Raw genomic sequence first — 72,089 nt, 5'->3', positions numbered from 1 at the left:
CTAGACATCACCTACACTACTAATCGAAAGATTTTGGAGAGTGAGGACAATTGTCGAGTCAGATTGAGGGACGTAGGTACTTTGTGGCTAAGATGCGAGTGAGGTGATTGGGAAAATTGGAATCCCTAGCCACTTATAGGAGCACTAAGTACATCCCTCGTCCCAAGTGCATCCACACTACTTACAGCAGGGGAGTACATAGCACTTGTTGCTCCTAAGTCCTCTACAACATTGGATGGAAACTACTAGAAGCTACAGAAGAGTTGTGGCTCTTGCAAATAAGTTCATGTCCAAGTTACCCAATTGATAAAATTGAAAATTGAATGTGCAGATGCAAGCTTAAGATAAAGAACTCATGTTATATCAAAGAGGTATTATGTCAATTAGATAGTAGATATAAGATTATATTTGCAACACAAACCTTGGCACCTTCTAGTGTCACAATCCATAGACCATTTTAATTAATCATGGACTTCAACAATGCTTTCTAGTGCAATTTAAACATTACAACACACCTTTTGCATTTCGTTTCAAGGCTCTACATCATCCCACCTCATTAGCACAAGGGAAAATAATCAAGCACATCCTTAAACAAAGTTGTAAATTCATAAACTTTCACATGTATTGATGTAGGAATCCATGCTTACAACCCACGAAGTGTTGCAATCACCATGACCATCAATCACAACTCAAATTTTCAAAGTAAGCGTTTTAGCGATCACATTTGGCATCACCACAAATATGTTGTTATATGTATGAAGTGCACTACAATGTGACAAGTAAGATAAAGACATAAATACATGATTTGAACAATGAAGGCACCATAGATTATTGCCATTGATTCTACTAGCCATTTCATCCATAGTCAAGTCTACCACCCAATATGAAAACCGGAAATTTCGCATAGAATCCAACTTGTCATATGTAAAAGGAAGCCCCGATGTTTCCACTAGTGCCACATGAATAGCAGCTTGAAGGGTAGTCCATTCACTGACATTAAACTCATTATTTTTTGAAATTAAGCTCACCCAAAAACTAGGAAGGGGTTTGCAATGTCATAATTTCTAGGCTATCAAAGAATACTATACCTCTAGACACATAACCCACACATACAATACGTAGTTTGTTTACATATATACATATATGAATGCATTTATATATGTCAAGATCTATAAATATACATGAGAAGTCTAAGAGCAAGCACCGCACAGAGAGGTGTGCTTTGAAAGCATGACACTCTAGAACCAATGTTTTGTGAAAGAAAGACCCTATGCAATAGGAGAAAGGCCAAAAAAGACTTCAAAAGCATGTCTTATTAAAACCATATGTTGAAAAATATAATGATAAAAGTATATAATAGATAGGATGACCCGCACCGTCAAGTACGCCAACCTCCCACTTTTTGGATTCAAATTCCACAGAGTACAGTGTTGCTTACAACAAGCACATATCAAAAGTGAGCATTAATGTATATAGAAAATCAAACAAATATCATCCACTTCTCACAGGTTTACATGGCGCAATGAGGTTGAGTAGAATGTGTCCATTGTTTTCTAAACGTTCCATTCCACGTGTATGTGTGTGCTCGTAGTAGAGGGTGTGTATAGGGATACTAGTAAGCTAATCTTGTCATATATGTGTGTGTATGTGTGTGCATGTTGAGAAGAGGGAGACAAACCCATGCCATGGCTTCACTTCTACCTTCCTCCACACTCATAAATTCCTCTTCCTCATCTCCATGGATTAAACTCTCTCACTCACATGAGATGTTCCATCCCCTAAATGGATCTATGCTACTGTAGGATCAACAATTTGGGGTTGTTGTTGATCTTGGGTGGTTCCACTATTCTATGATTGCAATTTTTTTTAGGCATCATTGTTGGGAGACACTAGGCCTAAGCTAGGAGATCTCTCTGTGGAGCTTGAAAAGAATCTAATTATCTAATTTTGATCTTAATTTCAGGAGTTGAACTAGAGTAGGATATATGGGAGGAAGAGGAAAATAGATGGAAAGGATGATTGTTTGTGACACGACATAGGAGAGAGAAATAGATTGACAAAGACAAAAATTTACAGAGTACCCATAATAGATGGAGCAGAATAGAGAATTTGAATAAATATTGATGATTATAGAAGGATCTTAGCTAGTATCATAACCTCTCGACCAACCCCGAGCTATCTCACTCTCAATTGTGCCTCACTCTCATTCTCACCCTCAATCCCAAGCTTACACACACTCACAATCACATTGTTGATTGCACTCAGAATCACACTCGAGCAGACTTCTCTAATGATAAAGGTCGTCTCCATGTAGGGTGCATGACATGCACAAATTTTCCTAGAAAAGCTAGCTGAAATGTAGCTCTTTTCGCAGACAACTCTAGTCTTTTAGTAGAAGGCAAAAATTCCAGCCGAAAAGAGGCATCCTACACATGACCACAAAATAACACAAACTTATATCCAATGCATACAAATTTGAAAAAAATAATAGTAAACTTTTTTTAAAGGATGTTTTTAACGGATTTTAGCTCCCAATTGGCTCCGAATCTGCCCGGACTTGTCTCTCATCAATTTGTTCGTCTTGTCATACTCTTGATACTAAAAAGTCATATCCTACTTGGATTCTCCAAAAATCAGCTTGCAAGTTGGCAATTTCTACAAAAACGATGTAAAACAGATATTTCTTACTTTTTCCTTAATCTATGGGTTCAACGAGAATTACAAACATGGACCAATCTTTTTCCTTGTGTTAAGGGCTACATTTCCTACTTATAAAACTTTCCTTCAAAAGTGGAGAATCGTGTCAAAATTTGAGAAGGAAAACCATCAGAATGAACTCTTAGATTGTGTACCAACTTTAAATCAGTCAAAATTTCCTTTAAACAAAAGTTATTGCTAAAACTTTGAAAATAAGTCCTATTACATTTTTCTCCCTCCTTCATATGTTGAGCTTGCTCTCCTTTCCATAAACTTTAGCTTTGCTTTCACTAATTATAGATTAACATTCACTAATTGCACTAATTTTTAACATTAACATATTAACTCTTCACTAACTTCTTGCTAAATCTTCACTAACTTTACTAATTTATGTGTGCTTTCATAGCTCTCATATACTTAGATGCAATTTGGACATTGTGTGCTTGCAATCTTGCCCTTTTGGGCAACTTCATCCCACGGGCATTCACTGCCACATAAAAGGATTTGTGTGGACACTATACAGTTGACCTCGGTCTTGTATTTGTCTATCTTGGACAAAGAATACTTCGAGGAATATGGAACACATAGAAAAAAATTTCTAGTTTTCAATTCTACACTATTATGCTACCCAATTTTTGTGTGAGATTTTTGTGGGTGCAATTAATGAGCATATAATGAAATAGCTAATGTGTGCACACTTGGCAAGACAATACAACAACACCCAATGGTAGCACTCAAGTTGGTGTTTAGCAACACGCCACTGCATTACATGCATCAAGATGAATATGGAGAATTCAATTTCTAGGTGGTAAGGAAGGCGGCTAAGCAGCTAGACCCTCCCAACATGCATATAATTAGGTTGAAAAGAAACTCAATCATTGGATTACTTGTGTTTATGGATGGCTTTTGTAATGCCTACAAAGTAGTACCTCAATCTACCCCTTAAGTCCCCTATGAAACCAAAATAAGAGAGATTGATTCTCCCTATTCAATTGCACAGAGCCCCAACATGCCAAATGACTCTAAAGTAGAAAACTTTCCTCGTATCCACATGCCACTATGCAAAGTGTGCTAAAAATTACAGAATCAATCCCTTTGAGCTTGCAAGGCAACAATCCATATGTATGGTATATGTGGTAGTGATGTGTGTGAACACTTAGGACCGTTGGGGCATATATACCATGTATATGATATATGTGGTAGTGATGTGTGTGAACACACTTAGGATCGTCAGGGCACTTTTTCCCTCACAAGGAGGTTTTTTCCCCTGTGCATTGTATATATGTTCATCACTCTAGGGCTAACTTATCTTCTATTTGCGCACTAAGCAATACACTCTTTGGTGTGTGCATTCCTACAATCGTAATTCCAACAATCAGATCAGGTTGTGTCCTCCCAAGCATAGATGCAAACGTCGCCCCCTTGCTCACTTTCTCAAAATTGGGTGAGCTTTGATGAGCGCCAACAAGTTGAGTAATGCATTGAATCTCTGTCAGTGCAATTTTTTGTGGAGATGTCTCTTGTAGTCCTCTTCAGGTTGTGCTATATAGCACATGTTAATCCAACTTTGTTATTCCTCTTTCGGAGAAATTTCCACATAAGGTACAGTCACTTGCCATAACTGACAACAACATAGAAGTTTTCAAGATGTTTGCTAATGCTGAGGACAAATGGGATGGGGGTAGCTACCCTATGTGGTCTTACATTATAACGCATGTTCTTGTCTCAAAGGGACATTGGAACATTGTGCAGGGCATTGATGTACGTCCTCCTTCTGTGGATATAGTCTCTGTTGAGTATGTTGCAAGTTCCAACAACAAGTCTATTTTTGCTAGAGTTATTTTGCCTACAATTGAGCGATCCCGTTGGGATGTTAGAGATGTGCATGCTCATTTATTGATTGCATTATCTGTGAAGTGCACTATTATAACATTCATCCAACAAAATCAACAAAAAAATAGGCTTGGGATACTCTGGCTAGTCTTTATGCAAGTCGCAATGAGGAAAAAATTGCATTGTTGTGTAAAGAGCTGGAGTCAAAGATTATGCAAGAGGAAGATGACATGGGACACTTTGTTTTTTGGTATCAACAATATCAATGAGAAACTTGTTTTTGTAGGTGAAATTATTTCTGACAATTCACTTGTGCACATTATTATTGATGTGTTGTCAAACTCTTGCCAGAATTTTGCTAGTACTTGGAGACTTATGATCCAAGGAAACCCTCAAGCTGACAACTTTGATGCATTATGCACATTGTTGCTACAAGAGTCACTTTTAAGAAAGAGCAAGGCTAAACAATGTGTAGTTGAATAGGCTTTTGTTGTTGCTCAAAGAAATGATGGTAATAGCAATGCAACGACTTCTCATGGTACTTCAGTGAGTAGCAAATCACATGTTTCTAGTGTTTTTGTTGGTAGCAACTCCTCTAGGAATTTCGGTGAGAAAGGCAAGGAGAAGATGCGTTTCCATTATTGCAAGGCTAATGATCACTTGATAAAGCAATTTCCTAAGTTGAAGGCAAAAGAGGCCAAGAAGAGAAGGCTAGATCTAGCACCTGTGCAGCTATTGTAGAATTTTATGTTAGTACACATTATGATGCTAATGTAGATGTAGAGTAGGCATTTAGTGCAAAGTATGCTTATTATCCTTCTGCCCATGATGAATTACATCAATTGATACAGAGTCACATGTTTGGTACTTTGATAGTGGTGTTGCAAAGCACATTTACTTTGCATAGTGACTTGTTTACCTCTCTTGAGACTACTCCTCATGAGAATATGGTCAATTGTGCCAACAATGCATCTTGTCCAGTCAAGGAGTTGGAAAGATTATGCTAACTACTATGAATGGCAGATCCTTCACACTTGTTGATACCACGGATAAAAAAGAACCTTTTGTCTATATCTGCACTTGCAAGACTTGGTCTTATTGTCAAATTTGTGGATGATAGATATACAGTCCATGATCTCCGTTTTGGTGATGAAATTGTTGCATCTGGCATTTTGTGGGATGTATAAGCCACTTTGTATGACAAGTGTGGGGAAAATTTTGCAAATGCAGTTCTAAATTCAAAGGCTATTTCAGATAATAAACTTTGGCATGCACATTTTGGGCATCTGAATTCTATCAGTTTGCTATATTTGCAAAAATCTGATATCTTTGCCACCCCTTGAAGCACCTTCTAAGCATGTTTGTGAAGGCTTTATTTTTGGTAAGATGTAGTGTCCAAATTTTCCAAAGGATGATTCAGTAAGGGCTACATGCAAGTTGCAACAACTTGTGCATAGTGATGTTTGTGGGCCTATTCAAACTCCATCCTTGAGTAATTACCTGTACTTATTGACTTTCATTGATGATTACTCCAAGCATGCATGGGTGTATCCGCTTAAAACTAAGTCCGAAGTGTTCATGTGTTTCAAGTAATTTCTGATTATGGCGAAAATGTCTCTAAATATACTATGAACGAGATCAAGGGGGGAAGTATATGTCTCATGAATTTGATGTTTTTTTGGCTAATCGTGGGATAAAACACCAATGTACACTGTCCTATACACCTAAGCAAAATGGTGTTGTTGAAAGAAAATACAGGTCTCTTATGGAGATGGCACGATGTATGGTCAAGTATTAAGCTTTACCACATTTGTTTTGGCTTGAGATTGTCATGTGTGCTACTTATGTACTTAGCAAAAGTGTCCTACCAAAGCCTTGGAGTCTATTACTCCTTATCAAGCAAGGTAGGATAAGAATCTGTATATTGATCACATGTGTGTTTTTGATTGTTTAGCTTATGCTTTGGTGCCACAAACATAGTGCAAAAAATTGGATAATAAGGTTGTCAAATGCTATTTTGTTGGTTACAGTCCTAAAAGCAAAGGTTATAGGTTATACCATCCACAAACAAAATGTATCTTGGTTTCACCAATACAACTTCACCAGACGTTGTATTTGTGGAAGATTCTGTTCAGCCTTTGTTATCATGTACAAGAGATAGTAATGTAAGCTCACGGGACATTTATGACACTTTGTTGCCTCTTTTTTAAGGTGGAAACTTGAATGTAAGTTCCGATAAGGCACATGCATAGCCTATGGGTGTTTCTAAAAATGTTATGGATCAGCCTATTTTTTATGTAGATGTACTTGATGTGGAAAGGGTTGAGAATGAAGAGGTTAGAGGTATGCCAAAATGATTGGTGCGTATTTTGCATGACAGTAAATTGGATGCACCTACGTCTAGTCATACTCATCCAAGTTCTTGGCATGCATCATAGCATCAAATTGTTATGTTTTAGATGTTTCTAGTTTATGTGATAAAGAGGAACCTCTTTCTTTTGATAAAGCACAAATTCAGAAATTTGGATGGATGCAATGCAATCGGGATATGATGGATGGATCAATGCAATCAGAATACAAGGCACTTATAACATGGACCTTATGTGATTTGCCTCTTAGCAAAAAGACCATTTGTACAAAGTGGGTTTACAAGTTCAAACATAAGCCAGATGGTGAGATTGATTGTTGTAGATAGTGGAAACTCGCCTTATACATGCACTTGTATAATCAAGTCTTGTATTTACTAAAAGTAATTACTACAATAATTGTATCAGTGCACAATCAATCAAAACCCAATACGAGAACCTGTAAATAAGACCCACTAATTTTTTATTTAGGGGGTTGTTGGATCACTATCACCCTGTTAGGCTATCTCAAGCCTTTATAATCATCGAGTTGTTGCTCCTTTTGTCATCAAACTCTATTATAATCAGCACTCGATGCCAATTATACTTCCCTTTTGTCTTATGAATATATTAGCTCTAGTACTTTGTGTCCACCAATATCTGACTTTGCATTTCAATTTACTTCATATCGGATTTCCTATGTTGGTCCCAAGTCTAAATATGTTGTCTCTCTATCTGACTGACTCTCAATCTCCAACTTGGAATAGCTATCAAAAGTGACTAGCTCTTTCCATTTTGGTGATCACAGTGGTGAGCTTAAGCTCTTGATAATAACATAGCCTTGGGTTGGAATTTGGAGTCAACTGAACACTCGCAACGCCGTCCAGATGTTTAGCAAGAGGAAGGAAATTGACCACACTTTTTTGTTTGAGGAACATGACCATATCAACACAATGGTTGAAGAATCCGAGCACATATATGATGATGGACTTGAATCCTAGAATGAGGAGATAGATCTCGAGGTACTGAGGGGCTTGCGGACTTTTAGCATTGAGCTCAATTCAGGAGAAGGCATTCAGAGAGGGCTGAAAGACACTCTCATTTGTATGGGTCTCAAAAGTCAGACTTAAAGGTTAAAGCAAATGTTCTGATCGATGGCAATGATGGTAGCAAGAGAAGATGAAAAGCAATTTCGCATCAAAAACCAACTCAAAGAGATGAACTGGACACTGCAACTAAAATGGACGATTAATATAGTGATGGTAACAGGAGAAGCAAAAAAGCAACGTCGCATAAAAAACCAGATCAAATGAATGAACCAGACACTATAATTGAAATGGACAAACAATATAATGACAAATGGGATGTTGATACTGACCATTATAGTAAACATAAGCTTAAGGAGAGAAAGTTTGATAATAAGGAAAACCCTAGACGCAGAGAACAAGAGCCAGATCACCACATGTCCAGACATGGGGAGAGATTGAATGATCTAAAAATTTCCTTTTTGACATTTAAGGGTGGAAGGAAGGATGATCGAGATCTACACATACACGCTTTCAAACAATATGAAAATCTAAAGGATATCGATGAAGATGATTGGGGTGAGTTCTTTCCATAGACTCTGAAGGATGCGGCCTGAAAATGGTGTTACCATTACCCAACATTCACTTCAGACCTATAGCAATTTGAAGAAGAAATTTCTTCTGTAATACAGTGAAAAATGTGGGGATGAAGACATTCTCTGTGAGTTGGACAAGATTAAGCAAGGTAAGTTGTCATTGAGAAGCTATGTGGAAAAGATCAAAGAGCACACCAAACAATTGAATGAACTACCTTCAAAAAAGAGGATGCATGCCCAAGTGGATTTAAAAGCAAGAAGCTTAGGGAGCAAGAGGTACCAACACTGACAAAGAAGTTAAATGATCTAGTGAAAGAGATCTAAAATTGGAGCAACGGTCTATGAAGGAAACGGCCATAAAGGGACAAGGAATACGAGTGAATGGATCATCGACTGAGGATCAAGTTCCACTTCCAACTCAAGTTCGTCTGAGAGTGAGCTAGAAGATCAAGCAAAGACTAAGAAGAAGGGCTCCTAGATGAAGAAGATAAAAGCAATGTCGAAGCAGATTTTGGAGATGTCAAAGATGAGACCATCAATCGGGAAGATCGAGACTTGGTGTACATTGTAACTCAATTGAACGCTAGATGAGTGCTGTTAGTGTACTTATTGCAAAGCATTCGGGCATCTATGGAATAATTATAAGATTAAGATGCATCATTTCAAAGAAGGCAAGGATGTCTCTATGATAACACTAACAAATCCAGATCCATCAAAATAAGAAAAAAGAGAAAGCCAAACAATTATTCTAGAAATGTAAGGATGTATTCGCTTGGGAGTATATATAAATATGTAGATCGGAAAGGTATGCCAACATCGGGTATACCACCAAAACTACATGCACGACCAGAGAGGCTCCAGAGGTACAAAATGAATCCAAATTATGCCAAGAGGTGAAGGAAGAGATCGACAATTTGCTAAAAGTAGGATTAATCATTGAAGTAGCAAGGAGTGACTGGTTGTTTCCTATAATGGTTGTCCCAAAGAAGAATGGGAAGCTGAGGGTCTGTGCTAATTATTGAAAGCTTATGCTTATACCATTGAGGACACTTTTCCTCTTCCATTTATTGATATGATGCTGGATGAGATTGATGGCCACGAGATGAATAGTTTCATGGATGGTTATAGTGGCTACAATCAACTAAGGATAGCACCAGAGGATAGAGAAAAAAATGATATTCATCACTAAATTAGGATCTTTTATGTACTTATAGTAATGCCATTTGGATTATGCAATGCTCCATTAACCTTTCAACGATGTATGATGAAAATTTTAGTGAGTTTCTACACAAGTTTCTGGTGATATTCATAGATGACTTTACAATGTTTACAACTAAAGATATGCATCTCCTCTCTTGGAAATGGTGTTTCAGAAATGAAATTTATTTAAACCCCTTCAAATAAGTATTTATGGTCTAGAAGAGACAGTTTTTGGGACATATCGAGTCTAGAAATGGAGTCAAAATGGCTAAAGACAAAGTCCAACGTGTCTACAGATCACCAAGGAATGTGTTTGAGTTGAGCTCGTTTCTGGGGTACTTAATTTCAGTAGAATATTCATTCATATGTTTGCAACGAAGTCCATCCCGTTACATGAGCTGACCCAGAAGGCAATGAAGTTTGTATGGACTTTAGAATGTGAGGCAAGTTCCCAATGTCTAAAAGAGGCCATTAGCATGAAGCTAATTCTTTGTCACCCAGATTGAGAAGTGATATTCCATGTTCATATGGATGCATCTGGTATGGTAATGGGGGCTATTTCGACTCAGCCTGATGGGAAGACAGACTACCTAGTATACTTTACCAATTGCAGATTTAGTATCACAGAGAAAGGGTACTCCACAACTGAGAGAAAGGCACTCATAATGGTATTTAGTGTTATTTGTTGGGAAAGCTACTCCACTTTTATGTAGACCATCAAGCACTTCTCTTTCTGATTGACAAGGTGGTGATTCAAGATTGGTTAATCAAACGGATGTTGTTTCTACCCAAGTTTGAGTTTAAAATCTTCCATAAGCTAGTAAAAACTCACTGTAGTACTGAATTTCTATCTAGAAGTACCGAGGGAGTTTCAACTACATCATAAGAGATGAACCAGTAGATGCCGAGTTATTCTAGAATATGGCAATGGATGGGCCATATCTAGAGTGGCAAGATAAGTATGATTTTCTCAAGCTTTGAGGATTTCTAGAGAATTGTCCTAGTCCAACAAGAAGGCTCTGATTATTAAAAGCCTGAAATTCACTATCATAGCTGGATCATTATACAGGCTAGGAATTGATGGATTTCTGAGATGATGTATTCCCATGCAAGGCAGGATGCAAGTGAGGCTCAGAGTGGGATCTCATGAGGACAATTTTCCACTGAAATCACTTACAAAAAGATTTTACAGGAAGGATTATGGTGGCAAAGTATGATGTCATATGTTAGGGCTTTTGCAAGACATGTGATATTTGTTAGAGAATGGGAAGACCAACTGCAGTAGATATGACACCTCTGACCACAATACAACCATTGGGTATATTTATGAGGTGGGGTCTGGACTTCATGGGTCCATTTAAGAAGGTTACTCCAAGGCAGAATAAGTACATAGTGATGGCTACATGTTATGTGAGCAAATGGGTGGAAGCAAAAACATTGCCCAAAAACACAAAAAAGTCAACAACATGGTTCCTATATGAGCATATTGTGTGCATATATGGTTGTTTGATTGAGATATTTTCACATCAAGGAACCCATTTTATCAATGATACAATCCAAATTTTGACTGAAATCTTCTCAATCAAGCATCAAAAATCAGCACCATATTATTCCAAATGCAGTGGACAAGTTGAGAGCACTAATAAGATCATAAAGACCATTCTGACCAAGATAATTCAGAAGGAACCTCATAACTGGGATCAAAAGCTTAAAACAACGTCTTACAAAACAACTTGGGACCCCCCCTTGCTTTACTAAGATAAACAAATTTGTGATAGGACCACCCATGCATCTTTCCTCATCATATGCATCGATTAACCTAAAGTGACTACTTTTTGCTATACTCTAACAAATTGATTGACCTCTAAGTCATCTAAAGGATATGTGTGGCTCGGGCTCTAAACCTCAGAACACATACCTTTGTGCTAAGCTGATATTTGTTTAGCCTCTAAGCCATGCATGGCAAGATTATTTGTAGTCATGTTGGTGCATCATCACCTCTAATCCTATTAGAGTCCATGATGGTTTTCCTTCCAACACGGTCATAAAAATTTTCAATAGGGCATGAGGTATAGTTTTGATTGCCACAAAAAAACACAAAAATAGCCCAAAAAACTCAAAAAGTGAGCATTTAAGCTCACAAGTTTTTTTTTATAAAAATTATGGCTAAAAAATCTTAAAATTTCTACGTCATGCTTCATTTAACAATGAATGATCTTGAAAACAATGGAGAATTGACGAATTTACAATCACATGTTTAACTCAAAAAAATTACATTCCCATAATCACATCAAATTTTGACCAATTAGTAAAACATAAACTTTGTGATTTCTCTATTGTGATGAAAAATACAAACAAAACACATACATGTTATACTTTACAAACCCCAAATTTTGCATCTAATTTTTCAAAAAGTGAAGTAACAAGATTATCTCTACTTTTGCAACAAAGCTTCATAAACAAAACTAAAAACTAAAATTATGAAGCAATTTGAAAGCATAGTTCTTCTCTTTGTCATTCACAATTTGTTTTTATTTCCCTTCTAAAAGACAATAAGATATTGTGCGAGGTATTTTCTCCGACATCAACAAGATAACCTACCACTTTGAAAACGCTTTCCTCATTGTTGGGACCTTTATCATCAATGACATAAAGAAATAAGAGGTTCAATAATTGTTTGATTGTGCCCAAAAACACCTACTCCAATTGACCAAGCATGACCTTCAGGATTCTTGTGTCGTGCATGCTCCCAAAGAATTTGAACGTCATGGGTTGATGTTTTTTTAATTTTTTTATGAGAGGTAGCAAGCATACCTCTAAGGGGAACAATGACTCTCTGTAAAGGCACCATCGGTAAAGTCTCGTCAATACCTTGAGCTTGTTCTAGTAATTGATGAGCAGGTAACAAATGTCGTCGAGGAGGACCACTTTCAAAAGAGAAAGGAGGTGGAAGCAGTTGTCTTCTAGAATCTGCTCCAACGATTGACACACGCATTCTAAGTGCTTGAAAGTGAGGACTGATTGGAGCAAGTTTACTACGTGAGGGAGTGAGTGAACTTGTACGACCTAAACCAATTAGAGAAGATGAAGATTGATTTGCGAGATTAGATTGTTGACCTCTTCTTTGCTTCTTAAAAACATGAGCATCACCAGAAGGAGAAGGCTTTACAAAGAAGAAGCTACAAACATCGACAAAAGAATCATAAATTCTTGCTATCAAGCATGCCAAATCCAAAATATATACTTAAAAACAACAAGAAGGATATAAAATTTGCAAAAATCAAACAAAAAAGATTAAAAAATCCCTCATATTTCAAGGCTTTCTTAAGTAGAAAATTAAGAATTTATGTGTATTTAAAGCAAAACAATCAAAGTATATCTTTAGTTATGGCATAATAGATCTTTATATGTTAACAAAATGATACCAAAAGCAAGTGTATTATGTTAGTTACATCTCCCTTGCTCTAGTGTCTCAACAACAATAGGTGCTACAATAATACTGACACTATCTCTTTGCGGAGTGGCTAGAGCAACACTCAACGGTTCAATCTCGAAGCCAACCACATAATTTCACAAATTTCTTATAACAAGTACTTGTTTGACCAAGGAAGACCAAAGAAAGTAGTTTATACCATTCAACCTATACTCATTGAAAAGTACATTAAGAATAGAAGAATCACACTTGCTTTCTTGTTGTGTCCTTATGCATATAACAATAAATCCGCACCATGTGTACAAAGATCTACACAACCAATGGAAACTTTCTCTGCACAAGATTGCCAAAACATAGCTCTCTTTGTATCTACAATCCATCATGCATGTGTAATTCTAACCTCCACACCAATACATGTTTTCTGTAAGATACACAGGAATTTTTTTTTAATGGCTGAAAACTATCTTATGTTGTGATGCTCAAAACAAAATTCTAAGGGCACAAACATCTCCGAAAGGGGGGTAAAACCCTAGGTAACTTGATGGAGAATTTCTCAAATGCTGAATATGTTTATCCAAGTCCTGGACCCGAAAATTGCCTTTAAACTTCACGCACGCGCGAAAAGGCAAAAACGATTTGCACATAACCATGCAAAGTACACACGTGAAGATAAAGAGAACAAGAAGATGGAGAACATGAAGATGGAGATGGAGATGGAAAAGACAGATACGACCTCTGGAGAGAGCAAAACCTTCTCATTGTGTTTTGGAATACAAGATTGCAGCAAAGTTGTATTCTAGAATATATCTATGCTACAAACTTGTATTCCGGAATACACTTGTGCTACAAACTTGTATTTCAGAATACACTTGTACTTCAAACTTATATTCCAGAATACACTTGTGCTACAAACTTATATTCTAGAACACACATGGGTTACAAACTTGGATTCTAAAATACACTTGTGTTGTAATTTTGTATTCTAAAATACACAATTGTTACAATCTTGTGTTCTAAAATAGAGAAGTGCTAAAACTTTTATTCTAGAATACAAGATTGAAGTACTCTTGTCTTCTAAAATTAAAAAAACTTGAATCCTAAAATACTATACACAACAAATGAACAAAAATATTCATACTCGTGTATTCTACGATACAAGTGTATTACAAATTTGTATTCAATTGATGTTCATTGATACAAAGCAGTTTGAGAAGATGCAAATACAAGTAAGTACTACTTGAGATGATCAAGGTGACTAAGAACAAGAAAACAAAACATAGTGAACAATGTATCAATAAATTAAACTTGAAGGATATGAAGTTCTTGTTTATGGTCTCACTTTGAAGAAGTTTGGTCATCTTTGTCAACAAACCATAAAAATTTTGATGGAAAAATTTTAAGGATTATAATTGAAAGCCTTGAGTCTTCAATTGTAAGCTTCTGAGGATGTTGTTTTTTTTAGTGGATTGTTGCGTAAATTTTTAATAAATATTTGCACTTTTTCGTCTTACAAAACTTTTTAAATTGACTTTAGTTCAAAAAATTGAAGTTTTTTTGACAATGTTCACTATTATTTTTTTAAGTTGCTCCAAAAATGATGTTTTTTTAGTTTTTTGAGAACTTTTGGCCAAATTAAAGGTGAGGTGTATTTTTCGTGATTTAGGTGTACTTTTTGATGACCAAGTGTTTTCCATTCTGTTTGAATCCAAACTCATTTTTGAGCTAAGTGCCATCTCCTAGATTAGCTCTATCGATGAGCCAAATGAAGGAATCTCTCAAGAACCTTACGTGTGGGAACATGCTAGCATCCAAGAATTGACCTAAACAATGAGATCAACATCTTATGACAGTATTCATGAGGTCATATTTGCTTTGCATTTTGGCTATAAAGCCACTTCTTGTACATGCTCATATTTGAGGTTTCTATTCCAAAGCTCAGTTATTGAGTTGTAACTTGTATTCCATCTTGTGTTCTCTCTCTCTCTCTCTCTCTCTCTCTCTCTCTCTCTCTCTCTCTCCTCCCCCCCCCCCCCCTCCTCTTCTATTTCTAATATTAACTCTCCATAGAATAGGCTAGATGACATTGGAAGCTCATTTTTTGCATGTACTTAACTCTCCATAGAAAAGGGGTGGAAGTAAAGAGATTGTTAGCATTCTTGAAAATTTCTCTCTCTCTCTCTCTCTCTCTCTCTCTCTCATATTAACTCTCCATAGAATAGGCTAGATGACATTGGAAGCTCATTTTTTGCATGCACTTAACTCTCCATAGAAGAGGGTGGAAGTAAAGAGATTGTTAGAATTCTTGGAATTTCTCTCTCTCTCTCTCTCTAAAATGTATGGTCTTTATATGTAGACAATGAACTAATTTAATGAACTTTTTAGCTAGCTTAGGTTTGAATCATCATACATAGTTATAGAAACCATCTTCACTTTCAACACTTTGATAAGGGTTTCTCTCCTGATTTAATATAGTGTCATTTATATTCGTGTAAATACACAATAAATGTCGTAAGCTTAATGATTTGTACAACACAAAGCTAGTAATAAACCAACAAAATATTAAGGTGTCCCATGAAAATCGTCCCAAAAGTTAATGGTTTTTATCCCATCGCAAAAAAACCCTTCTTAGCAGTTCACTTATTCTAATAAACATTAAAAAATAGTGCATGTTTACATATTAAACTTAAGCCTATAACAATACAAAAATTCTTCTCAATAACCATACCATGAGAAGGAGCTACACAACTTGCTCAATAATTCTCATGGCATTTCAAAAAACTAAACCAGATGAAGTGTTCCCCCCCTTTTTTTTAATTTTAATCACCAAATATTGGTAGATCATAGCCACGTAAAACCGATGTTCAAGTAAAAGAACACCCTTTTGAAAATAGTATTTAGTAATTAGACCAAGATCCAATCATTAAAAACGTTTACAAACTTAATAACAACCAGTCTAGGCAACATAAAACATAGCCCTCAAGGAGAAAAAACAATTTATGATCAGCCCACAAAGTAATAGCACTAAGACTCCATTAATTTGATTATGGAAGTAGTAAACCAGAGATTTTCAAACAAAAAAAAGCCCAAACATGTTTAGGCACCAACTTGAGAGGCCATACCTTACTCGACCAGCTCCGTGAAGGCAAGTAGTTAAACAATCCAACGACACAGTATGCTCCACAGAGACAATGCACTCAACCTCTCTTTCCCAAACACACTCAACACAATCAAAGCTAAAAGGGGCAAGAGTTTCCATAACCTTCATCCATAGTAGCTCCTGGAGGTCTTGCGAGCGATTTTAGTGAGTAAAGTATTCCCCCATAAGCTACTTACACGATCGGTTTAAGGACCGAGACAATCAGCTACACAAACTTGTTAACAATGGTAGATAGTAGAGGCACCGGTAGGAAAGAGAGAGGGAGACAGGGAAAAAACCATACCGTGGTGCAACTAAACATATGAAAGCCTCCAGTTTGAATTTTGTGTGAGCTACCAGTGGGCATGAGGTGTTGGTGTTGAGAGAGAGAGAGAGAGAGAGAGAGAGAGAGAGAGAGAGAGAGAGAGAGAGAGAGAGGAGATATAACTAGAGTAAGACCCAGTCAAGTGGTTCATTACCCAGCCTGCTTGGGGGGAGCACCATGATAAATGTAGCATACCCGAATGTGATAGTGCTCATCAACCCCCAAAAAGCTTTAAGGGTTAAGTTCCCACCAATTTATTGGGGGAATTGGTTAAGAGGAGGGTTCCACTATGTCAAATCCAATTGCTTTCCCATTTTACCCAACTTGGTAAGATCACCATGTGTGCTCCTATTCATAGTAACTATATGATCCTTAAGGGTTCACTCCCATCCATTAACTGGGGTAAAAAAGCCTAGTTGTGCTGAGAGGTAGTTTTCACCACTGGAATTGCTAAGGCCAACGATTGAATTAGGCTAAGGATCTAAGGTTCCAACATGTTGCCAAGAGATAGTGACATGTGTGTGTGTGTGTGTGTGTGTGTGTGTGTGTTTCAAGCACGAAAGGTTTTATAGGATAAACAATAGCTAAAATGGTGTTGTAGCTAGAGCGACTTTAAGTGCATTGAAATGTTGTTGTTGAGATTCTCCCCAATGAAATTATTTTCCCTTAGTCCGTCATAGGAATAACAAGTTGGACATAATTTTTAATGAACCTTTGATAAAAACCTACGAAGCCCAAAAAAAATGGAGCTCTTTCAAATTTTATAGAGAAGGACATTTTTGCATGGTATCCACTGGATTGATCCACATGTAGTCAGGCAGTAGAGATTACATGCCCCAAATAGTGAGTTTCTTCTTTAAAAAAAACACTCTTGGTTTCCTCAGCATATAATTTGTGTTGCTGAAGCGTATTAAGTGCCTGTCTCAAATGTCGTAAGTGCTCTATTTTAGATGCATTGTACACTAAAATTTCATCAAGAAAAATGATGAAAAACTTCTCCAAATATGGTTTCAAAATAATGTCCATGAGTGTCATGAAATTAGCTGGCGCATTGGTTAAAGCCAAAAGGCATAACCAAAAACTCATAATGTTCAACCTTGTTTGGAAAGCAATTTTAGGTATATCAGCAAGCACACTTGGTGATACCCTGACCACAAATCTATTTTGATAGAGTGAGTTTATTAGACAACTCATCCACTCATAGTAACATATACTTTTTCTTAATGTTAGACATATTTAAACCACGATATTCTATGAACATGGACATAGTACTTCCTTTTTTCTTCACCAACAAAATGGGAGATGTGAAAGGTGAAGGGTTTGGTTGAATAAACCCTCTATTAAGATAGCCAGCAAGCTCATATTCCATCTCAAAAGCCTCAGAATAATCCATTCTGTAAGGCAGTTTACTAATGGATTTAGCAACTGCAACCACGTCTATGTCGTGTTGCATAGAACACGTCGGTGGTAACATAGGAGATAAATCTTTGGGGAATACATCTTTGTATTCCATTAAAATTTATTTTAATTGATTAGAAACATTTTCTTTTTGTGGTGACAGAGAAGTAGAAAGAGAAGGGAAGAGAAGAAGAATGCAGCATTGAGGAATCATCTATTGGAATGGAAGTATCATCAACATTGGATAAAAAATGACAAAAGGAGTAACACAAAAAGAGTTATTCTTTATCATTGCCTTGAAGAGAGCTTCATAAGCTTGGATGTATAAATAAATCGGGAGGGAGGCACATCCTTTTTCCCCAATAGCAACACATGCACACCATGGATTCAAACATTAGACTATTATGCTTATAGCTTCGATATAATGAGGACCCCAACCCTTGCAAGCACTTTTGGATTAATACCACATTTGTCCCATCCATATTCATGACTTGAAAATCCAATGCTATAGATACCTCTGAATCTCAAGTGGAACCCCCTTTACCTATGTATCCCCGTGGGGGGGGAAGGGTCACTTAATAATTATGTGACTATCATCACGTGATTGCAGCAGAAGGGGTTCTTAAATTTCATGTTTTCTCACATTTTCACATATCAAAAGGTACCATAAAATGAAAATGGAAAAAAATTTACAGTTTGAATAGAAAAAGGGTGTAATGTGACTATCACGTGAGTGCAACAGAAGGGGTTATTAAATTTCATGTTTTCTCACATTTTCACATATAGAAAGGTACCATAAAATGGAATTGGGAGAAAAATTACAGATTGAGAATAGAAAAAGGGTGTATTTTATTTAGAAAAAATTCATAGGTAAGGAGTTTTAGAAATATTCCTTGAATGTATGTGATATAGACAATTTATACATACCCCCCCCCCCCCCCCCCCCTCTCGCAAGTGTATCCCACACCTCAACATCAGGACCACTTATCATAACTACCTTGTGTTGCTGAGTATTAGGGGTATGCCGGCAAATTGAGTGTTTCACCAACTTAGTTAATGGAATTGTGAGATGCACCATCATCTACTAGGATTCTCACCGTGCTATGCAATATTTTTTCATCTAGATCATCATGGATATGAGCCTACACTACTGCTTCCTCAAGAATTTTGGGATCCTGTGTTTAAACGTTGGAGAGGGAGAATGGGGAACACACCCGACACACAAAGCAATGGCCCCTATATAGCTCAAGGTATTCACAGCACCCCTGTACTCTCAAAAAACACCTTCACAAAAGACAATTCACACTAGCAGGGCCTCGTCTGTACTCCACCCAATGCACATCCGATATGCACAATTGCTAGACAACGATCACACCGATCTTGCCCGCTTCCAACTCTTCCACAATTGAACACCACTCTCTCTTTCTCTCTCACACACACAGGGGGCCCGGGGGACGCACACGCTCACACACACTGGCCCACACTCCCTGGAGACAAGCAAAGAAGAAAGGGGGGAGAGACGATGCCAAAAATAAAAAATTGCAGCTTCTCCTTCAAAGAAAAAACCCACGTATAAGATCCATATGGTATGCTCTTGGCCACCACCATGGCCATCATCGCTTCATATAGTGGGGACACATGCCTCACTAAGAAATCCCTTGTTGGCTTCGCTCGCGTAGCAGCTCCTCCTCTTGGCATCCCTCATTGGTCCTCTCTTCTGTAGAGCTCTCGTCATTTCAAGGCACTTCATGGTGCTATATCCTCTTGACTGGCTTCAAATCCATGGGCACATGAACCTCTTCTGATAGTACCCCCATCCGAACTCATTCATGGCGCTCCTCTCTCTTGCGCCCTTTCAACTGGCGATGTGCCACCTCGCACACCTCTTCTCGGCCTCCTCCTCAAAGTGGCCCCTATTGGCTCCCTCTTCTACAAGGCGCTTGCTCTTCCGAGCCGCTTCACAGGGATTTGGTTTCCTGTACCCTTCACTTGACGAGCGTGAAAAACCTCTTGCTTCTCTCTCTCTCCTCAATTCTCTTCTCTTCCCCCAAAGAAAAAACCTCCTCTTTTTCGAAGACGCTGCCCTCCTTTTCTTTTTTCCCTTCACTTTCTAAAATCCTAAAAAAGTTCCCTTGAGCAATAGCGCCAGGCGCTATTGCCTTCTCAACCCAAGCGCCTTCTCAACCCAAGCCTTCCCTTCTTTTTCTTTAACTTGTGAGCCTACTTTCTTTTTTCTTCTTCCAAGTCCAGCCTTCCCTTTTCCATTTCATTTACAACTAAGAGGACTTAAGCATTTGATTCGAACGCCGTCGGTGCTCCACGTGCTTGGGTTTGCTCAATAAGCTCTTTGGTCATGCCACGTGGGAGATCCACTTTGCCGACTCAAAAATCCTGGCACTTCTCCACCATCTGAAGTCAGCATGGCCTTGGGTATCACATCCCAAAACAGGGAATCCGATCCGATCCCTTACCGCCGTGATTGTCTGCCAATTTGAACTTGGCATATCTTGGTGCCTACTACTCCAATAAACGAGCCACAATTTTTGACTGACTCCCCACCTTGCATGCAATTTTCTAGAGTCTTGGCAAACTCAAAAAGATCCTTGTCAGCACGCCTACCAATGCAGTCTGGTGAGCACATACCCGACCCCTGACAAATATTCCACAGGCCATAACTTGCTCGTTTGAGGCCCGATTGACAATCCGAAAAGACCGGCATGCTCCAAAACGTAAGCTTTACGTGCCTACCTACCCATTCCAACTTGGGTCACTTGTCCCTACCTTCCCTATCCATCGAGGATCTGCATAACCTCCCAACTTCAGGTTGGGATATCTTTCACACTGGGGCTCTGTTTGACGAGCCATTTAGACCAACTTCTAGAGCATATCAAGAGCTACATTTTAGAGAACCAGTTCAACATCTTGGGCACATTTACATGTCACCCAATTGGACCTTTTGACTAGAAAACTCCATTAGACATACACTTCCACTATCATTTGTCTCCCCAGGTCTTCCACATTCGCTTTAGCCCTTTGTCTTGCACCTGCTAGCATCCATAACATTGCAATGTACACTTCCCAGCACGGACCAACTTTGGTTGCACCAATGTGCTTCTTAAGCTTAGGATTTAATCCTCAAATGAATCCTCTCACCTATTGAAAGGCATCTAAACCCTCCAGCTTGAGAATAACATCTCTATAGTGCACGATATACTCAAGCAGTGTCATATGCTAATGCATAGAACACTTAGTTCATGGAATCCAATTTTGGTCCTTCTCATTAGTGGACAACACATTCTTGAAGGTAGCCCATGAACACAACATGACACCCTTCTCCTTGAGTGACATCCACCACTTATAAGCTTTACCTTCTAGTGTCAAACTAGTTTGCAGTGCCTTGATTGCATCCAGAGTCCAATGCTGATCATGAATACAATCTCATTTACTTAGGAAGATATTCATTGTATCCTTGTTGCATTTGAGTCTCCTCCCCACGAAAGATCAGTGGTTTTGATTTTTCAGCAGCTCATTCACTTCTTTGTGGGTGAGAGCAGACAACGAATCCGGATTGGAGCCTTGCACTGGCATTCGAGGGGTAGGATTTGCAGGCACAATGGACCTCCAAGCTGCTCATTTGCAAGACCCTTTGCCTATTGATGCAGATATTGCACTATCACATCAGACATCTTTGTGACATTTTTGTTCAATTGTGCAAAATTTGTTCAATGTCAAACATGCGTGATTGTAATGCCCTAAACTCTTGTAAATCAAGCAACTCTATAGCTCTATCTTCCATGATTGTTGTTGTGTAGGCACTCTCTGAGAGTAGCCAGCAAGGCAACAATAGATGCACCAGATGCAGGACGCTCAAAGTCAAACTGATGATGCATATCTATGTTTGAATTCATGGTGTAATGAGCTGAGAAGAAACCTCAATACCTTGTAAAAATAGCTGCTTGCAAAAATATTCAAAAGCCAAGGAGACATTGTCGACAAAGCAACTATAACTTGGGTTGTGATTGGCTATGCCAAATCAAAGGCCCACATCGAGATGAATAGCTGCAATCAATCCTTTGAAGGGCTATTTGGCCACATTGAAGAGCTTGGTTTATCTTGTATTAAACCGCCTTGTTGGAGTATATTCAAGCTGCCATGGCCCGACTTTGAGACCATATAAGCCGTAACATTGTAAATCTCCAATGTCAAAGTAGCACAGAAAACACTTGTGGCCCAAGATGGTTCTTTACCCTACACTCTCATAGTGTAATTTTTTGAGAGTTGTTGAATTTTTGAGACACTTAAAATGTTTGTAAATAGCACTTTTATTGAACAATGGTTGTCAGATCACAAGCCATGTGGCATAGCATGTCATGAACTTTCTATGTGTAAAAGGACCCTAGGACAATATGGAGGCCGAATATTTTGAAGGGTTTTGACCCTAAGTATAAAAAGGGGGAGGTGAGGAGCTCGCCATGGTGGGTTGAACCGGTGCAGCGTGAGGGAGGACAAGAATTATACATGCAATAGGTTGGTTGAATGGGCACACTACTAAAATGTGAACTCCCCTACGTACCTGCACTCACCCAAAAAGCTCAAGAGAGAAGGGAACCATGCAATTTTTCTTTGATATGCTCTTGTGTGTAGGGAAAGCTTCCCACACATACCCTGCTCATCTTCTTTGCCATGGCCTCTTTCCTCCCTTGCATGCATGTAGCTCCATGCCCAAGGACTTGTTAATTGAAGCTCTCATATCATTGTTAGGCAAGGGTGTGTGGAACTTGATGCTCCACCCAGCCAATCTACCTAATCTTATAGGCAGTCTTAGTGCCGCTACACCTTGCCCTTGGTCTCAGATTCGGCATTGGATCCAAATGAGGTCCAAATACATGACCTGTTTGTGGCGATTGGTAGAGGGGATACACAAATTGTTAGGGTTTAGGCCAACTAGCCAGAAGCCCATCTTATTGACTGTACTAACCTTATCTCTATTCATTTCTAATATACAACAATTAGGAGTAGAGGATACTCAAATTGTTGGGGTTTAGGCCAACTATCCAAACACCCATCTTATTGACTGTACTAACCTTATCTCTATTCGTTTGTAATATACAACAATTAGGAGTAGTGAGGCATTCCAATCCTCATTGAGAGCTCCACCCAAACTCTCTGTGTTCTCCTTCATTGCATAGCATGCCGAGCATGCACGCATCCGTGCACGCAGTCTTCACAAGTGGTATCAGAGCAAAATCTCAAACATAAACTGCATCAAAGATGCCAAAGTGCAAGATCACCTTGACCTCTACACAATCATAACTATGATCAACACATATGTAACCTATAGCTCAACATAGCTCTACCAAAGAAACCTGTGAACCTATAACTTGTGACTACCTATAACGTATAATCAATAGACTCACGATCGGAATATCCATTGATACAAAATAGTGTATAACCTGTAAACTATAGCCACAATGAGCATACACTATAACTCACTCGATTCTTCAAGAGTAGATATAAGAACACTAAATCCGTGTTTGAGAGCGACAAAAAAACTTATCCAAGTGAGAGTCAAACTCAATATTTGTCAAGTGGGAGCATGACCACTAAACATCAGAGAGTAAGCTACAAAAACGTAGAAATCATGGCAAGAATCTAGGGAAGAATGGATAGAGTTTCCCTTGTAAATTGAGCAATATCTCAAAAAATCTCACCAAAACTAGCCCGTGCAATGAGTGTAGAGTGATAGACTGTGCCAAAGCTAACTAAAGGATTGGTTTTAGCAGGATAGCTTGATCATCTTGGATACACTACATTGTTTGGCAATGGTTCCTCGATCATAAAAGAAGCAACTTGGTCATGCTCAAAAGCCAAAAGTCTAGCTCATTATATTCCTAATTGTATGTCTCTTCTGTGAAAGAGAACTCTATCTATGTAGCCAAACTGCCTTGTACGGAGTTGTGGCATAGCCGGCATGGTCATATGAGTCAGAAGGGAATGACGCGGTACAAAATTTTGGCTATATGCGTGTTTTAAACTTTTATGATTTTAGTTTGTGTGAGCATTGCATATACAAGAAATGGACTAGGCTTACCTCATTAGATCAAAAGTTAGGAAATCCTCTAGATTTGTGGGTATATGCCACAAAAGTCTCTCAAGGGGGGGGGGGGGAGCATATTTCCTAATTTTCATAGATGAATCCACTCAAAAGGTGTGGTTCTACCTCTTGAAGAGGAAAGATATAGTCTTTAGTGTCTTCCAAAAGTTCCTAGCTATGGTCGAGAACCAATCAAGCAAAAAGTTGAAGGCTTTGTGCACTAACAATAAGGGAGATTATTTCTCCACTGAGTTTAAGGACTTTTGTAGTAAACAAGGCATTAGTACGTAGGTAGTTTACTATGTCGTATACACCTAATCAGAATGGAGTTGCTGTGCACATGAATATGACTATTTAGGAGAGAGCCACTTTCATGTTTTCTAAGGAAAATTTACCTCACGAGTTTTGGGGAGAGGCTATTATGATAGTAGTACATATAATCAAAAGGTCGCCTAATACACTGTTGAACTACAAGATTCCATAGGAAAGAAGCCCAATTATGACAGATTCCATGTGTTTGGATGTGAAGCATTCTCACATGTGTCTAGAGAGCTTAGAAAGAATCTAGAACCCGTCACACAAATGCATCTTCATTGGCTATGGTGCAGATGGAGATATGGGTTATCATCTCTAGCACTTAGAACCTTAAAGAGTTATTCACAACTCACAAGTGATCTTTAATGAATCAAAGATGCACAGACAGGTCATGAAAGAGGTTGAATATTGTAAAGTGAGATTTAAGGACATAGCCTCAAGTCCAGTTACACAAACAACTCAGTCTACTAGCGATGTACCTACCACTAGTAGTTCTCCAGAGAGAGTTAATGATGCTCCTTAGAGATTAGAGTCTAGCAATCACACAGTGAGGAGATCTACATGTGTATCTCATGCCCTTGAGTGTTTTCAGTGAGAATTAGACTATTTGTTTGTCACTGACTACGGAGAGCCTACCTGCTACCAAGAGGCTATTGAGATGGGATATCATGAAGTGGGAACAGGCAATGCAATCTATGTACAGCTTGATTGTTGCTAATGAATCTTGGAAATTAACAAATTTTCTACAGGGTTTGCCTTGCAAATGGGTGTATAAGAAAAAGTACAATGTAAAAGATCCCGAGCCTAGTATAAGACTAGATTGGCTGCTAAGGGATTGAAGGAGAAGAAAGGTGTGGAATTTGATGAGATTTTCTCTCCAGTAGTCAAGATAACTACATTGCATCTTGTGCTTCCACTAAGGACATGGAACTTGTCTAGATGGACACGAAGACAACTTTCCTTCACAAGGATCTTCATGAAGATGTCTATATGAAATAGTCAAAGGGATTTGAATTCAAACTTGAGAAGACTACGAGGACATAGTTGGTGTTTAGATTACATAAGGTATTGTATGGCCTAAACCAAGGTTCAAGGTAGTGGTACATAAAGTGTGACAAGTACATGCAGTCCCAAGGCTATGAAGGAGCCAAGAAGATCATTGCTTGTATACTCAGAAGTTGAACAATGATTCACTTATCATCTTGATACTTATTGTTGATGATATGCTCATTGTTCGGAAGTCTAAAGATGACATTTCAATCTTGAAGAAGTCACTTAGCACGTACTTTTCTATAAAGAATTTGGGAGATGCAAGTCACTTTCGTGGTATGCGTATCAAGAGGGATAGAAAACGTGGAACATTGGAGTTTTCTTAGGACACATATATCCAAAATGTCTTGCAACCCCAATGCAAGCATATGCGAAACTTAGCAAGAATGATGCTAAGAAAGCAAAAATGGCTAAGGTGCCATATTCATATTCTTTAGCAGTTGCTAGTTTTATGTACGCCATGGTAGCCACAAGATCAAACATTGCTTTTGCACTATGAGTGGCTAGTAAATTCATGGCAAATCTTGGTAGAAAACACCGGGAAGTAGTGAAGGACAACTTGAGATATCTGAAAAGTATAGTAAACAAGTGTTGTACATTGGGAATAGTGATGCATCCATTGTGGGCTACACGGATGTTGATTATGTGGGCTATGTGGATAGCTGAAGATCCATGTCTGGCTATGTTTTCCTATTTGTTGGAGCAACTCTGTCATGGAGATCATGTCTCCAAAATTGTACGTCATCTTCCAGGACAGAGACAGAGTATGTCGTAGTTTTTGATGCTAGAAACCAAGAAAGATGTATGGTTAGCTCACCTAGTGGTGATCTTAGTATTACTCAGACTCAAGTGTTGCATTGTTATAGTTAGAGTGCTACTACATTAGCATGTGTTAAGGTATTCAAGGTTCATATGGATGACAACTCTGAAGATGTTCTCACGAAGAGCCTACCCTCATAGCAGGTTGCACATTGCATGGAGATGATGGGTGTAAACCACCCCAAGCTATCTTCAGATTGCATGATAACCTATCTCTAGCCTTTTAAATCTCCACTCTCATTTTCCACCCCCTTTAGTACCATTGTTTAATTTTTTTGGCCTCTCTTTCTTTTGCTACTCATTGCATTTTTAAAACTATATTTTCAATACTCTTTTTAATTTTTGGCCTCTTTTTTACTCATTGTACTTTATTTAAATATTTCTTTAGTCATTTCTCTCATTTTTCCTATTTTTGACACCTAATCTATACTCCTTTTTAGAGCACGTGGATTTTTTAGATCTACTCCACCAAAAGGAACGTCAAAGTACTCCATATTTTTTAGGATTCCATATTGGAAGGACTTAAAAATACAACATCTCTTGGATCCTGTGCACATATTCCATAATGTTGCTCACACACTATGGACCACATTATGGGCAAAAAGGACTCTTTGGGGACTAGGGAGGATTTGAGGTCCTTAAAACATCTCCCCACCTATGCTACTCCACATCAAGCCCCAAATGGCTCGATTGTGCTCCCTTAAGCCCCATGAAGCCTAACCAAAGATGAGCTAAGTTGAGTGAAGGGTTCCATTGCATCTATTCACACACCCATAGGGTACATAAGGTCACTAAAAGAAGCTTTCACAAGGCCAAAGAAAGTTGGAAGCGTTCAATTGTATGGATTGAAGACCCATGATTGGCACAATATGTTACATGTAATTCTCCCTTTCTTCTCTATCCTCTCGCTCGTTTTGTTTAGATATTGAATTTTGTGCAAGACTAAATTAACATGATATTTTAATATTTTGACATTGTAGTTCATTTTGACGGTGAGTATGTGCATATGCTGGTACAAGAAAGTGAGGGAAGCTATTTCAAACTCGGGGAGTTAGTAAGGTACATCATATCTTTATTCAGCCAAACTTTTCTGTATACACCATATCTTCTAGTGTGTTATCTTAGTGTACTTTTGTGTTTTATCTTGTAGGTTTGTGAGCTCCAAGGAAATTGAAATAGATGCCATTTCAGCTTCTCATTTGCTTTCTGTGGAAACTGTGTGTGTCCACCTCTTGGTTCATGTGGTTGAGGAGATGGCTATATGTGGAGTAGTGCATGCACAATGGATGTTCTTTCTAGAGAGGTTTTTATAGACTCTCAAAGATTTGTGTGACTATGGGCCCAACTAGAGGCATGCATGGTTGAAGGATGGATCATGCAAGAAGCATTTGTTTACATTTTAGAGTATTTGGCACAAGTTGATACCTCAATGCCTCGCATGTGGTCAGGTGAGGAGGATGCAAGGATGAATTTACACCTAGCAAGTGGAAAGGGGAAATTATTTAGTATGGATATAAATGTATACCGAGTCATCAACAACTTTTGCATCCTCAATGCAAAGCTTATGACCAAGTGGGTGGACTTGTGGACAATGGCCAAGGCAAGGCATTTGTAAGAGAGGGAAGCATGGAAGCAGGCTCATGGAGGCAAGAGGGCACCCCCAATTCCTTGACATCTTGCATGTTTCCGAGATCTCATTATTGCTGAGTTGATCAGCGAGAGAATGACGAATGCAAAGGCACATAGAGAGGACATCATTGACAAAGAATGGGAGGATACTTGAGGTTGTGTACCAAAGGTATATACAGTGCCATGTATATCTCTCTCTCTCTCTCTCTCTCTCTCTCTCTCTCTCTCTCTCTCTCTCTCTCTCTCTCTCTCTATATATATATATATATATATATATATATATATATATATATATATATATATATATATATATATATATATAAAGAGAGAGAGAGAGAGACACAGAGAGATAATATATAGTACTCATTTTCTTTGATTTTATCTTTGTAATTGATTGTATAAAAAAGCAAAGGCACGTAGAGAGGACATCATTGACAAAGAATGGGAGGATACACGAGGTTGTGTACCTAAGGGTCCAAAAAGGGGGATGGAAAAAAGAGAGAATATGGGAAACTAAGGAGAGGTCGATGAGGGCGGAGCCGGTTTGGGAGTGTGAAACTCTTGGATAATGGCTCTACCTCCTCGATAAATTGCCCATTTTCCTGCCGCGCACGCTTCTCGCATCTTTTGTAATTCTTTCTTCTTTTGTTTGAGTTGAGTAGGGGTAAGGTCTTCTACAAACCAAATTTTAGTGTCCTTGAGAAGCCTCGATTGCTCGAGGAGTTTGATTCAGTCCACCTTGGTCTTGAAGGTGAGGATTGCGTGATTGGTGCGATACTCGTGTGTGAGAGAAGTAATTGTTGCTGGATCCCATTGTATCATAGGGGTTGTTGTTTGGATATGAGCAAAGGACTCCTTGTTGAGGTCTCCCTCCCCTTTCCAATCGCTTGGAAGCCTGCCAATGCGAACATTAAGGGCAATATCCTCTTGTCTTTGTCGTTCACGTAGCGTGGATGCCACACGGACTTCAACTTTGTGAGAGATAGCTTCTTGCACTTGATTCTTGACAGCCTTTGTGAGGTTGGTTTCTACTTCTACCTTTGTCTTGTTGAGCTTCACTTCCATCTCTTCCTTCTTACCGTTCTCCATTGCGGCGAGCCGAGCTTCGATGTCAACGATTCTCCGTTTCAGGTCATCATTCTCTTTGCGGAGTCGTTCGACTTCAAAGAGAGAGAGAGAGAGAGAGAGAGAGAGAGAGAGAGAGAGAGAGAGAGAGAGAGAGAATATATAGTACTCATTTTCTTTGATTTTATCTTTGTAATTGATTGTATAATTTTATCTCTTGTATAATGCCTTTCCTTTAACTCTATGTGGTCAAAGGGCCGACACTTTCGTACTACACGCTACATTGAGGAGCATCAAACCACCATAGATAGTGGTGTCATGGGCAACTTTGACATAAATGGTGATGAAGCCAAGTACTGTGCGACTATTGAAAGGATACTAAAGGTCAATTTTAGAACCTTTCATACCTTTATCTTTGAGTGCAAGTGGTTCGCAAATGTGTCTAGACGACATGAGAATGGGCTCTACATGGTGGACTCTAGTGTGTATCACACGGGGAGGCATGACAGCTTGTTTTGCCATGCAATTGTGAGCACGTGAGTGTAAACCTTCTTTACCATTATTTTATTGTAACATAATATCAATGTCACTCATTTCATTTTCTTTTCTATAGGTCATCTATATCCCATCAATCCATCAACCAAAACTTTGGTTCGTAGTTCCAGTAACACCTCGGGTAAGAACCATTTTTTCCACTAATGAAGTGGAGACCGTCTTCGACCCTCTTCCACCTACTACTTTGGATGAAGGTGAGACAAGGGACATAGAGATTGATAATTCGAGTCCTAGCACTACCAATCTCAATGAGGATGATTGCCATGATGACAATGATGAGATGGAAGATGACGAGTTAGAGAATGATGAAGCTGGGGGATTCACAAATGACAATTCAATTTCTCTCTTTGCTGCTTTAGGAGCCATTAAGATCAAGGTACTTGTAGAGATCTTTTGGAAGATGATTTATAAACATTTGTATATTTTATTCTATGAAAAGTTTTTCTCGTGTCGCCATTCATGGCTTTCTCTGTCTCTCTTTCTCTCTCTCACTCATTCTCTCACACTCTCTCTCTCTCTCTCTCTCTCTCTAATATTGTCAAGCATGCCTCCTCCCATTTGCAAGAGAATGAGAAAGGTTCTTGCAAATGTGCAGGCCACTTGCACATTGTTGCAGGATAGAGCTTGAAGAAACTAACATAGGTGCTAGCATTTGGTAAAGTGTGGGTACCTTCACTCTATCATGATGAAAAATGTGGGCTCCAAAGGGAAACGAGCAAAAAGAGCCATGAATACCTTCAAGGTGAGGACACTTTGTTTAACGAGGGGATTTTTGATTCATCACAAGAGAAGGCCATCTCTAAGCTTGAAGGATGTAGGTAGAAGATGAGGGGTTCCACTTGTAAAATAGGCTTGTCTATGTTTGGCTATAACGGGATGAATCGATTGCCTCAGTTTATGAGAGCCAATCCAAAACTTGATGGATAGATGTCATGGAGGTCGCTCTTGTGGCCATATGCAAAGTCCAAGAAAGTAGTGCCCACTACAAGACGTGCTTAAGACTTGTGATGGCCTTAGCAACGAAAATGCACGGAGATATTTTTATCCCCGACACGCTAAGGCCGTCGCTATGAGCGTCGCAACAATACCCTTGCTATGGGTGTTTCTATAGGCATCTCTATAAGCATCTTTATATAGTGATGCCTATAGATACGTCCATAGCAATTGTGCAGGTTTCCAATATAGCAACGCTAGTAGTGACATTGCAGATCCCAAAATAGCGATGCTTATAGCAACGCCCGATGATAAAAAAATTTGGTGACAGGGTATTCCAATCAACCATATTGAAAATAATACATCCAAAAATGAGATGCAAAATTGACAAAAGTGAACAAAAGTGAATTGAAAAAAGCATAACATAATGAAAGAATCATGGGAAAAAAACTTGAACACATTGATTGATTGTTAAGTTGGATCAAAATGTACGAGCTACAGTACAATTGCCATTATGGAAAAGAACCATTTACAAAATTGACGTACATACAGTCATCTCCTCATACATGCCATATAGAAGCAAGGGTAAAGAAGGTTTTTTCTCATCGTGTGCCAATGACATATCTGTTGGTTTTCGCAAAAAAAATAGTAAGAATTTCTATAAGTATAAACATACAAATATAAAACAATCTAGCAGCTTATTATTGAGTTAAAATCAATTTCAAAGTGTAAAGTTAAGTAATTACCAAGCCGAGTCGAGAGCTCAAAATTTTCATAAGGGTGTTTAAGCCCTTTCTACCCACAGACTCGTGCTTGTACGGTGTGGGGTCACGTCCAGCCATTAAAACCTGTTTAGGACATACAAAGAAAATTTTATGTTAAAATTTAACATTACAAATACCCAAAATTACTAAACCTAGAGAGCAATGCAATAACACTTACAAACTCGGCCTTAAATGATGCCCATCCGCCCCGCTCCCCCAAGTGGTGCATGCTCCCTACCTCTACTCGCACTCTAGCCGCTTCCCTTTGTTGTTTCCGCTTGTCGAGATTCTCGTGTGCTTCTTGCTTTGCAATCTTCCAATCTTCTTTAATTAGCCAATCTGGTCTGCTCCACCCATGCTTTATTGCTTTCTGCACTTCAAAGAGCTTGTGCTTGCAGCACTCATGTATCCGCACCCTCATTAAGTCTTCATTGAAGCGCTCTTCTCGATTTTCCATGAGAAACTCATCATGTAGCATAGTGAATGACTCGTCTTTCAAATCATTGGGCACTTCATTCCAGTTCTTCATTGAAGCTCTCTTCTCGGTTTTCCATGAGAAACTCATCATGTAGCATAGTGAACGACTCGTCTTTCAAATCATTGGGCACTTCATTCCAGGTATTTAATATATTGTGCCGAAAAACCTGATATCATAGGCCACACATGCACGAAATCACCTTCTTGCTGTTCTCATCCAAGATCAAGTTTCCACTAATGTCAATCGAGTACAAAAAGTCTTCTTGCCTATTGCGGTTGAACCTAGGTGTCGCTGTAGGTGTCTCAGCAAGGGGTCGCGGTTGCAAGTGTCTCCACAAGAGTTTGAGCTCCAAAGTGAGAAGTGTCGAGTGGGGTGAGTCTCAAAGGAGTAGCGAGTGGTGTGTAGCCAAGAGTGGCTAATGGTCGCACAAAAGCCGAAGTAGAGGACAACATTGTGGCTACGGTGTGGGGGCGGTCAAAGAAGGGGAAGTAAGGAGTCTCAATGACTACGAGACAATGTGGAAGCATTAGTGGATCCTCCTCCACACCAGCCCACCGCCTCCACCACTAGAGCATCGATGCCTAGAAGAGTGTGTAGTGTGTCTAGTCGACATCGAGCTCTTGAAGCATGCTGATTGCTCCAAATCTGATTCTCTAGCTATGATGCCAGATCCCTAGGATGCAAAAACACAACATACTTCAAAAATGACTTTCTTGTGAGTCGTTTATGCATGTGAGCTTGCAAAAAACTACATACCTAAACCCATGGAAGCTATATGCAAGCTAGTTGCAAGATCACATGCACAAATAGCTAGCGAACAAGCCATATTTGAAGTCAACAGCATTTTTGGAATGCAAAAATACACATAAACGACTTTCCCACGAGTCTTTTGCGCATGTGAGTTTGCAAATAACTACATACCTAAACCAAACATGCTACATGAAAGCTATTTGCAAGCTCACATGCACAAACGGCTCGCGGACAATAGAGTTTTTGGGATACAAAATTACAACGAACTTCAGAAACGACTTTCCCGCGAGTCATTTGCGCATGTGAGCTTGCAAACAACTACATACTTAAACCTAACAAGCTACATGCAAGCTATTTGCAAGCTCACATGCGCAAACGACCTGCGCTAAATTAAATAATCCTAAACTCTTAACCCTAACCTAAGCCTAAACATACATATACCTTGCTATGGCTGTCACATATATAACCCTAAACATACATATACATAAACCTAAACCTAAACTACATATATCTAAACCTAGTGAGTTTATGGCAATTTAATGGTTATCAAGAAGTTTTAGTTTGTTTTTGTATATGTGAATCTATGTAGGTGTCAAGAAGGTAGATTTAGATTTCTTTGGCAGGAGCCCCAAGATACATTTCTAACTTCCATTTGTCTTTGCTGCATTTTGATATTGCTTTGCTTAGCCACCTGAGGGCATTGTGGAGCTAAAATCAAAATGCATTGTGGTGCTTGTGCCAAAGAAATAAAAAAGTTGCTATCTATTTCTCTATCTCCAGCTCTCTCGTTATCTCTATCTCTATCTTTATCTCTATCTCTGTTATGTTTGCACCATGCGAAAAAAGAAACCCGCGGTGTAAATGTGACTAAGGTTGAGATCAATAGGGTAGAGAGAGATATTGGTCTACTCCTATTGCTCTCTCAACCCTATTGCCCTCTATCTATCCCTTTCTACCTCTCTCTATATCTACCCCTTTCCCCTCTCTCTCTCTCTCTCTCATGTATAGAGAGAGTAGAGATAGATATAGATAAAAGCTTTGATTACTACTTCTCTTAGCCTTTGGAAGAATGCACTCAAGTAACTACACCCGTGGTTTAGAATATTGTTTATTGCAAAGAGTAGTGGAGTTGGTTTAACAGTGCTAAGTTGGCACCGGTTTCTATCAAGGTTGCTAATAGCTCAACCCTAGCTTAATAATGGTTAAGCTGTAGGCAAGTCTAAAAAGACTCCATTATTAAGACCATAGTTCTCGATGGTGTCCCCCGAACCCTGTAAACAGGCATGCCAACCAAGATAATAAATCCCAGTCCCACTTACCCTATTGCAATGAGAAACTCCAACCTTTCATAGATTAGAGGAGTGCATCTCTTCTTAGGTAGAGAAGAAAGAAACTTATGCTCTAATCACTAACTATCTATCTCTGCACTCTCTTTATACAGAGGTAGAGAAGGTAGCATGAGGGCATTAGAGTAGAGAGAGATAGAGAGCAATATGAGATTTATCTACTCCTATTGTTCCTATTTAATGTATAGATAGAGAGTATGTAGATAGGGAGGTAGATACCTAATCATCCCTCTCTCTATAGAGAGGGATTATTAGAGAGGTAGAGAGGGGTAAGTTGAGTGCAATATGATAGAGAGAGAGAGAGAGAGGGTAGAGACTAGAGAGATAAGGTAGAGAGAGCAATAGGAGATTTATCTACTATTAATCTCTCTCTCTCTCTCTCTCTCTCTATTTTCTCTCTCTATCTTCTATCTAATTTCTGAGCCATACACACTCAACCGTAGTTGAAGACTGAAGTGGCCACAGTAGGTTACTTCTTGCTCAACCATGATATACATGAACTGCCAAGCATGAAACAAAAACCACTTGTGGACACTCGTGTGTCAAAACAACCAGCCCAATCTGAGTCCAAAAAAGCATGTAAGTTTTGCGTCAATGATCCCCCCTTGGGATAAAACAAGCCAAGATGTAAAGTGCCACTCAAGTAGCGGAAAATCCTCTTGACAGCCTGCCAATGCTTAGACCCTAGGCTATGCATAAATCTGATGACCTGTGAGACTACAAACTGAATATCCAACCTCGTGTTGCATACATAAATGAGGCATCCAACAACAATTTGGTAAAGAGTGACATTTGCATGATCACCAGTATCATGAAGACTCAATTTCGGACATGTTTTCATGGGAGTGGCAATAGGTTTGCAATCCTCAAGTCCAAACTTACATAGCAATGTCTCTACGTAACTTTTTTGACACAAGGTAGTACCACCAACACATTGCTTAAATTGTATACCCAAGTAATGATGCAACAGCCCCAAATCTTTCATCTTGAAAGTAACATTCAAATCAGCCTTAAATTCAGCAATATGTCTCTCATTTGGTCCAGCGATCAGTAAATCATCTACATAAAGAACCACAATGAGAAGTACATCACCCTCACGCTTTACATATAATGTGCTTTCTATTGGACTGTTACGAAAGCCTCTTTTGACCAAATGAGTGTCAACCTTCTCATACCAAGCACGAGGAGATTGTTTCAACTCATACAAAGCTTTGTTACATTTGCACACCTTATCCTCTTGTCCTTTCTTGACAAAACCACGAGGGTGTGTTACATAAACTTCCTCAAATATGTCACCATTCAAGAAAGCAGTAACAATGTCTAAGACTGATGTACATCCCAACCAAAATGAGCTGCCTATGCATATAGAACATGCACAGTAGTCATACAACAAGTACGAGAAATAGTCTCTTCATAACTATGCCTTTTTACTGTGCATAACCCTTTCCAATAAGTCGAGCCTTAGCACATAAAGTCCATGTGTCATTTTCTATAAGTGCATCATATTCTGATTGCATGGTAGCCATCCAATTTTTTGAACTCTATCCTTCATCGAAAGATAGAGGTTCCTCAACATCATGTAGGCTAGACACAACCAAAGCATAACAATATGATGCATGGAGAGAGCGTGAACGAGTGCGACTAGATAAAGGTGCATCCAATTTACTGTCACACAAAGTATGCACCAGTCATTTAGTCATACCTCTAGCCTACTCATTTTCAGCCCTTTCCTCATCAAGTACATCATGTACATTTGTAACATTTTCAGAAATCCCCATAAGCTGTACATTTGCCTCATTGGAATTTACATTCATACTTCCACGACTGAAAAGAGGCAACAAAGTGTTATAAATGTCTTGTGAGCTTACATTACTTTATCTACTACATGACAACAAGGGCTGAACAAAATCTTCCACAAACACAATATCCCGTGAAACCAGAATACGTTTTGTTTGTGGATGATACAACCTGTAACCTTTGCTTTCAGCACTATAACCAACAAAAATACATTTGACAGCCTTATCATCCAATTTTTTGCGCTATGTTTGTGGCACCAAAGCATATGCCAAACAACCAAAAACACGCATGTGCTCAATAGAAGGCTTTCTATTATGCCATGCTTCATATGGAGTAATAGACTGTAAAGATTTTGTAGGATACCTGTTTAGTACATAAGTGGCACACATAATGGCCTCAAGACAAAAAGAATGCGGTAAAGATTGACTTATGACCATACATCGTACCATTTTCGTAAGTGACATGTTTTACCTCTCAGCAACACCATTTTTCAGTTGAGTATAAGGCATATTACATTGGTGTTTTATTCCACGACTAGACAGAAATGCATTAAATTCATGAGATATATACTCTCCCCCTCGATCGGAATGGAGGGTGCCCATAGTACATTTCGAGACATTTTCATCCATATTTAGAAATTGTTTGAAGCACATAAAAACTTTGGACTTTGCTTTAAGCGGGAATACCCATGCATGCCTGGAGTAATCATCAATGAAAGTCACGAAGTAAAGGTAATTTTCCAAGGACGGAGTTTGCATGGGCCCGCAAACATCACTATGCACAAGCTGCAACTTGCATGTAGCCCTAACTGCATCCTTTGGAAACTTAGAACGCTACATCTTACCCAAAATATAGCCTTCACAAACGTGTTTGACAAGTACGTTAAGAGGCGGCAAAGAGAAACCATATCAGATTTTTGCAAACGTAGCAAACTAGCAAAATTCAGGTTTTGCATCTGAAATAGCCTTTGAATCCACAACTGCATTTGCAAAATTCTTCCCACACTTGTCATACAAAGTGAGCTTATACAACCCACAACATAAAATGCCAGATGCAACAATTTCATCACCAAGATGCCCTTTGACACAAGAACATGTTGCATCATGTAAGACCACATAGGATAATTGTCCCCATCGAATCAGTCCTCTGCAGCAAACATCTTGAACATATCTGTGTTGTTGTCAGCCATGGTAAATGTTACACCTGATGTGAAAATTGCCCGAAAAGAGGAGAAACAAAGCAAGAAAAACACGAGGTATATAGCACAAACCATAGAAGACTGTAAGGGACCTGTTATGCAAAAAACGACACTAACAAAAATTTTGCACAAAATGACAAAATAGCTTGTGCAGTACTACCTGGAGTGGAAACGGAGGCTGAAATGAGCCTGATTCAAAAATTTGAATAGACCAAGCTCTACAAGCCATCCCGAAACTTTTGTTGACCTATGAACTCTTGCCAAAGCTCACTGAAATCGGAGAAAGTGAGCACGCGTGTGCTGGAGTTGTTAGCGACTAAGCGTGGCAAGACGCAACCTGCTCTGATACCAATTGTTGGAATTAGGGCTGGAAGAAAACCCACACAGCTTGGAGAAGACGAAGAAAGCTCAATTCACACAATAGAGAACGTATTACTTAGTGTGCAATGGAAAGATAGATAGCCCTAGAATGAATGGCGTATATGCAATGCACGTGAGAAAAAACCTCCTAAAAAGGGAAAAAATACCCCGACGGTCCTAAGTGTGTTCACATGCATCACTACCACATGTATATGATAACAATATAAACCATAAATGTACAAGCGTAACCACCATGAACGAGCTATAGGAAAATTCCAAAATAGATCCTTAATAGTATCTCGTTGGCCACATTTGGGACATTTGCCATCTGGCATGTTCTTCCTTGCTAACAACACCTCTACAAGGAGAGCTCTTGTAAGACTCTCTCCATAGAAGATTTTTGTGCCTAAAACTCATCAATGAGCCCCATACATCTGAAAGCTTTTGCACCCACCAACTTTGTATGTATCGAAGTTGTCATATTTGATTACATCTTTCTTGAATCTGAGTTTGTGGGGTCAAGTGCATATAAAACACTTTAGAGGGTGAAGACCACCAACAACTGGCTGCAGTATCCAGCAATACCCAGTCTTTGAATCTGAGGGTCACATCTTGATTGGAGGGCACACTGAGTTTAAAAACATGAGCACACAATTGCCCCCAAGAAATTTTGATGGCCAAGTCTGAATCTTCTCTTGGAAACCATAAAAGCAACAAGATTTTCCTTAGAGTCAGCTATTTGATTGATTGAGCCTAATTCTCTTCTAAAGAGGGTTAAATATTTTTTATCCAAAAACAAAGCAAGGGGCCTTTTAAAAACAAAACTCCAAAAACATGAGTCAGCACCCTGTAAATTACTAGTGTATCTAACTCTACCCTCCCAAATCAACAGAGAGAAAACAACTTTCCATGATTGAACAAACATATTGGCAGTAATACCACACAATTTAATAGGAGCTACCGAGAATAATTTGTCCCATGAAGACATTTTCCACACCCCATGAAAGTACACGACTGATTTTTCCACGAGTATCCACATGATTTTGGCCCAGTAGGTATTGGCAGCAAATATGTGTTTCAACAATGTTGCCCTCCTTACAAGCATGTGCATTTTCAAATTGATGACCCCCAACCCTCCAAGGTTAATAAGTATAGCCACATAGTCCCATGTAATCCATGCACCAAAAGAAGAACCCCAAAATAACTTCAATAATTTAGGTTTAGACATGTTCAAGGTACTCTCATACCGGTCCAAAAAAGGTAAAAAATACTTCAGGTAGTGTATCAAAATAACCTGCACAAATCTCAATCTAACATGAATAGGCCATTCATTGTAGTGTCAAGAAGCAATTTTACATTGAATTCTATCTTCTATCCACTGAGTGAGCTGCTTAGCAGAAACACTAACTCCCAAAGGATACCTTAAATGCCTAAAAACAGTTCCCCTTGTGACTTTTTTGCCCGGCCAAATGAGATTATGAAATTGGTGTGCAGATACATCAATTAGCTGAGACTTACCAAGATTCAGATCTAAACCAGTAGACAATGAATACAGAACCTGTAATGGAAATGGCCTATGCACTTTTAGAATAGCGCGATTAAGAGAATTAGAGAGAACATTTTTGTGAGGCTACCTTGAGAGCATAGAGGTGAACTTAATTGATGGTAACAACATAAACATAGTACTTATTTAACTTGGCATGATCAATACTTTGCAAGAGAGAGAGTTTAGAGAACTTGACAACAATTGAGGACGGGATTTATGTGGAGCCGGTCCCACCCTCCCATAGGATTTTGTATTATAGGTTCTCCCATCAAGAGAGACTTGGTACAATACAATCTTTGTGTTCCTTCTAACCTAGGTGATGCAATGAAGATGAAAAGCTTCATGCAACACGAGCATAACATAGACTTTGTAAAAAGAATTAACTATCCCAAGCCTCAGTCCCAAGGCCTCAAACACCTTCAAAGGTGGAGAGAGCTAGCGGGGAATGAGCGTAGGGAAGAGGAAGAAGAAACAGTCATAGGAGAAAGAAATAGTTCCTCACTTATCATCACTCTTCTTGCTAGCATACATAATAGCATAGTAATGAAGATGGAGAAGATGGCAAGCTTAAGCATTGATGGCTCTTGGTTGGATTTGCATTCCGTAGCCAAGAGTGTTAATATAGGCTCTCAACTTCTCTACTAGCTTGGAGAAGAAGATGGAGCTCTTGCACTTTGCACTTCACACAATGAGAGTGGGTGTGGGAGAGTATACCCCCCAAGCAGCCCCCCTTCTTGCTTTGGTCGACCCTCCCCTTGTAGCTCATGCTTGAAGATCATTGGACCCCTCCAGGCCTAGCCAATCACATGCAAAATGCATATCAAGGGTAGCCTTGGGACAAGTGTCCCCGTTTCCTCTTTGAGAGAGAGAGGACTTAATAAATACAAAAAGGGTAGCCTTGGGACAAGTGTCCCCCTTTCCCCTTTGAGAGAGAGAGGACTTAATAAATACAAAAACAATTAATTAAATTAACTAGTTTATCATTGGACCCCTTGGGAGGCTAGCCAATAGGCTATAGGCACACCATGAGGGCAACATGGGTAGGGGCTTGACATGTGTCCTGGCTGCCTCTTGAGGCTTGGGCTTACCTTCTTGTGTATATGTGTGTGTGTTCTCTCTCATCTCCCTAGCTTTAGGGCTAGCCCCTTCCTTTGTCGGGATGTTGTTGACTTTTGGAACACAAGCACCTTAGTCAGCAAGCACAACAAAGCACCTCAAGCTTGGGTAGTGTTCCCACAAACACCTCAAGCTCCCTAGTTGACAAGCACAACAAGCACCTCAAGCATATTAGTCAACAAGTACGACAAATCACCTCAAGTGTAATGGAAATAGCCTATGAACTTAGAGAATAGTGGAATTAAGAGAATTAGAGTGAGCAACTTTGAGAGCATAGATGGTGAACTTAATTGATAGTAGCAACTTAATCATAACACTTAATTAGCTAGGCATGAGCAATACCTTTGCAAGAGAGAGAGAGAGAGATTTTAGAGAATATGACAACAGTTGAGGACCGGATTTATGTGGAGCCGGTCCTCCCTCCAAAAGGCATTTGTATTATATATTCTCTCATTAAGAGAGACTTGATACAATACAATCTTTGTGTTCCTTGAGACCTCTTTGGCAATATGGAGATGGAAGCTTCATACACCAAGCTTTTGCATAATATCAACAATCAATCTTAGCTTGAAAACAATCAAGAACTCGTGGACATCATTAGTCTTTGTGTTCCGTAAATCATTTGAGTGCATGAGGATGTATACTTTTATGCATCAACTTATGCCTAAAGCAACAATTAATCTACCTTGCAATACAATTAATCTACTTGCATTAAGTAACTAATCTACTTGCAATAAACCATTAGCCTTCCACCTTCGAAGGTGGAGAGAGCTAGCAGGGAATGAGGGTAAGGAAGAGGGAGAAGAAGTATTCCATAGGAGAAAGAAATAATTCCTCACTTATCATCACTCTTCTTGCTTAGCATACATAATAGCATAGTACTGAAGATGGAGAAGATGGAAAGCTTAAGCATTGAAGCATAGCTCTTGGTTGGATTTGCATTCCATAGCCAAGAGTGTTGGTGTAGGCTCTCAACTTCTCAAGGAGCTTGGAGAAGGAGATGGAGCTCTTGCACCTTGCCTAGCACACAATGAGAGTGTTTGTGAGTGTGTGTGGGTGAGTATACCCCCTAAGCAACCCCCTAGCTTGTTTGGGTCGACCCCCTCTTGTAGCTCATGCTTGAAGCTCATTGGACCCCTCCAGGCCTAGCCAATCATAAGCAGGAGGCATTACAAGCAGCAAGGGTAGCCTTGAGACAAGTGTCCCCCCTTTCCCCTTTGAGAGAGAGGGCTAAATAAATGCAAAATCAATTAATTAAATCTCCTAAATTATTATTGGACCCCTTGGGTGGCCAACCAATAGGCTTCAGGCACACAATGAGGGCAACATGAGGAGGAACTTGACAAGTGTCTCTTTTGCTTTCTTTGTACCATGCATGCCTTGTGTGAGTGTGTGAGTGTTCTCTCTCATCTCCCCTCATGTAGGGCTCGCCCCCTCCTTGTAGGGATTGAATCGTTGACTTTTTGACACCTCAACCCCTCATGCATAGGCCCAGTTTCCACCACAAGCTTGGCCCTCAAGCACTTTAAGCTTGGGCTGGGTCTCACCTCAAGTGCAACCCCCGAGGGGATTCACTACTAGTAATGGGGGGATGTCACCTGCGTGCATCAAAATTAGAGAAACCCCCCTATGTACAGTATCTTACATGCTAACCTACCCCCCTACATACGGACAAGATACGGACGTTCTCGCAATGAGCCATACCCCCTCATACGGATTTCGTACGCAATGTAATGACCCACTATTTTATGTATACTAGTAACATAACAATTTTAGAAGCACATGCTTTTGCAAAAATACATGTTGAACTGCAAATGAACAGAAGTGTATATTTTAGTACGTTTTCATTTGCAATAGATGTTAAGAGAACAAACCATGAAAAGCAACAAATGTAATGAATACTAAATTAAAATAAACCAATAGATTCAATGTAATTTATCAAAAGACGGACATCATTTCCCCTGTAAACTGATACAAATCTCAATTTCAAAACAAATGATACTAGCCACCTACTCAGTAGGCTTCCCACATGGGATTTAAGGCATACATATGAAATGGATTGTTCTCTAAATAACAAATAGTGGTATGCCCATATGACATAAACAACCATGGAAAACTTCACTTATTAAATCAAAACACATTACAAAAGGTATTAACTTATTTTTTTTTCTAAATGTATCTCTTTCTCAATAAAAAAAAATATATATATATCTCTCTGTCTCTCTCTCACTCACACACACACACACACACACACATCATGTACCAAACTCAAACGTTTCTATTCATTCTAACTTTTGCAAACAATGTGTAATAGAGTATTAGAACTATAAAATAAAAGCAAACTTAAACATCTCATGGTTTTAAGGTCAAAATTTGAGCTTTTGCTAAAAGAGTTTTCGGTTCACTTTAAGGCAAGCTTGCACTCAAGTTGGGTTATTAAAATTCAAAGGACCAAAACCAAAACTAGAGAAAATTGAATAAACGATCTAAATAACTTTTGTTTAACAAAAGAACAAGAGTCTAAAGACCAATAGCAAGAAAAGAGAAACAAAAGCAACTTCATATGAAAAGAACCACTAACTAATGAATCACAATACCAATGATTGGGTAGAAGATTGTCCCAAGCTCTCTGAGGCTCATCATTTTCCTCCTCATCATCAGAGCCATCATCAGAGGAAGGGGACTGTCAAATACAAGTAGCACTAATGTCACCAATAAAAACAAGTAACCAAGCCTTTTTCTTTGTGATAGCATCATTTTTGACAGAACTTACAAAGACAAACATTTACAATGCCAGGCTCGCGGATATCCATGCTATACACCAAACTGCAGATCCCATTTTTCTTTGACTTCCCCTTTGCCTTATTTGCAACATTTTTGCATGGGACAGGTAAGCCCCTTCCCTTCCTTGATGAACTCTGCCAAAACAGCTTTGTCACTAGTATCCTTGTATTTTAAAATCATCTCTGCCACACAATCTGGATGATAAAAGTGACCACACATAGCTACATCACACAACTAGTACCGCTCACTCATGGCTTAATATACAAGGGGTGAGAAGAAGAAGAAGAGAATTTTTAAACAGGTAGCTTTATGGAGTTAAGAGATAGCAAGACCCACTCTTCGACATCTCAGAGAGGCTAGGAGTGACGAGACCCTGTTCATTAAATTTACTCGTCACTTGTGATTTGAGTGCATAAGCTACACATCATCAAAGGGCAAGCATAAGCTTTGCAGAACCACCAAATGAAAGAAACACAGTCATTAAGAACTGCATACCTACCTTCACTAAATAAACACTTACTTTTCAAAAGTAGAAGACGCTCACAGGGTCAGAACCAGGAGCGAAAGATGCTCGTAGAGAAGAAGAGATCTGAAAGTCAGCCAACTCGTTGATCCAAGCAAAGAAAATGTCGTAGGACGCGGGCCTTCTCTGCATCGTCGTCCTAAAAGTCTCCAAATGCCCATCTGCCCATTCAACAGCCTATGGCTCGTCACCCTCCCAAAGAATGCAATGCTTGGTAGATAGTACGCCACTCTTGCTTGTTGGCACTAACAGCCATTGATCCCCTTTGCTCAAGTCAGCCACACCCCGTTTCCCGACCAACTATGGTGCCTTCGAGCTCCTTGCAGCATGTGAGGTTTACCGCCGATACACTAGTGGTTAACATAAGCTTTTCTTTCAATGTAGAGTGCTAGAGGTTGAGGGTGTCTTGGGTGCAAAACCGCACACTCAGAATGGCGACGACAATGCCTTGCAAGTACAGCAAGAGATGAAGTCTCGGCGGTAAACAGTAGAATCGCAGGTATAGGAAAGTCATTCTTTCGATGTAGATACTAGAGAGCTAGAGGCTGAGGGAGTCAGAGTCGGAGTTGAGGTGTCTTGGACGCAAAGCTACACTCATCAGAATGGCAATACGCTGCAAGTACAACACTGCAGCAGTGAAGATGGGATAAGGAAGTCGCAGCAACTGCACAACTCAAGCAAGGACAACCGTGTGGTATGAATAGCCCTTAAGTTTAAGGCTCTTTGTTTTAGCCTGCCCAGAGTGCCCACGCGCCGGATATTTGCCCCTCAAAGGCATAGGGTAAAGGGGCCAATATAAGGCACCCTCAATCTCTAGCAGTGATAAGATTTGAAGGGCTACCCCAAATGTCTAATGACAGGCATGCACATCTTATAATTCAAAATTGTCATGATCAAGACAAAAAGACCAATCTAATATGCTTGTCAATTTTAGACCCTTGGATTCCCCAAGACAAGCTTTTAAAAAATATATATATATATCTGAGCACCGAACATTGAGCAAGACTCACTCACGATGATTTGAGGGCCAAGGCTTGCGTGAACTGCTCTCTGTCAAGACTCAAGCGTGAAGCAACATGCGTAGACCACTCCAAAGTCCAGGCACCAGAAATTGCGAGGCGCGAGGCATGAACTCATGATCATAAAGCAATATCACAATTTTAAAAGCTATAATATACAGATACCAATCGAGGCTTGTTTTATTAACTAGATTTCTCAAAGCAAGTAAGGTTCTGTGAAGTTTAGAAATGCATTGAATTTTATAAAAGAGATTAAAAATGCTAACAAGAATTCAACATTACCTCCCCACAAACTTTTTCACATCTAATGGGAAAGACGAGGCTGAGGGAGAGAGGCTTAATCATACCTTAGAAATCTGTGGAAATCGTGAGAAACTTGGGCCAGCCTCCCCGCTTCCCTGCCCACATCTGCTGCAAGGAAAGGAAGAAGAAAAACGCATCGACACCCCACTGCAGCGTAGCATCGTCAATATAAGTGAGAAATGGAGAGCTTTCCCCCAGGCCGGTGCTCAAAAACATATGGTTCCCTCGCATCACCGGGGTCCTTTTCTGTAGAAACACCTCAATGTAAGCTTTTTCTCCTGTACCGTTTCCCCATAAGTCCAAACCTTGATATGGGTAGAGAAATGATTCTCATCTTGCTGGAGATGGGCAGCGATGATAGCTGCCATGTGTAGACACTCGGCTCTTCGACTTTGGAAAAGACGAGGCAAGCTTCCGGGCTTCCGTAGGATGAAAATACTCTAATGACGGGGTCCCCTAGATGGGCAAGGGCGTGGGCAAGGGCCTCGAAACCATGGCTGATGCTAAGAGAGTGGAGTTGCCTGTTCAGTGATGAGCGGTTCAATGCTAGCTTTTGATATAAGGCCCATAACCACGATGGCAAAGAAACCAACAGGGAGGCTGAGCAACTTCATGGTTGCAGGAAGCGCCATGATTCCTGCACCTATGATGCTTGTAGCCAGATTGAATGCTGCCCCACCAAAGCCCGCTCCACTTTGCAAGGTATGCGCGGATGGTGGTAGAAGGGGTAGATTGTCTATGAGAATTGGAGGGCAACTCAGAGCACGTGTCAGGGCAACAGTCCGAGGGAGAGAGAAAGCCTTTGCTCTCGAGTGATATGGCTCTGTCTTTTACCATATCAGAGGATCTGCAAGCAGGAAAGTGGACACCGGAGACTCGGACCACAGTGGGTTGACAACGCCGCAAGTGCACTCGACGATGGACATGTCTAAGGTCATAGCAGTGGCAACAAGTGGACTCACTGTGAGCATTGAGACTTCAGAAACGAAGGAGTCAAATTTTAGGGATGTGTCTTTTCACACGGCCATGGGGTCTCGACAAACCTCAAACTTCAAACTTGACACTAATTTGTGGAAATTCCCAAAATACTCCTCAAATTTCAAAAAATTCCAAAATACCTTTGTATCTATTTTGTTGGATTGTTCAAGATTATCTTATCTTTATTCCTTTTTTACAATTGAGATCCATTTTTTAGTGCTTGAAATGTAATTTGTCACAAATTACCTCGCAAAAAAGGCAATTATGTCTAAAAATAATGAAGTAATTCATCTCCAAAGCCTACATAACCAACTCAAATTCTAGTTTTAGCATCTTGTACGATGGACAATTAGTCTTCTTATGGAAAGCTTCAAGAAAATTTTAACTTTGGAGAAATTTACTCTCACAACCAAGGATATTTTTGGTAATTTGAAGGGTATTTTAGGAATTTATGACAAAGTACTAGGGGCACTAGGGGTATTTTGGGAATTTACACAAATTAGAGGGGTATTTTGGTAATTTTTCTCTAAAAATTATCATGAAACTACAAACCATAACTAAAGGTCTTGTAAACTTTGAATTCGCATTTTGAAGAACAATTGGATGGCCGGCCCTTCTAATAATGGATCAAACAAATTTCCTTCCTTCAATTGAAGGGCAATGTCAATTTGATCCCTTCAAATGTAGGGTTCTTCACGAGTCAACCCTTCCTGCGCAAGGTTGACAGCCATTTGAAGGGCAGAAGGGCGTCAAAAACTATCGATGGGACTCTCTAGCCCTCTATATTGAAAGAATGGTCTCACTTGGTGAAACGTTTGTGATGTAACCCCAAGGTTGAGGGTTCGAGGCTCACGGGTTGTGTTCTCTTGGGTGTATTCTCTTCCTTTATTGGGACCAGTGGTTCCCACAGTTGCCTCTTGAGATTGTAATGTACATCAATGTGCAATTGTAAATACATGATATGTGTAAAGAAGGATCTAGATGAGAAGAAAGAGTTTGAAAAGCTACTAAACAATGCACGCACATGCAAAGATTGGGAAACTTATTATAGATTACAATGACTGGTATCGTGGGTGCAAGAGAAGCTCTTGATCATGCCATTGGTGTTGCTATTGAGTTTGCATATGAAGAAGAAGAAGAGAAGAGTGACTTGGATGATGTGCAAGAAGACAACAATAAATAAAATGAGGGTGCAGATGTGGAGACAAAGGCTATGCAGATGGTGGTATTGATGATGATGATGTTGAAGAGGCTAATGAGGGTCTGAATGTCCAAGATATTGATGTCTAGTGGCTATATAAAAGAAGATTAGTCAAGTTTATGGTAGCATCGACCCCAACAAATCTAGAAGTTTGTTGAACAAGTCTTAAAGATGTTAGCTAAGGGAGAGGACATGGAGGTACCATATCTTCTCGTTTGTATAGCTATCTTAGTTTGCTAGTGGAGTAAATTAACCCTTTAAAATACCAAGAACGACACCATCATGTGAAAGATTCTTTAATTGGCTTGTTAGGGCATATGTCTTATGGCATAAGCACTTAATATCCCCCCCCCCTTCCCCGTGGGGTACGCCCCCCCTCCCTTATGCATACGGTACGAGCATGAAATAATGGGGGGCTACCCCTATTGTATATGCTTATGTTTGACCTCTAAAAACTCCCCTCTTGTACACTCACGTGATACCATACGGAAATCCATAGTGAATCCCCTGGGGTGCAACCCTAACATCTCAAGCATGTCAAGCATCTCAATCATCTCAATCATTAAGCACCTCAAGCATATCAAACACCTCAATCATCAAGCACCTCAAGCACCTTAGTCATCAAGCATGACAAGTAGGACAAGCACCTCGAGCTGGGTCACGTTCCCGCGCCTCAAGCTCAGCCCTAGCTTACCTAAGGTCAAAGGACTTTTACACATATTATTGGAGGTCTTCAATGAAGCTAACCCTAAGGTCTTATGCTCCATTGGTTAGCCTTGCTCTTTGATAGACCATCTCTCATTTGGGCCCCTTTACCAATGGCCCCGTGTTGAGATAGATCTAAAAGCACATGTCTATATCTTAACCCTTGTTCCCGTTTATTCTCCCACATTAAGTGATTAGTTTAATATGAGAAAATCATTTGGGTTGGTTAGATATTAGTTTTTATGACATTACCTTTCTCTTGAAATCATAGTCGTCCTCGACTATGAGGTAGATATGGTAAAGTCTCACCCATTAGTCCATTGGTCTCAGCGGGTAGAGGATCCATTTTTACCCTACGACATCATTCCAGAGTGGATGACTAATCCACTTGGTGCTTGAGAGACATTGTCTGCCGCAAGCATGTCTGCTCTTTTTAGTCCACATCATACTTCCAAAGTAGAGTGACAAGTTCTACTTGGTGTTTGAGAGACGTAGTCACCACAAACATGATCCTAAGTATGCATACTTCTTAAAATTTGTGCACGAAACATAAAAAGAGAGTCTTATAAGACAAAAACATGGATCATTTAAAATGCATTTCTTTTACATTTGCTTACTCTTTTGTGTCATTGTAAGCATCATTAACAAGGTTCATCTTATCCTTAAGCTATGTTCTTTGCATGCATTTAGCATCTTTGAAAGGATAATTCTTAATTTAAATAAGATACTGTCAGTAATCTTACCATTTCTTAATACCTTGTGTTCGTGTTGAAGGATGAACTTGGGTTGGAGCTCGTTTGCTTCATCCTCGATCTCCGATGGGTCTTCATTTATAGCCTCTATTGGTGAATCTCCTTAATAAGGCTCGAATAGGCTCTCATGAAAAATGATATATATGAGCCAGTAGTTAGGCAACTTTAATTGATAAGCCATCTGATGTATGGGCTTGAAATTTTAGAAGGGGCCATAGTATCTTTGTGCTGACCTAGCAGAATACCTTTAATGGCCTGCAGGATTCTTGTGTGTAATTTGCCTTAGATGAGCCTTGGGGAAGGTTTTTTTTTTATAAAAAAATTATAGTAAGACCCAAATTTTTATTTTTTATTTATAAAGGATAAGGCTCTTTTGTGCCTAATGGTAGGAGCCTCTTTTGCCTAGCTAATAGATGAATATAGCCTGTTTAATCTTCCAAAAAGATTCGTTTTGATCTCGGCTATACTCCTTTTCAATAAAGATCTTCCCAGGTACCTTAAGCTACAAGGGACGTTTGGATCTTCCGTCTTTAGCCTTGAAAGGTACTTTCCCCTTAGAAGTATGTTCATGTTATTAGAGACATACTGTTGTTAGGGTAAGTACTTCTCCCATTTTGAGCATTGATCTACCTCGAATCACAAGCTTTTAGTAGATCAAGGATCATTAGTTTTGTGATTTTCCTTTTGGCCATCCGTTGGAATAGTAGGCCAACATAAGAGGGTTACTCTAATTCTGATAGAGACTCTATCAGAAATTAGTGGTCATGGTAGGGTTTCTATCCGACACAATTAGATGTTGGCAAGCCATGGTCCTTCTATCATACTTCATCTTTTGGTATACCATACATACATTTTGAAACATACTCTTGTATGTTCTTGTTTCTTGGTAAGCCAATACAAGTATGCTTTTATTCCTAAAAGAATAAATTCGAATTCCTCTTTGCCCCGCATATGGGAGGAGCATGGGAAGTGAGGAAGATATAGCCTATTGAGGTATGGAAGATAACCATCCTCTAACGTGAGTGGTTCTTTTTCTTCCATTTGTAAAGGCTATTATTATATCTCTTAAGCTTGGGTTAGAAGCATATTTAACTATCATAAAACATAGTTCATTGTAAGTTGCTATTGATACCCTATCTACCCTTGGCCATCGGGAAAGTGCATCGGCTACATGTTTGTGCTTGCCAGCAATGTGAGCAATGTAAGGTAAATTACATGTTAGGAAACCCATGATAATTATGTTAACTTCAGATAATTAATTTACCTAGTTACTTTAGCAAAATTACTCTGTTTTTAAGACAAATTAAACGCGAGAAATTAGCAAATTGATTTTAAATGCTTTGAGTTATTTATCAGAGGTTAATTACATGTTACAAAACCCGTGATAATTATTTTGACATGAGATTATTAATTTACTTAATTATTGTAGCAGAATTACTCTGTTTTTAGGACAAATTAAAAAGGGGAAATTAGTAAATTGATTTTAAATGCTTTGAGTTATTTATCAGAGGTTATTTACATGTTAGAAAATCTGTGATAATTATGTTAACCTCAGATAATTACTTTACCTAATTATCTTAGCAAAATTGCACTATTTTTAGGACAAATTAAAAGGAGAAAATTAGTAAATTGATTCTAAATGCTTTGAGTTATTTATCAAAGGTTAACTATATTTTTAAAAATCTATGATAATTATGTTAACCTCAAATAATTATTTTATTTAATTATCTTAGCAAAATTACACTATTTTTAGGACAAATTAAAAGGAGAAAATTAATATATTGATTAGAAATGCTTTGAGTTATTTATCAAAGGTTAATTACATCTTAAGAAATCTGTGATAATTATGTTAACCTCAGATAATCACTTTACCTAATTATCTTAGCAAAATTACACTATTTTTAGGACAAATTAAAAGGGAAAAATTAATAAATTGATTCTAAATGCTTTGAGTTATTTATAAGAGGTATAACACACCTTGAGGAATCTGTGATAAATACTCAAATCTCAGATAAATAGTTTAAATATTTATCTTCATTAAAAGTAACTATGGGAAGTTACTTATAGTACAAGGAAATTACAGGAGGAATATCTCATCCAATTAACTATCAAGGATATCTACTTACTCCAACAATCCTTATTTTTGGGTAAAAAAGAAAAAAAAAGATTATTCAATTAAACTTCTAATCGATTAAGTCTTTTTATAAAACTATCGATATGGCTCGAAGAGAACCAGAGGAAATCCTCTTACCGAGGAAGAGGATATTAGCAACAAAAGAAATAAAGCCACTAATGACCATGAGGCTAGGCCTAGCCATAGGCCGACGGATGAAATTCTGCAGGCTCCAGCGCAGTAGCACATGGACGAGTAGCTCTAGGTGGATTTCTATTTTGTTCACTTAAGTCTTTAGTTCATTTTTAAGTTAGCATTGCATACGTAAGGAGTGAGTAAGAATAAGAAAAGGAAAAATTGACAAAAAACGGAGGGTAACTTCCAACGTGTATTTGTTTATAAAATAGGAAAGAATTGTTTGGGTTAAAACTGGTTGAATTAAGAAAGATATGATTGATCATCCTTAAGACAGCTTGTCTCAAGACACCTCCGACGCCTTGGTATATTTTGATGTATAATGATTGGCTTTCTAGCCAAGGATAAGTCGGTTATCCCCATGAACGATGAGTTTCTACTCCGTGTCATGTCTTGATGTTTCTACATAAGTTAGGATACCGTTTTTATCCTAAGGGAGCCGCCCGGTTGTATGGGCAATTGGTTTGGTGTATAGACACCCAGAACCTTGGGTGGGGGTTTATCCACTCCGGATTATGAATAAGGAATGGGTGCCATTTTTTCACCCTTAGGTGGTCTTGAGACAAGAAAAGTACTGGTCATGGTTATTATGGACAATGTTTTGATTGACAGTACCGTGTCTTAAGTTTAAAGATGTCTGTTTTCTAAAAGAATGCTTTCAATGTTGTCTTTAATAATTGATTGAAGGAATTATTGTGACGGAAAGTTAAAAGAAATCATTATTTTAAGTGTTAAAACAATGTGATAGTAACTAGAAAATAATTGAATTATGTGTGAGTGCGGGGTGGTAAGTGGGGATTGACTAAGGTTGTCAATCATGGACGGGTGGACTTGATTAGTCAGGTAACTATCCATTCCCGCGCACTAAAACGTTTAGAAACTTCTTCACTTGGAAGAGGAATCCACCAACGGCTGTGCCCTCACATATGTTAGGGGGAAAAAAGCGTTGGCTAAGGAAACCATAATCTGAATGATGAAGTTATAGGGCCGGAGAGAATTTTCTTTTAGTGGTCCCGTCTCCACTGCGAGATTATAGGGCCGAAATAGTTTTCTTTAAACTTTTAATACGTTGTCCCGTTTCCACTGCGAGACAGGACTAGGTCTTCCTCTAAGGCTATAGACCCAAGCCATTGTCAATGGTAAAGGTCTATTCCTTGGATTTTTCTTGTTTAGAGTCTCTGATTTTTATTAGACCTAGAGACCTGTCAAGGATCCCATCCCGATGTTGGTGTTGGCAGGTTGGGGACCTCACAATTCTAACCCTTTTTCTCGTCTATTCTTCCATATTAAATGATCAGTTTAATATGAGAAAATCATTTGGGTTGGTTAGATATTTGATTTTATGACATTACCTCTCTCTTGAAATCATAGTTGTCCTCGACTATAAGGTAGAAGAGATAAAGTCTTAGTCATTAGTCAATGTTTATTAGCGGGTAGTGGATCCCTTTATACCCTATGACATCATTTCAAGATGGATGATTAATCCATTTTGGTGCCTGGGAGACATAGTTGCCGCAAGCATGTCTACTCTTTAGTCCATTTCATTCTCCCAAAGTAGAGTGACAAATTCTACTTGGTGTTTGAGAGATGTTTTCATCACAAACATGATCTTAAGCATGCATACTATTTAAATTTGTGCACAATAAAAAGAGAACTAGTCTTATAAGACAAAACCATTGGTCATTCAAAATAAATTTGTACATTTGCTTACTCTAATGTAGCATTGTAAGCATTGACAAGGTTCATACTATCCTTAAGCTGTGTTCCTTGCATCCATCTAGCATCTTCAAACGGATAATTTTTGAATTTAATAAGATACCAGGGGACAATCTTACCATGTTGTAATACCTTGTCTTTATGTCGAAGGATAGCTTTGGGTTGTAGCACCTCTTCTTGGTCTTTGATTTTGGAAGGGTCTTCAATAATTGGTTCACTTGGTGGCTCTCCTCTATAGGGCTTAAGTAGGCTCACATGAAAAGCAATGTGTATGAGCCGATGGTTGGGCAGCTTGAGTTGATAAGCCATCTCATTGATTGGCTTCAAGATTTGAAAAGGACCATAGTATCTTTTTGCTAGTTTAGCATAATACTTTTGATGGCCCGTATGATTTTTACCCGTCGTTTGCCTCAATCGAGCTTTGGGAAACTTAAGAAAGACCCAATCATTTATTTTAAATGCTAAGGCCCTTTTGTGCTTGTTCGGCAACACGAAGGGAGTGGGTAACACATAGCCTATTGTCTTGGAGAAGCTAACCATCCCGCAAGGTGAATGGTTCCTCTTTCTTTCCCAAAGCAAGGGCTGACATTATGTCTCTGAAGTCAGGGTCAATAGCTAGCATACTCATCTATCATAAAAGATAAATCATTGTGAGTTGCTATAGACACCGCATTAACTTTTGGTCGTCATGAAAGTGCATCGGCTATTTGATTGTGCTTACCAGCAATGTGAGCAATATGAAAATTAAATTACAAAAGAAAATATGCCCACCTCATTTTTTTGTCGGAAAGCTTGGTTTGCGTCATCATTACACCATTATCATTGGTTGACGTTTTCTTGTCCCACTGGATTTTCACATTGCCCCCATGGAGACCCATCTCTGACAAAACCAGCTCAAGTGCCTCTACCGCAACCTTCTGTTCTTTTGAGTTCTTGATTTTCCAAACAAACCCAATGTACACGTACCAACTTCTCCACAATTCTTCAAAGAGCATGCATTGTACAAATGTGGACATTGACAAGTGAAATATCCAAAACTGGGCAAAAATTACGATCCTTATTGTGGCGAGTAGGAGCCTTTCTCCACCATTTTGGGTCCATCTTCTTTGCAGGCTCCATGCAATACAAGCATGGAGCCTTTACCATAGCACCCATTCCACAATTATACATATACTTCAGTGTTTTAAGGTCACCTGCAAGATGCCATTGGACTTGAAAGTCTCCCCTCCCATTGATCGACAACCACCACCTTTTCTTGATTCATTTTCTTATCAATGATATCAGGGATAGGGGTTTGATGGAACACCCAATATAAAATGCCGTGGTCTTCTTTCTTTACCTTCAAGATTAAATCCACATGAGATGTGAAACTTAACCTAAAATTAAATCTCAAGAGGGCTCACCAAAGCTGAAGAGAAGATGGAAATGGAATACCTAAAAAGCACCAAGCCACCATATTTTTGTTTCTGATTGAACACTGAAGTATGAAGGATTATCAGTGGGGCATTTTGAAAGAGCCCCATTCATCAATGTTATTGTGACTCGTTCTAGCTTCTTGTCTTTGAGAATATCACACTCATCTAGCTTCAAAACAAAATGCAGAACGCCACATGTCTCTTCAAATGTTACATTGTAGAACTCAACCATTCTAGTTTGCAACAAAGTGAGGTCCATGAATATATTGTTGTACTCGTCATAGGTTACAATTGTTCCTTGAGATCTATAAATACCATCAATATAAAATGGACATCCAATGAAATCTGTCTATGCATGGTTGAGTTGAAGTCTCTCTTTCCAGACACTTGCTGTTGTTGGTAGAAGTTTAAACTTTATTCCATTTTTCACAAAAATGGAGGAGATAGACTGTTGAATAGTTGAGTACCCTCTCTTACTCACGCCGAGGGAGTCAAGTGTGCCCTGTATTTCACTGACAGGCACTACACTTTTTGTAATAAAACGGTCAACAACATCCCACTGCAAAACCTTATACTTTTTGGCATGCATTATATCCTTTGCGAGACCAATTGTTATCAAAGGCTTCAACTGCTTTCTTGCATTGGCCTTTGAATCTATGTTTTCTTTGTCTGGATATATACCATGTCTACATAGAAAATATAACCAACATAAGAAAAAACAATGTATAGGTGAAATAAACTAAAAGGTTCACAATCCTGACCTCAATGCTTGGATTCTTTTCTTGAAACCTCCAGAGCCAACCTTCAAGGTTTCAAGATCCCGTAGTCTCTTCTTTTGCACACAAGCACCTAATCTTGTATCTTTCCTTTATAAGTTTCGCACTTTTGCAAAACATGTGTTTCTTGTGTGCACGCAGCACTGCAAAAAGGTTTTTTAGTCCTCACAATGCAAATTAGAAAGTCGTATGATCTCATTTGCTTGATGGTGAACCAGGCCTTTCTGAATTTTTGATTTTCCAGTTAGAGTTTTGCAGTAGCCAAGTAAACCATTCTACCTGTCACCTTCAAAGGTCAATAAAGTAGCGGGATTTGCAAATGTAGGGGAGGCATTGGTCATAGGATTCAAAGGATAGAGTGATCCATTTGTCCATAAATCTATGTGTTTTGCTCCCTCTACTTTGAGCCTTTCTCTGTGGGTGTTACTGTTGTGTTTGAATCACTTCACTTGCATAAAGGCTCATAATTCAGGATTCAAATCAACGTGTAGATGATATTTATGTTGTTTAGTGAGAAGGTTTGAGGGGATGCATGAAGAAGCCATGAATACACAGTCAAAAAAATCAAGAAACGAAAGAGTGTCGCACCATTACTCCCTAGACTCTCTACTGCATACATCGTATGGAAAAGAAATTCCCTCCTATATGATGAGGTGCATTAATATAACTGAAAAGGGACATTCCATCAATCATTATGGCCGTTATGACTCTGTCAAAAGAATCCACTTCGAAGTACACTTTTTGAACGGTTGATGAGGACACCTTTTCTTTTACCACACCAATTTTCTACAGAGAGAAGGCAAAAATTTGTATTTTCTTAGAAGGCCTCCAAATAGTCTCCCAAATTCCCTAATATATGAGAGAATGACCGAATCAAAAGCACGCGGAGAAGATGTAACCAACAAAAAATGAGAGTATGCAGGAGGTTGCGTACCAAAGATAATGTACTCATATACTTAAACGATATTGTAAATTTTTTTCTTGATTTTATCTTTGTAATTGATAGAAGCTATATTCTTATCTTATAGTGCATTTCCTTTAACTCTATGTGGTCAAAGGTCGACACTTTTGTACATGCCACATTGACAAGTGTCAAACCACCATGGACTGTGACATCATGGGCAACTTTGACACAGTCGATGGTGATGAAGCTAAGTACTGTGGGACTATTGAAAGAATACTAAAGGTTAATTTAGAACCTTTCATACCTTCATATTCGAGTGCAAGTGGTTTGCAAATGTGTCCAGATGGCATGAGAATGGCCTCTACATGGTGGACGGAGGTATGACAATTCGCTATTGTGAGCAGGTGAGTGACTACCTTCTTTAACCTTATTTGCTTGTAAAATCTAATTATACCAATGTTACTCACTTTGAACTTCTCTTCTAGTATAGATCATCTATATCCCAACAATTCACCAACCAAAACTTTGGTTCATAGTTCCTTTAACACCTCGGACGAGAATCATTTTTGCCACTAATGAAGTGGACTAGACCATTTTCGACCACCTCTCCCACCTACTACTTTGGATGAGGAGGAGACAGAGCAGAGAGAGATCGGTGATTCAAGTCCCACGGCCGCAGGTCTTAGCGAGAATGATTGCCATGATGAGATGAAGGATGACGATGAGATGAAGGATGACGAATTCGAAGATGATGAAGCCAACACATATTTCTCTCTTTATTGATTTAGGGACCACTGGCTTAAAATTGGATGACACTACTTATAGAGATCTTTTGGAAGATGATTCATAAACATTTTGTATACTTTAAATTATGAGTTTTTTTTGTCATGTCGTTCGTTCATCTCTCTCTCCCCCCTCTTTCTCTTTCTAATTTTGTGAAGCATGCTAAATTATGTTAATCAAGTGGGAGTGATTAATTTAATTGATAACAAAATATCTATAATTTTTTGGAACAATTATTTTTGAAAAAAAACAAATGCCAAAGCATTTTTCTAAGAAGCATTGTTATTATGAAGCATTATGGGTGCAAGTGGAGCTAGAGTTTTGTGTTGCGCTCAGTGCAAGAGTGCTTTGAAGAAGAGCTTCTTTATTGTGCTCCTTGCTCAACATCTTTTCATGACAAGAGAGCTCTTTGGCACCGCTACACAAAGCCTTTCAAAATATGCAAAGAGTGCATGGATGCAGTTGCTCAGGTGAAATGTACTGTGTGCGATAGTAGAAGTGTTAATAAAGGCAATAATAAAAGAAGAAATATCCGTGGTAAGCAAGAGAATGAGAAAGATTCTTGCAATTAAAGTGTAGGCCACGTACACTTTATTGCAAGATAGAGCTTGAAAAAACTAACATAGGTGCTACCATCTGGTAAAATGTGGGCACACTTCGCTCTATCATGTCCATGTCTTGACAGAAGATGTCCCCCATGTTTAGCTTCTCATCTCTGATAGTACTTGCTTTACATGCATAACTTTAGGATGGAGTAGGCCCTTCGTAGTTTCATCTTATCCACACAACTATTGTTTCATGTTTTGAAATCTTTTTTTTTTACTTTTAAATAATGTTCTTTAAATTTTATTAACAAGCAAAACAGAGGAAAACATCAAAATTTAAATGTTTAAGGTAGAAGCGAGGTTTGGTAATAGATGCGATAATTACAACAGCAATAATTGCGATAATATTAGCAGTAATATATGCGGCTATACCCACGGTAATATTTGAAATACAACCCCCCCCCCCCCCCCCACGTCTCTATTTGACACCCTCATTTTTAAGAGGGGATCTACGGTCCCAGATGATTGTTCATTGTGGGCTGTTTGATTCATATGGAGGAAAAAAGAAGGGTATGTGGTGGGATTCAACCTCGCAACCTCCCCCTCCCAATGCTATTACTTTACCACTACACTACTGCGCGCATTTTGAAAGGCATGGAGGATGATAGCATTATATTCTGTAGTCCTACCTACCCGTCACGATCTCAGTTCACACTAAGTTTACTTCACGTTTACATCTAGTTTACATGCAAGTTCACAACGAGTTCACATTTGTTCGAGTTTACATCTAGTTTACATCATGTTCACATTCGGGATGAACGGCTGTGATCTTCGCCAAAAAACGATGCCGATTTCAATCGCAGATCCCCGCCAAAAAAATGAGGGTGTCAATTAGTGACGACCCCCCCCCCGCCCCCGCTTTGGCCAATCCATTTTGAACTTTCTCTCTCTACAAAACACAGTAAAAGGGCATAGTAAATGTTTTGAGATTTTCACAGTGGTAGGAGATCCATCCATGGTTACTCGTCTCTTGATGGTAAAGGCCAATCTTCGGCAAGAACAACGATGATGGTAAAGGTATCACACTCAATGGGCTAGATTTTGCAAGTTAATGTGCCTTGCTTGTGATGGAATTGATGGAATAAGTACAAGACAAGGAGCTTATAAGTTAAACTAACAAGGAGACAATGCATTGAAATTTACACCTTAGATTTGGCATGTTGGAGAAGGTGCAATGAGAAAAGAGAAGGGGGCTACTGACAGTACTCATTCCGAATCCGCTAGATCATGACCCCAAAATTATTAGCTAGATTATTTGTGTGTGTGTTGGGGGGGGGGGGGGGGGGGGAGAGAGAGAGAGAGAGAGAGTAGTTAACCTTTTGGCCATTTCTGCCTAGCTATAAGCCATTGTCAACTATTTTGTTTGCTATTTCTGAGCCACCGCATGTTGGCTATCGTATTTTCATGTGAGATAGTGAGAGATATCATTCATAAAGATCTCCTAGCGTAGGAATAGAGCCCTCCAATCCATCTAAATGAACAAACTTGGAAGTGAAGGCTTTAACTCTAGAAGATAAAGGGTGAAAAACAGAAATAATTGACGAGTCAACAGTAAACGCATTAGCTATAAAAACTGTCTAATATAAGCCTTCCTTTACATTTTCATTCCTATCATTCTAGCCTTTAAACTTTTCCATTGCTTCCTAAGGACGTTAGTCAATATATCTTATTGCTTAGCTGGTCAAGAGTAGGGACATGAATGGGAAGTAGCTTCAAATTAGCTAAGTTTAAGGCGAGGAGGCACTAATTTAGCAACGCAATATTTGCCATCAAAATCCACAGAAATCACGCCATGTTTTTCGCACCAGACTGCAGAGCTTCATCAATCTCCTGATACCTCTCCCTCTCGCGCGCATTAGGTCATGGACATGCTTTATTATTCAAGACAAAAAAATGTTCGAAGCTGTGCCTCTAATGCAGATCCACATGGCCACAATATCACAGGGTTGAAGGAGTCGCGGCGGGCGGAGGGGGGCGATCCTTATAGAATGAGCCTTCTCACCTTGTTATTAAGGTTGGCGCGGTTGCAGCTGGTATCGGCCTCTTGTGGGGCGACATTATATTGGGCTCCCAGAGATCGAGCCCTTTTGAAGCCCTTTGAATCTGCAGCAGCGCTAGCCATGTTATCCATCACTTTGTGCTGCGCCATGCGAACCGGGGTGAAGCAATTAAATGCTTTAGCATCGGGGACCGGGTATACTCGACCTTGGGCTGATCTGGGCGGAGATCCAGAGGAGGCATCGGAGATGTATACTGAGCCACGGCCGCCTGCACTGAGCGGCGTGGCCCCGTCGACCAAACGTCGAGAGGAAAGAGCTGGGGCGGCGGCGCTCAAAATGGGATGACTGTATTGCGGCTGGCTCTGCACTGGCAGCACGTGGCGAGCTCTGGAGTGATCCGCGATGAGAGAGTCGCGGGCATCCTGTGCTAGCCTGGTGTGGATGGCGCCCTGCAAGTACGCCTCCTCAGAACTGCTGCTGCTTGCGTACGTCGTCGAAGCCTGGAAGGCGTTCATGTGCGGCGCCACCAGGGGTCCGGGCCGCCCCTCACTACTATAATTCCAGCTGGTAGTGCAGTCTGTGTGAACATCATCGTCATCATCATCATCATGGTTATCCGGCCAGGAGCTGATTAGGTAGTCCGTCCAGCCAGACTCCAAAGCAGATGCTGCAGCTGCCGCCCGGCGACCACTGACGGCGTCGCTGAAGCCCGCACTAGTATTGTCACAGCTGTGCTCCATACAAAATCCCGATAGAGCATGTAACTGCTCTACAGCGACCAGATAGCACTCAATACGTTTACAGCTGCAACTGGCTAAAGTCTAGAGAGTTTGTGAAGCTACAAGCCCATAATATGATATCTGAGAGGGTGCGCTCTAGCATACCTACTCTACTGCATGATACCAGAAAGCAGTGCTACCACCGCCACCAGAACTGGGTACGGCACACGGCGCCCACACGGGACAGCTTGGGAGTGTGTGTCACTGTCGTGTCTCCCGTCTTAGTTGTGAGTCTTTTCTCTCTATTATAAAAGTATGCAAGCTCCTGCGGCCCTACAAGCCTACACCATTTCCATACTTTTTCGGCAGCTTTATATTTAACAAAATTATACCTTATTATTATAATTGGAAAGGCGTTCCGTGGAGTCTGGACTCAGGCAAGTTCGGACTCAGGACTCAAGACGAATCCATCGTAGCGTGACCTTTTTTAGCTCCAAGCAGGCAATCGCTATCGTTTTTCCAGAATGGGTTGCTTTCCAGAAAGCGAAAGCTGGACTGTGTGTAGGTATTTAGGAGCACATGGATGCCTGCAGAGTGAATATATCTCATAAAAAAGCCGGCCAGCTGTGGCACGTATCAGCCCAATTGATATGCTGCACATGACCTGCCCCTCGCTCCCCCGAGTCTGGCCCCACTCCGTGCGCCTTTCCAATCGCAACCGCAGGATTCTCATTCCCCTTTTGCCTTGCCACGTTCCCTCCTTGATTTCTCAACACCTGGCAATTTCTTGGCCTAGAAAACCACCCCCTTTCTAATACACTCAATTCATGACATCAACACAAATTCATCACGAATATTCTTCAATCTTAGTACGAGTATGGAGATGACAAAACTTCACCAATCCTAAGAGGAAGAGATAAATTTATAGAAAGAAAAAGGCCGAGGAGGAAACGCATAGATTTAATCATGGATGTAGCTCTAGGGCTTGCACCTATTTTGCTTTGTTGCCTCGAGGCCATGGAGCTAGGATGCTCGTGTCTAGTGATACGGCGAGGCGGAGCGAGGCCTGAGCATGCTAGGGTCGGGTGCTTGAAGGTGTTCGAGGGTAGAGTGCTTTGATCTGAGGCTCTGGGTAGCTCGCCCCTTCTTGCATGCGGCCTCCTCAAGTCGGCCCCCTCATTTTTTGGAAGTGGTGAAGGTCGTCTCTTATGGATCTACAAAGCTCCAAAACGGCAGCTAGTCTCTTCAATGGTTCTTTTGTGGATGGGATTGTGGTGCCAGTGCAGGGGAGGGTCGTTGGTGGCAGCAAGGGCGTCTCTTCGTGGCATCCAGTGGCACGCTTCCCCCTTGATGCAAGGTGCAAGGCTCACCTTAGCAGCCTCATCGCAGCGTGATCTCCGAAGTTTTGATGGCTGTGGTTGACTATCGTGTCTTCTAGTGGTTCACTCTGCGAGGTGATGGAGGATCATGCCTCCCCCCTTATATGATGTTTACCGGTAGGTCTATGTCATGTTTAGCTCCATTCATGACTTGTTCTGCTCGACTCTCGGTATGTTGTAACAGATCATCCTGAGGGGGTTTCCGCCAAGGGTGGTAGGCCTCATGATGCTTTGTTGCATTGTTATATCTTGATGTATTTTGTCGGGACTCAAAGTTCTAGTTTTTTGGATAAATTTATTAAGCATTAAAAAAAACTAAAACAAAGTACTGAAATAAATCTTTATGAAGTTCTTAAATCAAATACCCTTTATCAATACTTTACATCATGGATCATGGGATCAAACTTCTATGAAGACACTTTTTAATCCAGAAAGGTGAATGCAACTTTAGAAAATACCATGATTTCTTTTCATTCAAAAGACCATGATTTCTTTTCATTCACAAACTTTTAAACCTCCTTGGGGACACTTGTCAAGCAATGAAAATTGAACGACCTTCCCCTATAGTGCACCAAGGCCTTTAGCAAGCCAAAAAGAAATTATGTCATATTCAAATTATGTACAAAATGAATGATTCCATGAATCATGTGCATGAGAAGATAAGCCATCTTCTCTAGAGGAGTTCATGACACCAAGCTTTTCATGCAAAGCAGCAATGAGTTTTCTCCAAGTCCCTTGCTAAGAATATCTTGTTGCACTCATTGTGCATGCATGGAGAGTAAGTGAGAGAGGGAAATCCATCGTTACTACTTGTGAAAACATTGACCCCTTCAATTTTTGTTTTACCCTTGTCACTCTTTCTTTCCATCATCACACTTTTCCCTCTTTGTCTTACCCTCTTTCCACTGGTAGTAGTTTCTCTTTATGTCTCCCCTTCTTTTTGTAGTGATAGCACTCAAGCTCTCTCTTGTCTCTAAAAACTTATTTCATTTTCTACAAGACGCTTCTCTCATGTGACTTGTCTTGTCTCTTAACGTAACATATTTTCCACAAGACACAAATTTTGTTGATTTGTTTTGTACCTTTATATATATCAATTTTTGATAGTGATACATTCTACTTGTTGCTTTAATCAAGGACTTCCATGTAATCTCTTCAGAAAGCAAGTGTCTAGCTATAACATCAAATTTTAGGGTATCTCTAGGTGCAAAAGTACTTATAATAGTAACAAATTGTCTTGCGGCATGTAGAGAACATAACAAGCAAACAGCTTTCACTTCTTCATTTAAATTCAACATTTCAACTTACAACTAACTGAAAATAACATTGAAACAATTTAGATGTGAGACAATAGTACTACTTTTCTTAATGTGCGGATTAAATAGCTTCTTTATATGATAAACCTTACTAGAAGTTTTCTCTTTATCATACAATTTATGATAAAGAGACTCTATGTCTTTTCATTGATGGCTGTAAGTAAGGCGACTATACCAGATGCAATCTGACAATAGATTTAGCTAACGCATCCAACTCTAGTCAATCCTCATCAAACATGGTAGCCAACATAGCCACTATTTATAGATTTCAACTACTTTTTTTTATAGGAAACATATTAGCTCTACTCTTTCTATAACTAGAAATTGCTCATGTTAAACTTCTTGATGTTAAGTTTTCTTGACATGAATGCCACATATCTAAGCACGAGTCTATGACAAGCTTACAAGAAAAAAATTGGCAGAGTTTTGGTAACCACAAACTACTATAGACAAATGCATAAAACAAGGAGATAGACTACGATAAGAATCCGTGACATAATCCGGATAGAGTTTTGCCAAAATGGTAATGCATATAAATGGCATAGACAATCAAATTGACTCAAAATTTGTCAAATTAACATAATATCGAGCATTTAAACCCATGTATACATGCCTTATGGGGAGGCCACAAAAAAAAAGTGGCTCCCTCTCTCTTGGCTTCTTGATTTCCCTTTGCAGGGACTCTCCCTCTCTTTGCTTCCTCTTTTCACTTGCTTTCTTCCATTCCGAAAGGTTCTCAATCATTGGCATGCTCATAACTCGCAAGTCACCATCCGACCTTTTTGAGCTCCCTTGGGATTATTCTAGGCCTCGTTTTCGTTGGACTTCTATGGAATTGTCCCTCGCCCCTTAGGAAACCCCCCTTGGAACTCTTCTCGCAAGCTAGGCCTTGGGCCTTTCCGATGTCCAAACGTCTTCGCATTGCCAAGTAGGATCACTTGGTGGGAGACCTTTTCAGGCAACTAGAAATTATTGAAAGCCCTTCAAGTTTCTCAACCATTTCTTATTCAAACTATGGTCATACTCTATAGATTCGTGTAAAAGAATAGTTCTATCAATAATTACATTATCCCCTGTAGAAAGGAATCTTTTCAATTTACTAACATGAAACACTAGATGAACTCAATATTGTGGAGCTAGCTCTAGTCGATAGGCTACAGCCTACGTCATAGAAAGGATTTTAATAATCTTACAAGGACCACAATACATTGGACTCTGGAGAAAGCTTGTACACCTCTTTATCAACAAGGAAATAAGCTTTGAAGGAACTTGGAGAAAAACTCTATCTCCTTCTTCAAAAGTCCTAAAAACCCACTTCTGATCTACATAAATTTTAGCCATGTCAATTACTTGCCAAATCCATTTCTTGGCTAAAATTAGCATGTTTTGCATCTTGATAAGAAAGTTGGCTACCTTAGGGCAACTTGCGCGAGAACCTAAAGTTCTTGGAGGTAAAGGGGTCATATCAATATTCATTTCCAATTGTGTAAATCTTAGCTCAATCTAGACAACTTTATAAGCAAAATTTAGCAACGAAAAATATATATCCCAAGCTGCCTATCTATGTCAAACGATGATTCACCATTTCTATCTGACCATTTGTCTCAAGGTGATCATCACTATTCATATCTAAACTGACATTCAACTTAATAAACTTTTTGCCAAAACTGTCTTGTGAACTTTTGATCTTTATCAGAAATTATAGATTGAGGTAATCCATGGAGTCTACAAATATTTTGAATAAACAAACGGTGTGGAGATATCACTATCTTTATGGTAGGAATAAAGTGAGAAGGCCAACACTTTGTATCTGCTGAAAACATCCTATAGCTCTTTGTCCCTGCTCCTGTTGTGGGTATACCACAATCAGTGCATTTGAAGAGACGTCGTTTCAAACAGTAAGCTCCGCAAGCTTCTTTTGAAGTGCACCACATTGGCATATATATCGAGCAGTGCGAAGCAAAATAGCTCATCAATGTTGTGCTCGGACAAGTACACCATGCTTGACATACATACTGACTAACGTGTTGGCTAAGTATGTGTTATTTTCAAGTAACCCACTATCACAAATGTATCCTGCTACCTTGGTAAGATTTGTGGCCCTGCTTCTGTTGTGCATATCCCACAATCAATGCACTCCAAAAGACAACGTTCCGGACAGGAAGCTCCTCAAACACTTTTTGTGCTTTTTGAAGTGCACCACATTGCATACATATCAAACACACACAGGCAATGGTGATGGCGGAAGGAGCTGCAGCTTATGTGCTTGCATCAGGAGAGGTTTGAGGCATTGCCAAGCACAACAATAGCCCCTGACTAACAATAATAAAATGAATTTTTAAGCCCACGTCAGCATCTTGCATAGTGTCACATGCCTTCAAGTGCATGCATAGGATCCGTAGGTGATAGCATCGGGATAGAGGCCCTCACCTTGCATTTGTTGAAATCAGCCTAGAGCTTTTTGGCCTCGCTCCTGATGTGCATATCCCGCAATCAGTGCACGCCGTTCCAAAAAGTAAGTTCCTCTAGCCTTTGTACTTTTTGAAGTACACATGCCTTCAAGATGCATGCGTAAGTGATAGCATCGGGATAGAGTCCCTCACCTTGCATTAGCTGAAATCAGCCTGGAGCTTTCTCGTGAAAGGGGCTGAAGCGATTGTTGCAGCTCTCTCTCTCTCTCTCTCTCTCTCTCTCTCTCTCTCTCTCTCTCTCTCTCTCTCTCTCTCTCTCTCTCTCTCTCTCTCGCTCGCTCTCTTTTCTTTTTGCCTTTAATACAAACCCCAAGAGATGCTGCCAAGTGGCACAGCTCTCCTTGCAGGGTTCCAAAAACATGATCAAGGTAAACATGAGAATATGGCCTTCCCTCCCAAAACCTGAGATATTTCATGAGTTTTGAGTGTCTCTCTATTTCTCTATCAACTCTAAGAATGGAGAACGCTTCTTTTTCTGATGAAAACATCAAATTGAACTTGCAATCCTCAATCCCTTCATCTTTAACACTTACCCAAAGAAAGAACACACGTCATCTTCATGTTGATGTATTGCAAGAGTACGCATCGTTGCAGAAACGTAGGAGGGAGTCTTTCTTATCTCAACGGGAGAAAGAACTTAGAAGGACAAACAAGGAACATCATTTGGATTTGTGGACCGATGGGTCTATTTATTCAAAGGATCCTATGACAAATGCACCACCTCCATTTGCTAATATCACTAACCTCTTATATTTCACAGGCGATGGCAAGGATGGGCTATTGGGATACACCAAACATTTGGAAATGAGAGGATTGTAGACATGTAGTAGTGTTAGTGTGTATACGCGCTTCACCAGGGGCACTTTTCTCCCACTGGGTTTTTCTCCCTGGACATCCGGTGTGAAAGGACACCTTATCTCTTAGGGTTTCATATAAGCTTTGTAGCTCTGAGTTTGAATACAATTATTATTCTAATACAGAGAGAGAGACTACAGAGATCTCGTACACAAGCTCTGTGTCTTCTCCTTCTCCATCTTCTTCCTACTCTGAGTTGCTGTCTTCCTTCTGTTTCCTGTTTCATCATCTTCAACAATTGGTATCAGAGCGAGGTGATTTCCAGAGCCTCTACTTGCGTTTTCGCGTCCGCGCGCGCAATCGCAGTTTTCGGAAAATTTGTTTGTGGGAGCATCCTCGACGTTCCGGGAGTATTCTGATCAGGTGACCTGGGGTTTTACCCCCCTTTCGAAGCCGTTCGAGCCCTCAGAATTTTGTTTTGAGCAGCGTAGCAGAAGTTACTTTTCGGAGGCGTTTAGATCAAGAGGGTGTGCTTTTTGACAGATTTTCTTTAGGTAAACAGTTCTTTTGGGAAGCAGCTTGTCTTAGCTTTGTGCTGAGATTTTGTGTAGAGTTTTGCTTGGATTGGAGAGGAGATTTGTGAATCTCTTGGAGGTTCTTTTGCTCTCTTGTGTGCATCTACAGTATGGCTCAATCTACGAAGAAAGAGATTTTTGGTGCGTTTACATCCGAAGACAAATTGGATGGTACCAACTATTCTCTTTGGTCTTTTATGGCCAAAAATGTTTTGGTTGGTAAAGGATTGTGGGATTATGTATCTGGAGATGAAGTTCGTCCAGGTAGCATTGCACCTGCCACGCCTGGTCGTGGTGCAGCTGTTGGTGCAGGACCCTCACAAGTCACTCCAGAGCAAAAGAGATGGGATACTAAAGATGCACAGGCTATGGCTGTGATTGCCTTAACCATAAAGAGGACAATCACACCACATATCAGATCTTGCAAAACTTCTGAGGATGCTTGGAACACTCTGCAAGCTATGTTTGGAGGAAGAACCGCAGCCAGAATAGAGTTTTTGAAGAAACAACTTGACAAAATACAGATGGACGAAGGTGACGATATTGTCGAGCATCTTACAAAAATCAGGGATCTTAAAGAGCAATTGCTTAGCATTGATGAAGTGATTCCAGAGAAGGACTTGGTTTCCAAAACACTCAATTCACTACCACCATCTTATTTGACTTTTCAGACTTCTTTGACTCTGTCTTTGCGAGCTAATCCTGACCCTCTTCATTTTGAAGAGTTAGTGGCTTTGCTATTGCAGGAGGATCAATCACGTAAGAACAAGTCTTTACAGGTGGATGGTATGGATCATGCTCTTGTTGTACAGAACAAAAACAGGGGTAAAGAGAGTGCTCATTACTCCAAGTCTAGTGCAGGACAATCTTCAGAGAAGTCTAAAGGTGATTCCGACAAGTCCAAGAAGAAAGGTAAATGTCACTAGTGCAAGAAACCTGGTCACTACATTAGTGAGTGTAAAAAGCGAATTGCTAAAGAAAAGAAGAAAGAGTCAAGTTTGGTTGTTTCAGCTTCTGGTGATTCTTCTACAGCTAAAGAAGAGTCTGCAAACTTTGTGCAGGATTCTTATGCTTTTGTAGTATGTTCAAATTTTTCTGCTTACAATGTTGACAAGACACAAATGATTTGGTACTTTGATAGTGGTGCATCCAGGCATATTACTTCAAGGAAGGATTTGTTTTGTTCATTGGATGCAGCTCCAGCAGGAAAGAAGGTGACATGTGCAAATAATGCTTCTTATCCAATCAAAGGTGTTGGTAAGATTTTGATTACCATTTCAGATGGTTCAGATTTATGCTTGCCAGATGTCTTATATGTTCCAGGGATCAAGAAGAATTTGTTGTCTGTATCCTCTCTTGCAAAAAATGGTCTTCGGGTTATTTTTGAGGATGACAGATGTGTTGTACGAGATCGAGAGAATGGTTATTCTCTTATCACTATAGGTACGCTGGAAAATGGACTATTTGTGCTAGATCATTATGAAAAGCAGATTCAGGTATGTATTGCAGAAACAAAGACTCAGGCCATGCACGATGCTGAGTTGTGGCATGCTAGATTTGGGCATGTTAATTATGGCAGTTTGATGACTTTACAACGTCATAATATGGTGCATGATTTGTCTTTATTGGAGATGCCACCAAGACATGTATGTGAAGGTTGCGTTCTTGGAAAGATGCACAGATTTGCATTTTCGCAGGATGGTTTAGTTAGAGCGACACGAAAGTTGCAGCTTGTACACAGTGATGTATGTGGTCCTATGAGGACGCCATCTTTGGGAAACAGCCTTTATTTTGTGACCTTCATTGATGACTTTTCCAGGTTTTGTTGGGTGTATCCACTCAAAGCAAAGTCTGATGTGTTTGCAGTTTTTCAACATTATGTCGCCATGGTTGAAAATGAAACAGGTTGCAACGTACAGACTCTTTGTACCGATCGAGGAGGTGAATACATGTCAGATGCATTTAAGGATTTTTTGGGAAAGAAAGGCATTAAACACCAATGCACTATGCCATACACACCACAACAGAATGGTGTTGCAGAAAGGAAGAACAGGTCTTTAATGGAGACAGCTAGATGTATGCTCAAGGCTAAGAGTTTGCCTCATAAGCTATGGATGGAGGCAGTTGCTTGTGCAGCACATGTTTTGAACAGGTGTCCTACTCGTGCCTTGAAGACCATTACTGCATATGAAGCTTGGTATGACAAAAAACCTTCAGTCAGTTATCTTCGTGTTTTTGGTTGTCTTGCTTATGCTCACATCCCTCAGCAGTTACGTGGAAAGCTTGATGATAAGGCAATCAAATGTATATTTGTGGGATACAGTAGTGGAAGTAAAAGTTATAGACTTTACAATCCTGCTACAAACAAGATTTTTGAAAGTCGTGATGTAATTTTTGCAGAAACTACTGCTCAACCTATGGTTGCTTTTGATGTACCTCATATGCAGACACATGATGTATTTGAAGGTTTGCTTCCTTCTTTTGTGGAGAATCAAGAATCACAACAGGTTGATAATCTTGATCAATCTTTTGATCAGCATGTGACACCTCATGATGTAGAGGAAATTGTGCGTGAAGAGCAAGAATTTCTCAGGGAAGAAAGAACCTTGCCTAAATGGGTTCAAAAAACTTTGCAGGATAGCAAGTTGGATGCACCGTTGCCACGGAAAACACGTGCTGGTACTACTTTTGGCAGAGAGCAAGTAGATTTGGCTTGCTTTAGCACTCTTTGTGATGCAGATGAGCCTGATTCATTTGAACAAGCTTTAGAGTGTGTTCAGTGGAAAGATGCTATGCAGCAAGAAATTGATTCTATTCATAAGAATCATACATGGGATCTAGTGGACTTGCCTACAGGTAAAAAGCCTATTGGTACAAAGTGGGTTTTTAAGGTAAAAAGGAAACAAGATGGTACTGTTGACAGGTACAAAGCAAGGCTTGTGGCAAAAGGCTATGCGCAACAGAAAGGCATAGATTATGATGAAACCTTTGCTCCTACTTCTCGTGCATCCACAGTTAGATCACTAGTTGCAATTGCTGCTCATCATGGTTGGAAAGTGCATCAGTTGGATATCAAAACTGCTTTTTTGAATGGTGATTTGCAGGAAGAAGTTTATGTAATTCAACCAAGTGGTTTTGTTGTAAAAGGTCAAAAGCAAAAGGTATGTAGATTGCGTAAAGCTTTGTATGGTCTCAAAGAGGCTCCAAGAGCATGGTATGAGAAGATACATACTTATTTGATTGGCCAGGGATTTCAAAATAGTCCAACAGAAAGTACTTTGTATGTCAAAAAGAGAGATGGAGTTCTCATTATGCTAACACTTTATGTGGATGATATGCTTCTTACAGGCAATACTGTAGATGAAATTGAAGCGTTTAAAGATGCTTTGAGAAAAACCTTTGAGATGTCTGATCTTGGTTTGCTACATTATTACTTGGGTATTCAGTTTGTGCAATCAGAGGATGGCATATACATGTTGCAGGCAAAATATTTGCATAAAATTTTGGACAAGTTTGGTATGCAAAATTGTAAACCAATCTCTACACCCGTAGAAACTGGATCAAAGTTGAGCATGCACGATGCTGGAGAACCTTTTGATGTACATACTTATGCAGCAGCGGTTGGTTGCTTGATATATTTGGCAGGCAACACTCGTCTAGACATTCAATTTGGGGTTTCACAAGCAAGCAGATTTATGCACAGCCCAGTTATGCATCATTGGCACGCTGTGAAGCGCATACTTCGTTACCTTTCAGGTACCCCTAATCTTGCCATGTTCTTTCCAAGGGGGGATATGTATGGAAAGCACAGTTCTATGCAGCTTCTTGAATACACGACATTCCACAAGTGGCAATTGTTTTTTCTTGGGAAATGCATGTATATCTTGGCTAAGCAAGAAGCAACCCACAGTGGCTACATCAACTTGTGAAGTTGAGTACAGGGCAGCTTTCACGGCAACAGTTGATTGTGTATGGATACGCAGGTTATTGGCAGATCTTTGTGAGTGTCAACAGGCACCCACTACCATTTTCACTGACAGTCAGAGTGCTATTGCAGTTGCAAGGAATCCAGTATTTCATGCAAGAACAAAGCACATAGAGGTTCACTACCACTATGTCAGGGAAAGGCTACATGCAGGGGAGATCACACTAACTTACTGTCCTACACAGGATAACATTGCAGATCTATTTACGAAGGCGTTATCACGAGAAAAGTTTGAAGCTTTCCGAAAAGCTTTGGGCTTACTCTCATACACATGATGATCTGCTACCTTGTACGGATTCACACTATCACTACAGGGGGGATTTGTAGACATGTAGTAGTGTTAGTGTGTATACGCGCTTCACCAGGGGCACTTTTCTCCCACTGGGTTTTTCCCCCTGTACATCCGGTGTGAAAGGACACCTTATCTCTTAGGGTTTCATATAAGCTTTGTAGCTCTGAGTTTGAATACAATTATTATTCTAATACAGAGAGAGAGACTACAGAGATCTCGTACACAAGCTCTGTGTCTTCTCCTTCTCCATCTTCTTCCTACTCTGAGTTGCTGTCTTCCTTCTGTTTCCTGTTTCATCATCTTCAACAAGGATTGAATGCAGAAAGGCAAAGAAACTTCCTAGTGATGGAGAACATGCAGCTGAAGAAACTTAATGAACCATTCTCTGCGAAGATTTCATCAAACAAAGAGACAATCCAAGGCCTTGAGAAGAAGATCACAAGTTTGCGAGAAAGACACCGTGCTTGGTAGTCGGAAAAGAAAACGAGATCTGTGCGACATTGAGAACATGAAGATTGGTAGTGGTGACCTGAAAAAACGAATACGAGCTTTAAGGTAACTCAAAGTTTGTTTCTACTTTTGTATCTTCAATGTGCTTCACTAAGAAACAGATACACTTTTCTATACATGATCATAACGCATGGTGCTTTTTTGGCAGGTCTTTATCACATCCAAACTCAAAAGGGGTAGGCTTCACTGCCGGAGTGCATTACAGCCGTTTAGTTCCAAAAGAAGTAGTTGAAGAGATGATAACTTAGAAAAAATTTCGTAAGTTGAAAGGGAGACTCCTTATCTCCTTCATGAACGAGAATCAGTTGGAACCAATGGAAGTGCAAGCAATACTTGATGAGAGTGGCATCTCGTAGATGGGATACAGGGCACTCTTCAAAGCATTAGCTAAAAAGTATCAAAATAAACTACAGAGAGGATCATTGTTGCCAAAGCCATCACATGTAAAGACTGCTCGTCGGCACGTAAACGATGAGGTGGTTAAGAAACTTGGGTCATCATTCCATATTGAAGCAACGTTCTTAGGAAAGGGCGGCAAAGAGGTACAGTTTAACGAGCACAACAACCTCTTCGTTGATCTTGAAGCATTGCAAAGGTATGCAGTTTACTTCTTTGACATCAGTCGAGAGGAGTGCAGTGGGGTTCTCAAGTTTGTTTTGAAGCTCGACAAGTGCGAGGTCCTAAAGAACAAGAAGCTGGAGAGAGTCACCATTACCCTCATGAACAGAGCTTTGGATCCATCAATAACGAAAGAGGATCCACGATACTTCGGCGTGCAATCCGAAAACAACATTCTAACTCTAGGATCATTTCAGGTATACTTAGTTCACTCTATAATAACAAAAATATTGATTATTTGGTTGTTGATTTTGCATTTTCTTTTCTCACTCTGCAGGTTGATAAGAAAAATTTTGAAATCCTCGATTGGGTTTGACTAATTCCTTCTATCATCACTGAACAAAGAAACGGAGTCGTTCTTTCAGTGGAAGAATTTGGTGACTATACAATGGAATGGCACATGGCAGGTGACTTAAAGACTCTTAAGTGTATGTACAACATAACACACGGAGCAGCTGTGGCAAATCCATGCTTATATTGCATGGCTGATGCACAATATCTTGAGAGTGTGCAATGGAATAGAGCTCCCAACAGATCTTCAAGATAAACTTTTAGGCTAGTGCTTGATATTCCTCTGAGTAGGGTTTACGTCTGTACACTTCATGCACTCTATTGAATAATTGAAAAGGTGGTTCATTTGTACATATGTTTTGCATGGACATTAAAGCCAGAGAGTGAGTTGAAAAGAGTGATCAAAGCATTAGAGGGAGTGCTCTCAGACATTGGTTTGCATGGAGGCAATGTCAAAATCAAAGAGGACCCTAAGATGTCTCAAAGTCGTCACAAGGTACCTAGGAAAGCATCTGAAGCCAAAAGGTTTCTTGAGTTTAGCCTCAAAGATTCAGATAGAGAAG

At 39.6% G+C, this 72,089-nt stretch overlaps 2 protein-coding genes across 3 annotated transcripts; both read right to left on the bottom strand.

Annotated features, from left to right (window-relative positions):
• Positions 1–30,929: 30,929 nt before the first annotated feature.
• On the bottom strand, positions 30,930–44,664 carry LOC147458894 (uncharacterized). 2 transcript variants are annotated; one of them, XM_086509715.1, is made up of 3 exons: positions 44,477–44,664; positions 31,195–31,296; positions 30,930–31,072 (listed from the first exon to the last, which is right to left on the bottom strand). In XM_086509715.1, the coding sequence occupies exons 1-3, from the start codon at positions 44,591–44,593 to the stop codon at positions 31,001–31,003; spliced, it is 291 nt and encodes a 96-aa protein (XP_086365841.1). In that variant the 5' UTR covers positions 44,594–44,664; the 3' UTR covers positions 30,930–31,000. The 2 variants fall into 2 exon arrangements, with proteins under 2 accessions (XP_086365841.1, XP_086365843.1); XM_086509717.1 differs by lacking the exons at positions 30,930–31,072; positions 31,195–31,296 and adding exons at positions 42,373–42,486; positions 42,577–42,721.
• A 13,358-nt stretch (positions 44,665–58,022) lies between these two features.
• Positions 58,023–59,508, bottom strand: LOC147458893 (uncharacterized). The gene has a single exon (XM_086509714.1). It carries the CDS (start codon positions 59,313–59,315, stop codon positions 58,557–58,559), a length of 759 nt encoding a protein of 252 aa, XP_086365840.1. The 5' UTR covers positions 59,316–59,508; the 3' UTR covers positions 58,023–58,556.
• Between the last annotated feature and the right edge of the window lie 12,581 nt (positions 59,509–72,089).

This window comes from Adiantum capillus-veneris, chromosome 4 (genome assembly GCF_014529385.1).
Source record: "Adiantum capillus-veneris isolate H3 chromosome 4, ASM1452938v2, whole genome shotgun sequence".
NCBI classification, from domain to species: domain Eukaryota; kingdom Viridiplantae; phylum Streptophyta; class Polypodiopsida; order Polypodiales; family Pteridaceae; genus Adiantum; species Adiantum capillus-veneris.
The sequence above is the reverse complement of the archived record's forward strand: the minus strand, read 5'-3'. Positions and strand labels throughout refer to the sequence as shown.

Coding starts and splice junctions, on each gene's coding strand:
- LOC147458894 (XM_086509715.1), bottom strand. CDS start 44,593: ATGCTACGCTGCAGTGGGGTGTCGATGCGTTTTTCTTCTTCCTTTCCT. Junction 31,297..44,476: donor GATTTCCACAGATTTCTAAG/GTATGATTAAGC, acceptor TGTCCTAAACAG/GTTTTAATGGCTGGACGTGA. Junction 31,073..31,194: donor TGAGCTCTCGACTCGGCTTG/GTAATTACTTAA, acceptor GAAAACCAACAG/ATATGTCATTGGCACACGAT.
- LOC147458893 (XM_086509714.1), bottom strand. CDS start 59,315: ATGGAGCACAGCTGTGACAATACTAGTGCGGGCTTCAGCGACGCCGTC.